Source organism: Bubalus bubalis, chromosome 19 (assembly GCF_019923935.1).
Source record: "Bubalus bubalis isolate 160015118507 breed Murrah chromosome 19, NDDB_SH_1, whole genome shotgun sequence".
NCBI classification, from domain to species: domain Eukaryota; kingdom Metazoa; phylum Chordata; class Mammalia; order Artiodactyla; family Bovidae; genus Bubalus; species Bubalus bubalis.
In genome coordinates this window covers 49,022,281-49,094,369 of record NC_059175.1, presented here as the reverse complement: position 1 = coordinate 49,094,369, position 72,089 = coordinate 49,022,281, and positions in this window count along the sequence as shown.

The window sequence follows — 72,089 nt, the reverse complement described above, 5'->3', positions numbered from 1 at the left end:
GATTATGTTATGCTCAGTTGCTGCAGCCATGTCTGACTCTGTAAGGCCCCCTGGACCATAGCCCACCAGGTTTCACTGTGAGATTCTCCAGGCAACAATACCAGAGTGGGTTGCCAGGGGATCCTCCAGGGGGTCTTCCCAACCCAGGGATCAAACCCGAATCTCAGTATCTCCTGCATTGGCTGACAGGTTCTCCAGCACCGAGCCACTTGGGAAGCCCAGAGAATGATTACTTACTTTTACTGTCCCTTACTGCTACTTGACTTTTTTTTTTTTTTAATTACTGTATTTTGTGAAAAGTAAGAAGTATACCTGGGAAAACTGGTGAAAATACTTCAAAGATAGAATAATTTTGAGTGTTTTTTTGTGTTTGTTTTTTTTAGCTGTTTCTTATTTGTCTTTTCCTGATTTCCCCTCACAGCTGATGAATCAGACTTTTAGAGTTGGGACTTGAGAGTCTAGATCATTTACAAGCATCTAGATCAGTTACAAGCATCAGGTAACTGATACATAGCAAAGTTTGAAGATCTTGCAAAGTCTGAAGCTGGAGAGGAATCTTTCAGTGGCTGGAGAATGAGAATGATGAGTTCTCAATAAATACAGGGCAACATAATGAAGTAAACAAGCAACATTATTAAATAAAATAAGAAAGTACATAGAAGATTTATGGAGATGATCCTTTAGAATTTAGATAATACAAGCTTTTAGTAGGACATGCCCTCTTACCAAATGACTTTATTTCTCTTTTTCCTGTGCCACAATGAGCTTAATGCAACAATTAGTTGTCTTATTTCATTTTCATGGATCCCCTTTCCAAAGTAGTTCTAAGATTTAAGTTGCCTGGAGCAAAAATCTGAGGAGTATAGTTGCAGCTGGTGTTCCTGATGACTGTAATTTAGGTAAATAGTCAGTGCTTCCGGAAATATAATATAATTGAGTTTTTCTGTTGTCTTTGATAAGTTTTTTGTTGAACTAATTTGCAGATGCTATGCCTTTTCTAAAATTTTTAAATTAAAAGTTTTTGAAGATTTTATATACTACTTTTGAATGTTAGAAAAATTTTGGAAAGACTATTCTTTTGAGCACGATGGTATTCTATGTGCAGTGATCTAAAAGCATTTGCAGAAAGGATGTAATTTGGAAATAAAGTTCTTGATCCTGTCATTTTTAAAAGATGTTTTAATAAAAATTTTATTTATTTTTATTTATTTTTTTAATTTTTTTACTTTATAATATTGTACTGGTTTTGCCATGCATCAACATGCATCCTCCACGGGTGTACACGTGTTCCACATCCTGAACCCCCCTCCCAACTCCCTCCACATACCATCCCTCTGGCATTTTTTGTTGTGCAGGATATACTCATCTTTATTGAGTGCATGCTATTCCCTAATGCTCATACCAATTTTCATTGGAGTATAATTAGTTTAAATATTGTTTTAGTTTCTGCTGTACAGCAAAGTGAGTCAACCATATGTACACATAACGCTTCCCTCTGAGCCTCCCTCCTACCCCCACTTTCCACACCTCAAGATGATCACAGAGCACCAAACTGAGCTCCCTGACTTTTACAGCAGCTTCCTACTAGCTATGTAGTTTACATATGGTAGTGTATGTATGTCAGGGCTACCCTCTCACTTCATGCCACCCTCTCTTTCCCCTGCTGTGTCCACATGCTCACTATTCCTGCTCTGAAAATGGGTCTGTCTGTACCATTTTGCTAGATTCCATACATATGTGTTAAGATAACGATATTTATTTTTCTCTTTCTGACTGACTTCACTCTGTATGACAGACTCTACGTCCATCACATCAGTACAAATGATCCAATTTTGTTCCAGTGTTCGTTGTAAGACTATTTACAGTAGCCAGGACATGGAAGCACCTTAAAATGTCCATAAATGGATGACTGGATAGAGAAGTTGTGGTATACATATACAGTGGAACATTACTCTGCCATAAAAGGGAACACAATTGGGTCATTTGTAGCAATGCTCACACCATTTTAAACAAACATACCAAAAGACTTTTTTCTGGAAATTTCTGTCACATGAGAAGGCTGTCTAAAGTAGTTGTATCAATTAATTCAGGTTCTACTGAACTATTTTGTGGTCTAGTCCCTTACTAAATAATGATCCTATTCTTGCTTTTGATAGTTTGTATGGAAGTTGTTCTTCAACATGTATTATCTTGACTATTGATGCAATATTGAGACAAGTGACACACACATAGAAAATATAATCTTGGAATCTATTAACTGAATCTATCCCCTCAAAGTTGAAAAATACTATTATATGTGGGAAATCAAATTACATTTTGACTATATTTTAATTTTTTTTATTGAAGTGTAACTGATTTACAATGTTGGGTTAATTTCTACTGTACATGAAAGTGCTTCAGTTACACACATATAAATCTGAATTCTTTCTTTTTTTTTAAATTATTTCTTTCAATATTATTTTCCATTATGATTTATCATAAAATATTGAATATAGTTCACTGTGGTATAAACAGGACCTTGTTTATCCATTCTCTATATAATAGTTTACATCTGAATCCCAGCCTCCCACTCCATTCCTCTCCCTCCCTTCTTCCCCTTGGCAACCACTAGTATGTTCTCCATGTCCATAAGCCTGTTTCTGTTTCATAGATAAGTTCATTTGTGTCAAGATTTACATTCCACATATAAGTGATATATGGGATTTACTTCACTTCGTATGATCATCTCCAGGTTGATCCATGTTGTTGTAAGTGGCATTATTTCATTCTTTTTTTGATGACAGAGTACTGTTCCATTGTACTACATCTTATTTACCTGTTCCTCTGTCGATGGACATTTTAGGTTGTTTCTATGTCATAGGCTTTGTGAATGGGGCTGCTATGAACACAGGGGTACATATATCTTTTTGAGATAGAGTTTTGTCTAATACTTAAATGTGATTTGTAAACTTATATGGACTTATTCTGGCAAAAGTGTGATTTAATATATTACCTCATGTATTATGATTAAGCACTACATATTCAGTTCAGTTAAGTCTCTCAGTCATGTCCGACTCTTTGCAACCCCATGAACTGCAGCACTCCAGGCCTCCCAGTCCATCACCAACTCCTGGTGTTCACCCAAACTCATGTGCATGGAGTCAGTGATACCATCCAGCCATCTCATCCTCTGTTGTCTCCTTCTCCTCCTGCCCCCAATCCCTCCCAGAATCAGGGTCTTTTCCAATGAGTCAACTCTTTAGATCATGTGGCCAAAGTATTAGAGTTTCAGCTTCAACACAAGTCCTCCTAATGAACACCCAGGACTGGTCTCCTTTAGGATGGACAGGTTGGATCTCCTTGCAATCCAAGGGACTCTCAAGAGTCTTCTCCAACACCACAGTTCAAAAGCATCAATTCGGCAGTGCTCAGCTTTCTTCAAAGCCCAACCTTCACATCCATACACGACCACAGGAAAAACCATAGCCTTGACTAGATGGACCTTTGTTGGCAAAGTAATATCTCTGCTTTTTAATATGCTATCTAGGTTGGTCATAACTTTCTTTCCAAGGAGTAAGCATCTTTTAATTTCGTGGCTGCAATCACCATCTGCAGTGATTTTGGAGCCCAAAACAATAGTCTGACACTGTTTACACTGTTTCTCCATCTATTTCCCATGAAGTGATGGGACCAGATGCCATGATCTTCGTTTTCTGAATGTTGAGCTTTAAGCCAACTTTTTCACTCTCCACTTTCACTATCATCAAGAGGCTTTTGAGTTCCTCCTCAATTTCTGCCATAAGGGTGGTGTCATCTGCATATCTGAGGTTATTGATATCTCTCCTGTCAATCTTGATTCCAGCTTGTGCTTCTTCCAGCCCAGCATTTCTCATGATGTACTTTGCATATAAGTTAAATAAGCAGGGTGACAATATACAGCCTTGACAGACTCCTTTTCCTATTTCGAACCAGTCCGTTGTTCCATGTCCAGTTCTGACTGTTGCTTCCTGACCTGCATACATGTTTCTCAAGAGGCAGGTCAGGTGGTCTGGTATTCCCATCTCTTTCAGAATTTTCCACAGTTTATGGTGATCCACAAAGTCAAAGGCTTTGGCATAGTCAATAAAGCAGAAATAGATGTTTTTCTGGAACTCTCTTGCTTTTTTGCTGATTCAGCAGATGTTGGCAATTTGATGTCTGGTTCCTCTGCCTTTTCTAAAACCAGCTTGAACATCTGGAAGTTCACAGTTCACGTATTGCTGCAGCCTAGCTTGCAGAATTCTGAGCAGTACTTTACTAGCATGTGAGATGAGTACAATTGTGCAGTAGTTTGAACATTCTTTGGCATTGCCTTTCTTTGGGATTGGAATGAAAACTGATCTTTTCCAGTCCTGTGGCCACTGCTGAGTTTTCCAGATTTGCTGGCATATTGAGTGCAGCACTTTCACAGCATCATCTTTCAGGATTTGAAATAGCTCAACTGGAATTCCATCACCTTCACAAGCTTTTTTCATAGTGATGCTTTCTAAGGCCCACTTGACTTCACATTCCAGAATGTCTGGCTCTAGGTGAGTGACACTGGAGCACTACACATTACACAGTATTTAATTGCTTTATTTTAATAGGACCTTATGGGAAGAATGAAGAATCTTGTAATTAATGTCTCATTTCTCACAACCTGACATTTTAACATATAGATTGTTTTCCTACATATATTGCATAATTTGTTTTCTATCTGTAATTTTTCACTAAAACTCCTATTTTATAATTTATCTATCTATAATATGATATTACCACATTAAGTTCATGTTTTATCTTAGTTTTGAGCATCAATATGCATAAGAATTAAAAATGAAGAATTTGGAAAATATAATGGTAATGAGAAATGAATTAAGCCTCTTGGTCTATTCATGTGTGTGTGTGTTTCTGGGCATATGGGAGGACTTTTTGTACTGCTCTCCCACAGTGTCTTTTAAATAAACATTGCACTGCTCTTATATTTTTTATTTGTTTAGGATTCTGGATAAGGCTCTGTTTAAAGAAATAGTTTCAAGACTAAAAAAATGGAAAACTTTTGCTCTAAGATATTAATACAAATGGAACGTCACAAGTTCATTCAAGTGTTTTTTATTCAACATGGTAAAAAATCATTTCTGAACACTGGCCTGCATTTCTTTTTTATTATATGCCTTATCTTTGCTTTTCAATTATTCATAGTCTCCTAAGGACCACTTTCAGTATAAAATAGTATCTATGGGAGGTAAAAACAGCAAGAAATGTACTTCTGAATTGATTACAGGGGAAAGATCTATTTAGAAATTTAAATGTATGTGGTCAACATTGAAGAAGATATATGCACCTGCTCAACAACTCTTTTAACCTACAGTTTTCTGGTTATAGCCTCTTTTGCCCTTCTTATTTTTTTTTCTGGGAAGTGTGTGTTTATGTGTGTTTTTTTTTTCCATTTTCTTTTGTTTTATGTTCAATTTATTTTTATGTTGTACAATTTGATGTGAATTGAAGGGCTTTATTCCTGAGTATATTTAGGGATTTTGTGTTATATTTACCAACACTCTGAATTGATTTAGGATATGTGTAGTCCATATTTATTTTTTGACCATCCATTAAAAAATGTTTTACTACTGCCCCTTCTTTCTAACCCATAAAAATGTTTTTAGTATTTGCAGCCCTTTACTCAACTATTCTTAAAATATAATTCTGCCCTTATTTATATTTTAATGGTCTACTTTTTCAAAGTTTTAAGTTGTATTTTTATTTGTAGATAATGTCAAACATACTAAGAAATATAGAAAATAGTGTAACAAAAACTTATTTACACTCATAGTTTCGACATATACCAGATTGACTTTATTTATACATACACTGAATTGAAGTAAACATGCTCCCACTGCAATATTCAAATGTTATAGATGATTATCTTTTAATAAAATTTTATTACTTTATCAAAATTTGAATTAAAAAGAAAAGTTATGAAAAACCCCACAGAGAACATCATCTACACACAGCCTCTGTACTATAAGTGTGCTTTCATTATCTAAAGCCTATAATCAAATATCTAGCTGATACAAAAATACTAAATATTTTGCTTGTCTGTTTATTTTGTCTCTCCTAAAGCCTTATAAGAAATGTCACTGATTTATTTGTACATCTATGAAGCAATTCTGAACTAAAAATAACTTTATAATTTATGTAGTTCAAACACCTTATTTTAGTAGAAGAATCTGAATCTCAGTAAACTTCATTATTCAACTCTAATTGGGGCCTTTATTCTTGATGTAAGTGAGGTGACTGCACATAGTCCATTTCTGACAATGGACTTTGTTACAAAATAATCAATAGAATAAAGAACCACACAAATATAAGGAAACAAAGGACTGATCATCTGTTTAGTGTGAGCTTAGTATGTTCACATCACTGGGAATTTAAAAATAAGATAAGTGTAGTAAAAACCCATACACCTAAAGTGTAAAAGCATAAAAGGTAGGGCGAAGGGATGTCCTAATAGGATGTTTCCCTGCCTTCCACTTTTCCTGCATCTTGTTGGAAAAAACCAGTGTACTTCCAAGTACTAGGAAAGCTACAATTTACTCCTGCCTTACTGGCCATGACTGATGTCCATGCGTTTTCCCTTTGCCTGTAACCCCGTATCTCCATGGTCAGTATTCTTATAACTTACCTCAGAACCTTACCTCTTCTCCCAAAGAATAGAGCTGAATCACCTGTCAGTGAAAAAGCTATTGCTGCCCACAGAATTGTTATTTAGCTTTTGGCCCTGTAGGACCATTACAATATATTAAATCCATTCCAGGAAATACTTGAATGATCTAGATTTCAGGCCAAAGAGCTCTCTGGATATTGGCCATACGTCAATGCTTTCTTTGCCTACAGGGAGACAGTATTGATATACTGTCACTAGTGGTTCTGAGGTTTAGAACGAGGGTGACCACACCCTCTCCAGGGAGAACAGAGCGATGTGAGAACAAGGAAAGAAAAGAGGTGCATGTGATTTTAATGGATCCTTATGATACTTCTCTTTCTCTGAAATAGATATGGCTTTTACCGTTTAATATTTTGACAGCAAAACAAAAGTCTTCCTCTCAGTGTTTAATAGGATAAGAAAATGTATAATTGGATATTGGCTTTATTGATCATTATCACTTCTGGAAAAAGATATAAAATGAGGTCAACCTATTTTCCTCCTAGAAAAATTCTTCCTATTTTCCAAAAGAATGTGATTGTAAGGATAAATAATTTTTCATATTCTCTACCTGCCTCACAACTGCCGATATAAGGGAATAAATGAAGAAAGGCAGAAGTGAGAAGAGGGAGAAGGGATAAAGGGATGAAAAGGAAGGAAGACAAATAGGATGAAAAAAAATCTAAAACTCACATTAGCACAGCACAGAAATAAGTTTAAAACATGAAAGATTATTTTAGATGAAGATTGAAGGGACACTAGAAATGGTTTGCTACCAATCTCTCTTTTTGCTGTCCTAAAATGTACCTCATTGCCTTTTATGTAATAAACATTAAACCTAGTCCAAACAACAGAGTCAACTCCCTTTATGAAACACACTGAAATCAATAGCAAATAATATGAGAGAGAGAAATACATGGCGAGGCAGTTCAGTGACAAAAACAAAACAAAACAAATAGATGTTGACTTGGAAAAATGTCAATTATAGAAACAAAGCAGGCAGTACAAGTCTGCTAGTATTGACACAACTTTATTTGTTAGTAACTCACAAGCTAATCTGCAAACACCATACCTTTTCTGGAACTGGACAAATTGGGCATTTGAAGTAGAAAACAGAGGCAAATAACTCTGATTACACAATTAAAGTAGCAAATGCATTTACTCTTCTCAGAAAGAAGGGCTGTTTCATAATGTAGTGAGTCAGAGAAGTTCCAGAAACCTCTGTTTTTAGTGTTTACTTGCCAGTTATCTCTTAAATGGTGGATCAGATGGTAAAGCGTCTGTCTACAACCCAGGTTCAATCCCTGGGTCAGGAAGATCTTCTGGAGAAGGAAATGGCAACCCACTCCAGTAGCTTGCCTGGAAAATCCCATGGACGGAGGAGTCTGGTAGGCTACAATCCATGGGGTAGCGAAGAGTCAGACACGACTGAGCGACTTCACTTTCCTTTTTCACTTATCTCTTAAATAGGGTCTTCTTTCCCCAGAATCTCAATAAATCAGTTCTAATAACACATACAGAGCAGGTGTTCATTGCTTTTGCTTTTGTTACATCTTATTATTTGATAACTTTCTCAGAAAGTGTGGCAATACATCAGTGAATCAATATAATGTGTTATTTCCGATAACATACATGATAACACATACAGACACACACACATACACACTTCCTTGACCTCACTATTTTGGCTCTATACCACTTCCTTCTTCTAATTTCCTTTAAGTCAAAATGCCACCAGCGATGTCATTACTCAGTGTACTTACTTTCATTCTCTGTTGAACACAGAATTAGCGCTTAACTGCCACACATAGACTGAACCTTTATTACAAAAAAATTTTAATCAATTGTTATCAATGACTTTATCTCATGAAATATTAATGTTGATTCTCAATATTCAACTCCTCTGACCTGAGTTGGACCAACTTGCCCAATCTTTCTTACCATGCTTATTTTCCTGGATCTGAAATAACACATTTTTTTGTTTTCCTAATACCTTTTAGGTGTTTCAAATACCTCTGTTAATCTCGCTTCTTTTCCCAACTTCTTGATTTGGGAGTATTCCAGAAATCAGTTCTTAAAATTCTCTTTTCTTTATATATTCATCTCTTAGTGTGTCTTCTTCAGTCTTATGGTTTTAAATATGGTTGTATTACTTTTCAACAAATTATGACAGAAATAGTTCTGAAGGCCAGAGATCTGATATCAGGATGTTGGCATGGATGCATTCATCTCTTTTAGCTTCAGGCAGTTGTCACCATTCTGTAACTTATGGCTACATGACTGCATGCCTGCCTCTGGAGTCGTTTGATCTCTTTCTTTGCAAGTCTATTTTCTGCATGTCTCTTACAAGGGCACTCATCATTTTCGTCCATTTTGATAATCCAAGATAATCTCTTTAAGATTGTTAACTTAAATCCATCTGTAAAGACCCTTTCTTTCCCAAATAAGTTATTATTCATAATTCTAGTGTGTATATTTTGCAGCTTCATATTTTGACTTATTTCAGTGATTTGTAGACTAATAACTCCAACATATAAATCTCCAGCTGTTACATCTTCCGTGACATTTAGAATTAGTTTTCAGATATTTGGCTGATATCTTCATTTGTGAAGTTCACAGGTATCTCAAGGAAAAAACAAGCAAACAAGCAAACTGAAACCTACTATATAGCTTTATCAACCCAGAATCAACCAGAGAAGCAAATCAGAAGATAATTGAGACATACTGCAAGGAATTGGCTTATATAAGCTAGCTAGGACGATTTCCAAATTGTAGGGCACTACTCTGTTTTCTCTTTGGGTCATATAAATTGTAGGACAGACTGTAGGGGCTGGCCAAAATTCTAGAGCTCAAGCTGAAGCTGCTGTCCAGAGGTAGAATTTCTCCATCAGGAAAGACTTAGCTCTGCTTTAAGGGCTTTAAACTAATTGAATCGGGCTCACACAGATTATCCATGTTATGGTCATTTCTTTAAAGCCAACTGCTTATGGTCTTTAATCACATATTCAAACTACTCTCAAACACCACCTAGATTCCAGTTTTATTGAATGACTAGTGATTTTGGTTAAATTGATTCATTAAAAAAAAAAAATTGTATTGCCCTTCAGTTTGTTCTTAAATCTACTCAATCTCAAGTTTTAGAACTCTGTTTTTCTGTTTCTAAAAAAGCTGTATCATGCTGGACACTTGCCTTTCTCTCTCATCCCACATCTGTCATTCGATTCAGTTCAGTTCAGTTCAGTCATTCAGTCATGTCCGACTCTTTGCGACCCCATGAATAGCAGCACTCCAGGCCTCCCTGTCCATCACCAGCTCCCGGAGTTCACCCAGACTCACGTCCATCAAGTTACTGATGCCATCCAGCCATCTCATCCTCTGTCATCTCCTTCTTATCCTGCCCCAAATCCTTCCCAGCATCAGAGTCTTTTCCAATGAGTCAACTCTTCGCATGAGGTGGCCAAAGTACTGCAGTTTCAGCTTTAGCATCATTCCTTCCAAAGAAATCCCAGGGCTGATCTCCTTCAGAATGGACTGGTTGGATCTCCTTGCAGTCCAAGGGACTCTCAAGAGTCTTCGCCAACACCACAGTTCAAAAGCATCAATTCTTTTGCACTCAGTCTTCTTCACAGTCCAACTCTCACATCCATACATGACCACTGGAAAAACCATAGCCTTGACTAGATGGACCTTTGTTGGCAAAGTAATGTCTCTGCTTTTGAATATACTATCTAGGTTGGTCATAACTTTCCTTCCAAGGAGTAAGCTTCTTTTAATTTCATGGCTACAGTCACCATCTGCAGTGATTTTAGAGCCCAGAAAAATAAAGTCTGGCACTCTTTCCATTGTTTCCCCATCTATTTCCCATGAAGTGATGGGACCAGATGCCATGATCTTTGTTATCTGAATGTTGAGCTTTAAGCCAACTTTTCACTCTCCACTTTCACCTTCATCAAGAGGCTTTTTGTTCCTCTTCACCTTCTGCCATAAGGGTGGTGTCATCTGCATATCTGAAGTTATTGATATTTCTCCCGGTAATCTTGATTCCAGCTTGTGTTTCTTCCAGTCCAGCATTTCTCATGATGTACTCTGCATAGAAGTTAAATAAGCAGGGTGACAATATACAGCCTTGACAGACTCCTTTTCCTATTTCGAACCAGTCTGTTGTTCCATGTCTAGTTTTGTCTGTTGCTTCCTGACCTGCATACATGTTTCTCAAGAGGCAGGTCAGGTGTTCTGGTATTCCCATCTCTTTCAGAATTTTCCACAGTTTATGGTGATCCACAAAGTCAAAGGCTTTGGCATAGTCAATAAAGCAGAAATAGATGTTTTTCTGGAACTCTATTGCTTTTTCAATGATCCAGCGGATGTTGGCAATTTGATCTCTGGTTCCTCTGCCTTTTCTAAAACCAGCTTGAACATCAGGAAGTTCACGGTTCACATATTGCTGAAGCCTGGCTTGGAGAATTTTGAGCATTACATCTCTCATTAGCATATGCAAAACATATTGCAAAATGTTCAACCTGTAAGCATTTCCATCAATACCTCTCTAATTCAGCACACCATAATTACTCTCTTGCATTATCTCTGTGCCTTTGAAATGGTCTACAAGCTCCCACAGATTCTACTATACTCAGCAGCAAGTGTGATTTTTTTCCATTGATTTTTATAATTGGATTAAGAGCCTCTAAGAATGTCCCATTTCACTTAAAACTAGACCTCTGATTGATTGCTGCCACTCTGATCCTTCCCAAATCAAATAGATCTGAACAATATTCTGTTACAAATTTTTCATTCCTTCATGTTAATCACTATCTGATGCTCTTATATATATTTTTTTTTTCTGACACTTTACTTATAGAGTTGCTCACTTTATATCTCTCAAGTCTAAAATGTAACACTGAGTCATACATGCTTTGGTTAAAAAAAAAAATATATATATATATAAAGATAAATTAGTTGATTTTTAAGAGAAACCAAACCATGATAGATTAATTTAAAATATCCTTTGATTTTACAAGACATTTCAATATCCACACTGACTTTAGGCATTACTGACTTTTTAATACTGTTGTCTGCATTATGTATTGCACCTTAAATATTTTTAAGCAAGAAACTGAAAGTCATCAATAGTTAATTTATATAACATTACAATATGTGTGTGCATGTGAGAGAGTAGAAAATTACAGTACTACAACTTATCCTTTAAAAATACGTGAAAAGTAGAACCTAAGATGCATTCTTCTATTTGTCAAATAGCCATTGATGGTTTATAAAAACTGTGTTCATAGACAATCCTGTACACCCCTATCCATGGGTTGAGACAGATGAAATGAACAATGTAAATGCTGTGATAAACATTGGATATTGTGTTGCAGTTAAAACCAAAAAAATACAGGAGACATAAACTGTGCAGTTTGGGTTTATTACTGTATGCAAAATAACCAGAGATGACCTCTCAAATCAGTGACTTGTGATCAGGAACCTCATAGAATGGAGAGATTGAGCCATTGTATATCTGGGGTCAGGAACACTCAGGAGATCAGTGTGACTGAAAGGAATGTTTAAGAACAGTGGCAGGAAATGGGGTGAGTGAGGTAGAGGAAGAGACCTTACTCATATTGGGGCTGGATAATTATTAACTGCATTTGATTTTGAAATATGATCAAAAGCCACTGGACAGTTCTGCAAATGGAATGCAATGATTTCTCTTGTATGTTTAAAGGATAAGTAGGTGCTGAGAGAGAGATGTGAGGATAGTGAGAACGGGAACAGGGAGACCTGTTAAACTGTTGGCTTAGAATAAGATAAATGATGTGGGTTTCATAGTAACACACTTGTATGTGATGGATAATACTATATTGCTTCATATTATCACACTTGCAGTTTATAAACATTTGATTGTTTCTATAATGCACAGTTTTAAAATATATGTATACTGAGCTTTGGACCAATTATGTTTAATTACAATAAGGTGGACTGAAACATTTATTAAACACCAATATTGATGTTTTTAATAAAGCTTCTATGTATATATTTTGTAGGTTAATAACTCAAAATAATAGTTATGATATAGAATTGTGAACAGTTTGAAATACTACATTCTACAAAGAGCAGATTTATTATAACAGACTACTTGGTAGAGAGTGAAATCACACTGCCACTAGATTTGATTTATAAATTATTTTCAATATACTTTAAATGAGTACATTCAAATGAATAGAGTGGCTTGTGGAGTAAATTGATAAATAAGGGAATTTCTCCACTATCACCAAGTTTACTCATTTTGCTTCAGTACTTTAGAAATCTCTAAGTTGTGCTCTCTTTTGTAATCATAACTTAATTGATTCTGCTTTGGCTTTCAAAAATACTAATATTGAATGAAAGAAGTATTACTCACATCCTTCCAGTAGAATAAGTATTCCTTGAAAATATATAAATATATTTACAAGTTGTTTTCCAATATTTGAGTTAACAGGGCACCATTAAAAATAATTGCATAAGTGCAGCAATGTTATCTCTGTGCCTGAGAGAATTAAGCTACCTCTTAAACCTTTAACCTTTCAAATGGGAAATGACTCCTAACCAGAAGAACAAACTCTGACTGAAATAAAGTACCTTATAAAAGAGCTTTTAAATTCATGGATCTATACTCCATTTTTTTGTTTCTTGCACGTTATCCTTTAGGATAAATATAAAATATTAAGAGTGTATTAATGACAATAGTAATGATAGGAACTATAGCATAAATTATTATGATATGTATTAACAGTGTATGTACTAGATGTGATGGTAAGAAATACACTTACCTGTGTGTGTACCCAAGTTAAAAGCATTTTAATACTCACAGTAAGAATTGAATGAGTCCCTATATTATTGTTAAGAGAAAAATGGTTAGTCCAGTGATTTGACCATAACTTTAATAAATGGCAGCTCTGGAGCTGGCTCAACTTTCTCTGACTGAAAAATGCTTTTTCTGAGCACTGCCTAAAATGTATTGCATGAAAATTGCAGATATTTCTGAATACTTTCTTTCTTTTCCTAAGGTCAACACCTAATTGGTGACCTAACAATATAAACTATCTACTTTTTAAGAAGAAATGATTAAACTTTTGTAAACTACACTGAAGGAGTTTGTGCCTAATGGCTTATCTAGGAGGGATATTGGGGTAAAGATACTTCAGTTCAGTTCAGTCGCTCAGTCGTGTCCGACTCTTTGTGACCCCATGAATTGCAGCACGCCTGCCGATTCTGTAGTATGTGCATGCCACATAGACCAAAAGCAATAAGAACTGACTCGTATCAGTCCATACTCATGAACGTCAAGTCTTGCTATGGGTTCCAGCTTTTCCTTCCTCTCCTGCACTTTCCTTACTGACTGTCCTATCTGTGGATTTGAAATTTTGGCAACACATGCTAAGACAGACAAAGGTTTAATTGTAAATGCTAACTCTATAGTTCAGAAAGAAAGCATGGGGAAAATATTCAGTAATTTGAGATAAACAAAGAAATCTTAGATATTAAAACTTTTAGGCAAACTATTAAATATATATATATAAATTGGCTTTAATGTAGTTAGTAAAACATCCTGCTCTTTAAAAACCACCAGTTTTTTTAACCACCAAAATAAAAGGCAACTGAGTACTGGAAGAAAATAATTGCGATACATTTATTTTATAAAAACTCCACCTCAAAAATATATATAAAGAAGGTTGCAATTCATAAAAGAAGACAGCCCAATTAAATTTAAAAAAGCAAAACAATTCAATAAATAATTTACAAAGAAAGCCAGTAGTTATAGAAAAGAGATACTAAAAGCAGTCGTTTAAAAGTGCATTTTAAAATTGCAAGGGGATACTGCTACACTTTCACTAGAATGACTAAAATTTAAAAAGAGTGACAATACCAAATGTTGGCAAAATACTGATAAAGAGTTCCTAGAAATAAAAATAGCATAGGCATTTAAGAAAGCAATATGGTACTTTCTTGTGAATCAAACATAAACATATCTTATGACCTAGCAAATATTTCTAGATATTTATTTAAGTAAAGAGAAAAAAGTTTTCAGGTCTGTAGGCAATTTATACAAACCAAGCCCCATTGTCCAATGGTCAAGAAAATTAGTTAAATTAGTTCTAGTAAAATATTGGCACCCCATGGCACTTAAAGTTAACAGTTTCTTTCATATTTCAGCAGATTAAGGCTAGTTGTAATAAGGCAACACAGTTAAATTTTCATATTCTTTGGACAAACGCTCTTATGATGGGAAATTTTCCTTTAAAAGGTAACTGCAATCTTATACTGAAAATCCATTTCGCCAAGGTTTTAATTTGAAATTAATTTTGTCAAACATAATACTAATTATAATTCTTATAACATTTTGTTTTTTCTTATTAATTTTAAAACAGATGATGAAACAAATTAAATTCAGAAAAAAATACCACCACTTAAATGACTCCTAGGGCAATTTATAATTTATCATCTAAAATATTTACGTTTTCATTTACTGTTTATTATTGTCTGAGGAGGCCTTACAAATAGCTTTGAAAAGAAGAGAAGTAAAAAGCAAAGGAGAAAAGGAAAGATATAAACATCAGAATGCAGAGTTTCAAGGAATAACAAGGGGAAATAAGAAGGCCTTCCTCAGTGATCAATGCAGAGAAATAGAAGAAAACAATAGAATGGGAAAGACTAGAGATCTCTTCAAGAAAATTAGAGATACCAAGGGAACATTTCATGCAAAGATAGGCTCAATAAAGGACAGAAATGGTATGGACCTAACAGAATCAGAAGATATTAAGAAGAGGTGGCAAGAATGCACAGAAGAACTGTACAAAAAAAAATTCACAACCCAGATAATAACGATGGTGTAATCACTCACCTAGAGCCAGACATCTTGGAATGTGAAGTCAAGTGGGCTTAGAAGCATCACTAAGAACAAAGCTAGTGGAGGTGATGGAATTCCAGTTGAGCTATTTCAAATCCTGAAAGATGATGCTATGAAAGTGCTGCCCTCAATATGCCAGCAAATCTGGAAAACTCAGCAGTGGCCACAGGATTGGAAAAGGTCAGTTTCCATTCCAATCCCAAAGAAAGGCAATGCCAAAGAATGCTCAAACTACCGCACAATTGCACTCATCTCACATGATAGTAAAGTAATACTCAAAATTCTCCAAGCTAGGCTTCAGCAATACGTGAACCATGAACTTCCAGGTGTTCAAGCTAGTTTTAGAAAAGGCAGAGGAACCAAAGATCAAATTGCCAACATCCGCTGGATAATCAAAAAAGCAAGAGAGTTCCAGAAAAACATCTACTTCTGCTTTATTGAGCATGCCAAAGCCTTTGACTTTGTGGATCACCATAAACTGTGGAAAATTCTGAAAGAGATGGGAATACCAGACCACCTGACCTGCCTCTTTGGAAACATGTATGCAGATCAGGAAGCAACAGACAAAACTAGACATGGAACAACAGACTGGTTCCAAATAGGAAAAGGAGTCTGTCAAGGCTGTATATTGTCACCCTGCTTATTTATTTAACTTATATGCAGAGTACATCATAAGAAACGCTGGGCTAGAAGAAGCACAAGCTGGAATCAAGATTGCCTGGAGAAATATCAATAGCCTCAGATATGTAGATGATACCACCCTTATGGCAGAAAGTGAAGAGGAACTCAAAAGCCTCTTGATGAAAGTGAAAGTGGAGAGTGAAAAAGTTGGCTTAAAGCTCAACATTCAGAAAACAAAGATCATGGCATCCGGTCCCATCACTTCATGGGAAATAGATGGGGAAACAGTGGAAAGTGTCAGACTTTATTTTTTGGGCTCCAAAATCACTGCAGAAGGTGACTGCAGCCATGAAATTAAAAGATGCTTACTCCTTGGAAGGAAAGTTATGACCAACCTAGATAGCATATTGAAAAGCAGGGACATTACTTTGCCAACAAAGGTCCGTCTAGTCAAGGCTATGGTTTTTCCAGTGGTCATGTATGGATGTGAGAGTTGGACTGTGAAGAAAGCTGAGCACTGAAGAATTGATGCTTTTGAACTGTGGTGCTAGAGAAGACTCTTGAGAGTCCCTTGGGCTGCAAGGAGATCCAACCAGTACATTCTAAAGGAGATCAGTCCTGGGTGTTCGTTGGAGGGATTGATGCTAAAGGTGAAACTCCAATATTTTGGCCACCTCATGTGAAGAGTTGACTCATTGGAAAAGACTGTGATGCTGGGAGCCATTGGGAGCAGGAGGAGAAGGGGACTACAGGGGATGAGATGGCTGGATGGCATCACCAACTCGATGGACATGAGTTTGGGTAAACTCCAGGAGTTGGTTATGGACAAGGAGGCCTGGCTTGCTGCAATTCATGGGGTTGCAAAGAGTCAGACATGACTGTGCGACTGAACTGAACTGAGTTGAACTGAATGCTTTTAAATGTATACACTTTAACATTAAATTTAAATATTGATGTTAGGAGTATATATCTCAACCCAGATAGGTATATGTTGATAGTTTTTCTAAATATGCTATAAAGTGACAATGTATAGGCAAAAGGAAATAAATATACCTTGTTTTCCCTTTGATGTCTATTTGATGTACCAGATTAGCTTATTTATGTGTATATATTAAGCCTGACTGAGAAACACAAAATTGAGCAATATATCCAACTTTTACTTATACCGTTAAAAATAGGCCATGATACAGTACCCATATTTGAATATAGGTTGAAATCCTTGAAAGTAAATCATTTGGAACTTATTGCTATTGCTATTGCTAAGTCACTTCAGTTGTGTCCGACTCTGTGTGACCCCATAGACGGCAGCCCACCAGGCTTCCCCATCTCTGGGATTCTCCAGGCAAGAACACTGGAGTGGGTTGCCATTTCCTTCTCCAATGCAAGAAAGTGAAAAGTGAAAGTGAAGTCGCTCAGTCATGTCCGACCCTCAGCGACCCCATGGACTACAGCCTTCCAGGCTCCTCCATCCATGGGATTTTTCAGGCAAGAGTACTGGAGTGGGGTGTCATTGCCTTCTCCATGGGACTTATAGAATTCCCCCAAATTTTATTTTGCTACTTAGATATTCTGAACAGATTAAAAAGAAGAACCCAACTTTAACAAAATGCTCATTGAATAGTTAAACATAAAGTAAAATTCAAAACTTTTTAAAAATTTGGAAATATCATACAGTCTTAAAATTATACATAAAAATTACAATTTTTAATTATCAGGTATAATCAGAATGTATAATGTGTGACTTGGAAGAAATTATAATTGATTTAATGATTTATTTGTAAGAGTCTGTATTTGGAAATTATTTTACAGTTAACTTATTTTAATTTCAAAGCAAGAAGCTATATTTGGAGTTGGCTACACTTTTGTGTTTTTTATCCCAAGTTACCTATATAGATGAAAGAGAAATATTCAGGTTTTGACACAGTACAGTTGTGCTTCTCTCCATGTTTCTCCATTCTCCACAGTGGTAGGGTTCTGAGTGCATGTATCTTTCCCTCCCATCTATGAAGAAATGCACATGGTAGCCCGCTGGTCACCAGAGTGAGGTTATTAACAGGCCAGTCTTAGTAGTCAGGACAGGGATGCCACTCCTCTTGAGTAACTGGAGAATAAAAGTAATGGACCCAACTCATCAGGAATGAGAGTCAAGAACTTATGTGGGGGAAAAATTAATAAGTAGTGAAACTTCAAGGAGAAGTACACACTCAGTTCAGTTCAGTTCAGTTCAGTCGCTCACTTGTGTCTGACACTTTCCGACCCATGGACTGCAGGACATCAGGCCTCCTTGTCCATCACCAACTCCCAGAGTTTACTCAAACTCATGTCCATTGAGTCAGTGATGCCATCCAACCATCTCATCCTCTGTTGCCCCCCTCTCCTCCTGCCTTCAGTCTTTCCCAGTATCAGGGTCTTTTCCAATGAGTCAACTCTTCGCATGAGGTGGCCAAAGTATTGGAGTTTCAGCTTCAGCATCAGTCCTTCCAATGGATGGTCAGGACTGATTTCTTTTAGGATGGACTGGCTGGATCTCCTTGCAGTCCAAGGGACTCTCAAGTCATGTCCAACACCACAGTTCAAAAGCATTAATTCTTCAGTACTTAGCTTTCTTTACAGTCCAACTCTCACATCGATAGATGACTACTGGAAAAATCATAGCTTTGACTAGATGGACCTCTGTTGATAAAGTAATGTCTCTGCCTTTTAATATGCTGTCTAAGTTGGTCATAACTTTTCTTCCAAGGAGTAAGCACTTTTTAATTTCATGGCTTCAGTCACCATGTGCAGTGATTTTGAAGCCCCCCAAAATGAAGTCTGTCACTGTTTCCACTGTTTCTCCATCTATTTGCCATGAAGTGATGGGACCAGATGCCATGATCTTAGCTTTCTGAACGTTGAGCTTTAAGCCAACTTTTTCACTCTCTTCAAGAAGCTCTTTAGTTTTTCTTAGCTTTCTGCAATAAGGGTGATCTCATCTGCGTATCTGAGCTTATTGATATTTCTCCTGACAATCTTGATTCCAGCTTGTGCTTCATCTAGCCCAGCATTTCTCATGACGTACTCTGTATATAAGTTAAATAAGCAAGATGACAATATACAGACTTGACATACTCCTTTTCTGATTTGGAACTGGTCTGTTCCATAGTTCTCACTCAGTCTATGTACATTTTATGTACTTCATATGTGTTTTTCTCAAGGCACTTGTGATGGTACATTACTCCCTCTATTTAAATATCTAACTATGTCTAATGATCAGTGAGCAGGTAAAGGTGTCTGGCCTATAGTTATGTTCAATACATCCTTGGTTAATTAAATAAAAATGTAGGTAATCGAATGAACTCAGGTTTGTTTCTTCAAACTAAATACAAATTTTATCTATTAAAAAGTTAATGTTATGTAGGAATTCAAAAATTATGGAAATGTTTTCTCTTTAAAATTAACTTTATAAAAAGTAATTTTAACTAGTGTTAACATATTTAAGGTTTATAAAAGTATCTGAAATCAGGCTTAGTTTTTTGTCTAAATTATTTTTTTCAATTACTGTGGCGTTGCAAAAACTAAAAATATGCAACCAGAGGATTTATATTCATGTTTAAATATTCTATTTAATTATTTTTTAAATTTAATTTTAGATCTTGAACGGAGAAGGCAGTGGCAACCCACTCTAGTACTCTTGCCTGGAAAATCCCATGGGCGGAGGAGCCTGGTAGGCTGCTGTCCATGGGGTCGCTGAGGGTCGGACATGACTGAGCAACTTCACTTTCACTCTTTACTTTCATGCATTGGAGAAGGAAATGGCAACCCACTCCAGTGTTCTTGCCTGGAGAATCCCAGGGATGGAGGAGCCTGGTGGGTTGCCGTCTATGGGGTCGCACAGAATAGGACACGACTGAAGTGACTTAGCAGCAGCAGCAGCAGATCTTGAAACACTTTATGACTGAATGCAACATATCATACAGACACAATAATTTATGTTGCAATATATATAAAATGAACAAATAATTACCTGAAAGGATGCTTTTATATATGTTTAAAAATGTCATTACAGTTGGACATTAAATTATTTAACTTGTAGACCAGGGAATCAAGGGCTATTAGGACAAAATGTTTCTTTTAAAGACATATATTTACCCTCTGATTATACTTACATAATCACTTCCTGTTTTATATATACTGCAAATTTCTGAAAAAGCCTCATTATTCAGGTACCTGGATGCTCTACTATAGTTATCTTTTCAATCAAAAAAGTTTTAGACTATGGCAGCTATACTTGATCACACAATGACTATTCCATTAACCCACATAATTCACTATGTTCTCAAGTATTGCTACAACATTCAAATCTCTAAATAAATAGATTATGCTCCCTTAAAACAAAATACTGTAACTGAGAATATGTCAAAAGTGCTTTGTATATCTGTAAATGTGTAAGATATCTTCAGATAACTCTTTTGCAAAAAGTTTTTTTTAACAGATCATCATCATTTATATAAACTATCAGATTTATGTATGAAGAATAAAACTGAACTTTCTGACCAGATAGTTTATGAAACCTCAAAATTGTAATTTTTTAATTTATGAACTTAAGGGAAAAAAAAATACAGCACCTAATATAAACTCTTAAGAGTAAATAGAGTTAAATACCCAGAACTTAAACTTTACTTTAGATTCCTTCAATAAATGAATGAGTCAAGCCAAACACTAACAGAAATATAGAATGGGAGATTTGTGGATGAAGACCTCTAACCTGTAGAGAATTAAGGATAAGTGTTGCAGTGGATTTCTTGACAGAAATCATACAAATTGAAAGAGAATAGAATATAGTGAGGTGGATGAACCTAGAACTTGTTATACAGAGTGAAGTAAATCAGAAAGGGAAAAACAAATATCATATATTAACACACATATATGAAATCTAGAAGAATAGTACCAATGAACCTATTTGCAGGGAATAAATGGAGACACAGATGTAGAGAATGGACTTGTGAACACAGTAGGGGATGGAGAGAGTAGGACACATTGAGAACAAGCATTGACTTATATACACTGTCATGTATAAAATTGATTTAAAAATAAGTTGCTGTCTAGCACAGGGAGTCCAGCCTGGCACTCTGTGATGACCTAGAAGAGTGGGCATTGTCATATGGCAGAAACCAATGCAGCATTATAAAGAAATTATCCTCCAATTAAAAAATTTAAAAAAATTATGAGTAGAATAAAATATTTAAAGTACTGAAAGCAATGACAAAAGAAAACCTAGAAATTTTTAGCTAGCAAAATTATCCTACGTGTGTGTGTGTGTGTGTGTATGTGTATTAGTAGCTCAGTCCTGGCCAACTCTTTGCGACCCCATGGACTGCAGCCCACCAGGCTTCTCTGTCCATGAGATTTTCCAGACAAGGATAGTGGAGTGGGTTGCCATTTCCTTCTCCAGAGGATCTTCCTGACCCAGGGATCGAACTCAGGTATCCTGCTCTGCAGGCAGATTCTTTACCAAATGAGCTATAAGGGAAAGCAACAATAGTAAAGGAGAAATAAAAACTATCCATATCTTGAGTTTAAATTCCATGAGACAAAAAATCAAGTCCAATGAAACCACTGTGTGTAGAACTGTACACACAATGCATAATTTTCTCAAAAAATGGCTTCTGGAAGTTAGAAAGGTAGGCAAGGTAGGAAGGAAGGAAAGAAGAAGGAAAAAGATGGAGGAAGGGAATGAATACAAACCAGCTCTCTTGGACTATGACCACCCCACCTACACCCGCTTTATTTTAGCCACTGGGAATCATCAACTGGAAATCAGAGAATGGAATTAAATTTGAAATAATTATTCCATAATTTTTCTCCCTCCAGGTCCATAGGTTGGTGAGAGTTCCTTTATCAAAGTCTTCAAATAATTTGCATTTGTTCATTTTTATAGCTATAGCATTAAAGTATTAAAAGCTCCAGTATCACTTCTTATCTATCTCTTCAGGCCTTGAGGTGGGAATTTCTTCCTGCTAGAAAATCTATTAAGGAAATATCTAGAAAAAAAGTATCAGGAAGGAAAAAAAAAATTGACATGATATGAAAGAAAATTGGTACACAAATACATTTAGAAACTTGTAAATCTTTGGAATAAAGTCTAGTGTCTATAACAAAATAATAATAATGCAAAATTGACTGAAAACATTAAAGTATTTGAATTAAGATGATCATAGTTAAAATATTCCAACATATTGACAGCAACAGAGGATGAGATGGTTGGATGGCATCACTCACCTATCAAACTCAGTGTATATGAGTTTATTACTGTGTTTATTACTAGGCCTCTATGTACAAGCTATAAACTATAAACAGTAGCTGTAAATAATATGGGATAATAAAAATATGAAAATAAATATGGGATGAAAAATAGATAAGAAATAAACAAACATGGGATAAGTAAAATACGGGAAGGAAGCCAGTTACAAAGAGAAAGTGCATAATTCCACTTATCTGAAGTAGCTAAAGTAGTCAAATTCATATAATCAAAGAATGGAATTATGGTTGCCAAGAGCCAGAATAGGGAAAAAAGATGAAATTATTAATCAACAGGCATAAAGTTTCAGTTAAGCAAGATGAATAAGTTCTAGAGGTCTGTTATATGATATTATACCTATGACCAACAATACTGTATTGCACAGTGTTTTATAAACATGAAGTAATCTATTAGAAAGGTATATTTCATGTTAAGTGTTCTTTCCACAATAAATAAAATTTTTAAGGCTGTTGTTGTTCAGTTGCCCAGTCATGTCCAACTGTTTGAGACCCCATGGACTGCAGCATAACAGGCCTCCCTTTCCCTCATCATCTCCCAAAGTTTTCCCAGGTTCATGTCCTTTGCATAGATGATGTCATCCAGCCATCTCATCCTCTGACACCCTCTTCCTCTTCTGTCCTCAATTTTTCCCAACATCAGGGACTTTTTCAATGAGTCAGTTATTGGCATCTGGTGACCAAAATACTGGAGCTTTAACTTCAGGATCAGTCCTTCCAATGAGTATTCAGGGTTAACTTACCTTAAGATTGACTGGTTTGATCTCCTTTCTGTCCAAGGGACTCTCAAGTCTTCTCCAGCACCATAGTTCAAAGGCATCAAGTCTTTGGTGCTCTGAATTCTTTACCGTCCAGCTATCACAACCCTATATGACCACTGGGAGGACCATAGCCTTGACTACATGGACCTTTATCAGCAGAGTAATGTCTCTGCTTTTCAACATACTGTCTAAGTTTGTTACAGCTTTCCTACTGAGAACCAATCATCTTCTGATTTCATCCACAGTGATTTTAGAGCCCAAGAAAGGAAATCTGTCACTACTTCCACCTTTTCTCTTTCTATTTGCCATGAAGTAATGGGGGTGAATGCCATGACCTTCGTTTTTTTAATATTTAGTTTTAAGATGACTCTTTCACTCTCCTCCTTCACCCTCATCAAGAGGCTCTTTGTTCATCTTTGTTTTCTGCCATTAGAGTGGTATCATCCACAAATCTGAGGTTGTTGATGTTTCTCCTGCCTATCTTGATTCCAGATTGTAACTCATCCAAACTGGCATTTCTCCTGACGTGCTCAGCATTTGGGTTAAACATGGTGACAGCAGACAGCCCTGTAATGCTCCTTTCTCAATTCTGAACCAAGCAGTTGTTCCATACAGGGTTCTAGCTGTTGCTTCTTGACCCACATACAGGTTTCTCAGGAGACAGGTAAGATGGTCTGATATTCCCATCTCTTTAAGAGCTTTCCACAGTTTTTTATGATCCACACTGTCAAAGGTTTTAATGTAGTGAATGAAACAGAGGTAAATGTTTTTCTGGAATTCCCTTGCTTTCTCTATGATCTGGGCTTCCCTGGTTGTTCAGCTGGTAAATAAACTGCCTTCAAAGAACCCAGGGAGACCTGGGTTTGGTCCCTGAGTTGGGAAGATCCCCTGGAGAAGGGAATGGCTACCCACTCCAGTAATTCTGGCCTGGAGAATTCCATGGACTGTATGGTCCATGGGGTCACAAAGAGTCGAACACAACTGAGCTACTTTCACTTCACTTCAGTCTATGATCCAGCGAACATTGACAATTTGAATTCTGGTTCCTCTGCCTTTTCTAAACCCAGCTTGGGTGTCTGGAAATTCTTGATTCACATAATGCTGAAGTCTAGCATGAAATATTTTAAGCATGACCTTACTAGCATAAGAGATGAGAGCAATTGTCTAATGGTTAGCACATTCTTTAGTACTACCCTATTTGGGAATTGGGATGAGGATTGACTTTTTCCAGTCTTGTGGCCACTGCTGGGTCTTCCAGATTTGCTGACATATTCAGCGCAACACTTTGATAGCATCATCCTTTACTGTTTTGAATAGCTCTAGAAGGCAATGGCACCCGACTCCAGTACTCTTGCCTGGAAAATCCCATGGACGGAGGAGCCTGGTAGGCTGCAGTCCATGGGGTCGCTGAGTCGGACACGACTGAGAGACTTCACTTTCACTTTTCACTTTCATGCATTGGAGAAGGAAATGGCAACCCACTCCAGTGTTCTTGCCTGGAGAATTCCAGGGACGGGGGAGCCTGGTGGGCTGCCATCTATGGGGGTCGCACAGAGTCGGACACTACTGAAGCGACTTAGCAGCAGCAGCAACAACTGGAATTCCATCACATTCACTAGCTTCATTAACAGCAATGCTTCCTAAGGCCCACTTGAGTTCACATTCCAAAATGTCTGGCTCTGGGTGACTGACCACATCATCGTAGTTATATGGTTCATTATGGTCTTTATTTTTGTACAGTTATTTGTATATTCTTTCAAACACTTTTTTATCTCTTCAGTGTTTACTAGATCTCTACTATTTCTGTCCTTTATTGTGCCCATCTTTGGGTGAAATGTTTCCTTGATATTTCCAATTCATATTATCTAAACAGATATTAAACAAAGTAGAAATAATTTGATAAATTCACTATATATTAAAGAAAATAGAACTTAAAATCAACTCAGTCTGAAAATACCATTTTTAAATAGGGTCCCTTATGGAAAAATCACAGAGAGGGCAAGGGATGTTACTTTTTTTTCTGATAATATTAGATAAAGTCTGAAGTTAAAAATGATTTAAAAATATATTAAATATTCTTTCTTTAAAAAAGGGAAATGAGCAAGAAATTTTCTTTTAGACAGAAGATATCAAAGATGTAAAGAGATGGTCAGGATTTCATGGATTCCGTCAAATGGGAGGATATACCTGAGAGGAAATGGATCATCTTTCTTAGTCCTCAATAACCTGCCTCCCTGAGTCCTCTTGATTTTTCTGGGAAACTAGATTGACACAGGTAACTCCATATTCAGTGGACTAAAAAGGTGACGGTCTTCATTTTTGTCAGCAAAGGGGCAGTGTAACCCTACATTGGTGGAGGCCAGCTCCAAGCAGACGTGATTCTTAGGAAGTCTCACTACTGAATCTTACATAAAATAATCATTACACAGATTTTGATCAATGCTGATATTTAACTTGACTTCCACAGGTATCCAGGTTAACTCAGTGTTAAAAAGTAGCCTTCCAATGCAGATGTTGGTTCGATCTCTGGGTCAGGAAGATCACCTGAATAGGACAATGGCCAACCACTCCAGTATTCTTGCTTGGGAAATCCCATGGACAGAGGAACCTAGCAGGCTCAGTCCATGGGTTCTCAGAGTCGTACACAACTGATGTGACTAAACAACAACAAGACTCATCTTAGAGTTAATTCAGATTCTCTTATGTTTCAGGTACCATAGCTGGAAACTTTTAAACAATTCAGAAGGAGTGCATATCCTTTACTTAGTGAAATGAAAACTTAAATACACAAGCTATTCTTGGGCAGGCTCTCTATGTACCCATTTGCTGATAAAATCAGAGACATGATTACAAATTCAAGCAGTACTTATTTCAACACTAATCCTCTGAAGTATTTAAGGTACCCAGGAATTGCTTATGTAGGTCATGCAGATAATTCAAAATCTACATGGCAGAAACTTTAAATTGTTCCCATTTATATTTTTCCCTTGTTTATTATACCTGCCTCTTTCCAAAAAGGATTTGAGGCATCAATGTATTGTTTAGATACTAGTATTATAAGTTATGAATGTATTTAAGTTCTGGGAACTTTATAAGAATAGCAAACCAAGAAATGAATGGTAAGGATTTTCCTCTATACATGCACCCATAAATAATTATTTGTAATCCACTTTGAATTAAGGGAGTGAAATGAACACTTTTAAAAAGCATAAACATAGTTTTAGTTTTATGATCTTTTAAATACTGATTATGACTTTTAAAATATCTCCTGTATATATACTAATAAAATTGAGTCAAAATACTGTTATCTGCAGTAATTGATATTTTCAATAGCACTCCATTTTACAGTGCATTTCAGTGTATTAGATTTTTAAAAATATAAATTTTTCTCAAGGACTCTAAAAAGGTAAATAAATATTTTAGGATGACGTATATCTTGTAAAATAACTTTCTTCTTAAAGTTGTATGTTTCTTTACCTAACATAGCATTTATAAGATATATGTATATATATAAACTCTTTCAAATGCTTTAATTTTTTATAAATATTAAACTAATTGCTATTCTATTTCATTAATGTTTGTTATTATGTTTATTGATATGATGTAACTGTAATTTTTATTGTATTATATTTATCTAAGTGTCTTTTTCCTTTTTTCTTTAACTTATTTTTTTATTAAAGGATAATTGCTTTATAGAATTTTGTTGTTTTCTGTCAAACCTCAACATGAATCAGCCACAGGTATACATATATCCCCTCCCTTTTGAATCTCCCTCCCACATTCCTCCCCATTACACTCCTCTAGGTTGATAGAGAGCCCCTGTTTGAGTTTCCTGAGCCATGCAGCAAATTCCCGTTGGCTGTTTATTTTACATATGGTAATGTAAGTTTCCATGTTACTCTTTCCATACATCTCACCCTCTCCTTCCCTCTCCCTATGTGCATAAGTCTATTCTCTATGTCTGTTTCCATTGCTACCCTGTAAATAAATTCTTCAGTACCATTTTTCTTGATTCCATATACATGTGTTAGAATATGATATTTATCTTTCTCTTTATGACTTACTTGATTCTGTATAATAGGTTATAGGTTCATCCATCTCACTAGAACTGACTCAAAGGCATCCCTTTTTATGGCTGAGTAATATTCCCGGCATGCTGCAATTCATGGGGTCGCAAAGAGTCGGACACGACTGAGCGACTGATCTGATCTGAATATTCCATTGTGTATATGTACCACAACTTCTTTATCCATTCATTTGTTGATGGACATCTAGGCTGCTTCCACGTTCTAGCTATTGTAAATAAGGCTGCAATGAACCAGGGGATACATATGTCTTTTTCAATTTTGGTTTCCTCAGGGTATATGCCTAGGAGTGAGATTGCTGGGTCATATGGTGGTTTTATTCCTAGCTTTTTAAGGAATCTCCATACAATCTCCCATAGTAGCTGTATCAATTTACATTTCCACAAACAGTGTAAGGGTGTTCACTTTTCTCGATATCCTCTCCAGCATGTATTATTTGTAGATTTTTTGATAATGGCCATTCTGACTGGTGTGAGGTGATATCTCATTGTAGTTTTGATTTGCATTTCTCTAATAATGAGTGATGCTGAGTATCTTTTCGTGTGTTTGTTAGCCATCTGTATGTCTTCTTTGGAGAAATGTCTGTTTAGATCTTTTTCCCACTTTTTGATTGGGTTGTTTGTTTTTCTGGTATTGAGTTGTATGAGCTGCTTGTATATTCTGGAAATTAATCCTGTGTCAGTTGTTGCATTTGCTATTATTTTCTCCCATTCTGAAGGCTGTCTTTTCACCTTGTCTATAGTTTCCTTTGCTGTGCAAAACCTTTTAAGTTTAATCAGGTCCCACTTGTTTACTTTTGTTTTTATTTCTATTATTCTAGGAGGTGGGTCATAGAGGATCTTGCTTTGATTTTTGTCATCGAGTGTTCTGCCTATGGTTTCCTCTAAGAGTTTTATAGTTTCTGGTTTACATTTAGGTCTTTAATCCATTTTGAATTTATCTTTGTGTATGGTGATAGGAAGTGTTCTAATTTTATTCTTTTACATGCAGCTGTCCAGTTTTGCCAGCACCATTTATTGAAGAGGCTCTCTTTGCCCCATTGTATATTCTTGCATCCTTTGTCAAGTATAAGGTTCCCATAGGTGCATGGGTTTATTTCTGGGTTTTCTATCTTGTTCTATTGGTCTGTGTTTCTGTTTTTGTGCGAGCACCATACTTTCTTGATGACTGTAGTTTTGTAGTATAATCTGAAGTCAGGAAGGTTGATTTCCCTAGCTCCATTCTTCTTTCTCAAGACTACTATGGTTATTTTGAGTCTTCTGTGTTTCCATATGAATTGTGAACTTTTTTGTTTTAGTTTTGTGAAAAATGTTATTTGTAATTTGATAGGGATTGCATTGAATCTGTAGATTATATTTGGTAGTATAGTCATTTTCACAATATTGATTCTTCCTACCCAGGAACATGATATGTCTCTCTATCTGTTTATTTCATCTTTAATTTCTTTCATTAGTGTCCTATAATTTTCTGTGTATAGCTCTGTTGTCTCCTTAGGTAAGTTTATTCCTCGGTATGTAATTGTTTTTATTGCCATGGTAAATAGGATTGACTTCTTAATTTCTCATTCCGATTTTTCATTGTTAGTATAGAGAAACTCAGGTGATTTATGTGTATTGATTTTGTGTCCTTAAACTTTCCAAATTCACTGATCAGCTCTAGTAATTTTCTGATAGTATCTTTATGGTTTTATATGTACAGTATCATGTTATCTGTGAACAGAGAGAGTTTTACTTCTTTTCTTATCTGCATTCCTTTTATTTATTTTTCTTCTCTGATTGCTGTAGCTAAGACTCCAGAACTATCTTAAAGAATAGTGAAGAAAGTGAGCACTCTTGTTTTGTTCCTGATCTTAGGGGAAATGCTTTCAGTTTTTCACCATTGAGAATAATGTTTGCTGTAGGCTTATCATATATGTCCTTTACAGTGTTGAGGTAGGTTCCTTATATATCCATTTGTTGAAGAGTTTTAATTATAAATCGGTGCTGAATTTTGTCAAAGGCTTTTTCTACATCTATTGAGACTATCATATGGTTTATATCTTTCAATGTGCTAATATGGTGTACCAAATTGATTGATTTGTGTATTTTGAAGAATCTTTGCATCCTTGGAATAAAACCAACTTGATCATGGTGTATTAGTTTTTTGATGTCTTGCTGAATTCTGTTTGCTAAAATTTTGTTGAGGACTTTTGCATCTATGTTCATCAGTGATATTGTCCTGTAGTTTGTGTGTGTGTGTGTGTGTGTTGTCTTTGTCTGGTTTTGGAATCAGGGTGAAGGTGGTCTCATAGAATGAGTTTGGAAGTGTTCCTTCCTCTTCAGTTTTTTGAAAGAGTATTATAAGGATGGGCATTGGCTCTTCTCTGAATGTTTGATAGAGTTCTCATGTGAAGCCATCTGGTTCTGGGCTTTTGTTTTTGGGAGATTTTTAATCACAGCTTCAATTTCAATGCTTGCAATTGGGTTGTTCATAATTTCTATTTCTTCCTGGTTCAGTATTGGAAAATTGAACTTTTCTAAGAATCTTTCCATTTCTTCCAGGTCATCCATTTTATTGTCATATAGTTGTTCATAATAATATAATCCTTTGTATTTCTGTATTGTCTGTTATAGCCTTTCCTTTTTCATTACTAATTTTGTCCATTTGATTCTTCTCTCATTTTTTCTTGATGAGTTAGGCTAAAAGTTTTTCAATTTGTTTATCTTCTCAAAGAACCAGCTTTAGTTTTATTAATATTTACTATTGTTTCTTTCATTTCTTTTTCATTTATTTCTGCTCAGATCTTTATGATTTATATCCTTCTACTAATTTTGGAGTTTTCTTCTTCTTTTTCCAGTTGTTTTAGGTATAAAGTTAGGTTGTTTATTCGATGTTTTTCTTGTTTCTTGAGTTAAGATTGTATTGCTATTAACTTCCCTCATAGAACTGCTTTTGTTGCATCCCATAGGTTTTGAGTTGTGTTTTCATTGTCATTTGTTTCTAAAATTTTTTTATTTCCCTTTTGATTTCTTCAGTAACCTGTTGGTTATTAAGAAACATATTGTTTAATCTCCATGTGTTTGCATTTTGTACCGTTTCCTTCTTGTAATTGATATCTACTCTCATAATGTTGTGGTCAGAGAAGATGTTTGATATGATTTCAACTTTCTTAAATTTACTGACATTTGATTTGTGACCCAAGATGTGGTCTATACTGGAAAATGTTCTATGTGCACTTGAGAAGAAGGTGTATTCTTCTCATTTGCATGGAATGTCCTGAAGATATAAATGAGATCCATCTCATCTAATGAATCACATAAGACTTATGTTTCCTTATTAAATTTCTGTTTTGATGATCTGTCCATTGGTGAAAGTGGGGTGTTAAAGTCTCCTAATATTGTGCTACTGTCAATTTCTCCTTTTATGTCTGTTAGTGTTTGTCTTATGTATTGAGGTGCTCTTATGTTGGGTGCATAGATATTCACAAGTGTTATGTCTTCCTCTTGGAATGATCCCTTAATCATTATTAATGCCCTTCCTTCTGTCTTGTAATCCTCTATTTTAAGGTCTATTTTGTCTGATATGAGGATTGCTACTCCAGCTTTCTTTTACTTCCCATTTGAATGGAATAAATTTTTCCATCCTCTCACTTTCAGTCTATATGTGTCTTGATGTCTGATGTGGGTTTCTTGTAGACAGCATATATATGGGTCTTTTTTTTTTTTTTTTTTTTATTCATTCAGCCAGGCTGTGTCTTTTGGTTGGAGCATTTAATCTACTTACACTTAAAGTAATTATTGATAATACTTTCCTATTGCTATTTTCTTAATTGTTTGGGGTTGATTTTGTAGATCTCTTTCCTTCTCTTGTATTTCTTGACTATATAAGTCCCTGTAACATTTGTCATAAAGCTAGTTTTGTGGTACTGAATTCTCCTAACTTTTGCTTGTCAGAAAAGCTTTTTATTTCTCCATCAATTTTTTTAATTTTATTTTATTTTAAACTTTACATAACTGTATTAGTTTTGATGGACTCTCCATCAATTTTGAATGAGATCCTTGCTAGATACATTAATCTTGGTTGTAGATTTTTCCCTTTTAGTACTTTAAGTATATTCTGCCATTCCTTTCTGGCCTGAAGAGTTTCTGCTGAAAGATCAGCTGCTAAACATATGGGGTTTCCCTTGTATGTTACTTGTTGCTTTCACCTTGCTGCTTTTAATATTCTTTATGTTTAGCCTTTGTTAGCTTGATTAGTATGTGTCTTGACATGTTTATCCTTGGGTTATCCTACATGGGACTCTTTGCACCTCTTGGACTTGATTGACTGTTTCCTTTTACATGTTGGGGAAATTTTCAACTATAATCTGTTCAAAATTTTTCTCATACCCTTTACTTCTCTCTTTTTTTTTTTCTGTGACCCCTATAATTCAAATGTTGGTGCATTTGATATTGTCCCAGAAATTTCTGAGACTATCCTCAATTTTTTTCATTCTTTTTACTTTATTCTGCTCTTCAGAAGTTATTTCCACCACATTATCTTCCAACTGACTGATTCATTCTTCTGCTTCAGATATTCTGCTATTAATTCCTTCCAGAGAATTTTTGATTTAAGTAATTGTGTTGTTTGTCTCTGTATGTTTATTCTTTAATTCTTCTAGGTCTTTGTTAATTGATTCTTGCATTTTCTCCATTTTGTTTTCAAGGTTTTTGATTATTTTTACTACCTTTATTCTGAATTCTTTTCCATGTAGTTTGCCTGTTTCCTCTTCATTTATTTGACTTCTTTGTTTCTAATTTGTTTCTTCATTTGTGTAGTATTTTTTCTGCCTTTTCATTATATATATATATATATATATATATATATATATATATAAACTTATTGTGTTTCAGGTCTCCTTTTCCCAGGCTTTAAGGTTGAATTATTTCTTCCTTTTGGTTTTTGCCCTCCTAAGGTTGGTCTTATTTAATTTATATGCAGAATACATCACGAGAAACACTGGACTGGAAGAAGCACAAGCTGGAATCAAGATTGCCAGGAGAAATATCAATAATCTCAGATATGCAGATGACACCACCCTTATGGCAGAAAGTGAAGAAGAACTAACAAGCCTCTTGATGAAAGTGAAAGAGGAGAGTGAAAAAGTTGGTTTAAAGCTCAACATTTAGAAAACTAAGATAATGGCATCTGGTCCCATCACTTCATGGCAAATAGATGGGGAAACAGTGGACACAGTGGCTGACTTTATTTTGGGGGGGGCTCCAAAATCACTGCAGATAGTGATTGTAGCCATGAAATTAAGACCTTTATTCCTTGGAAGGAAAGTTAGGACCAACCTAAATAGCATATTAAAAAGCAGAGACATCACTTTGTCAATAGAGGTCTGTCTTGTCAAAGCTATGGTTTTTCCAGCAGACATGTATGGATGTGAGAGTTAGACTGTAAAGAAAGCTGAGTGCTGAAGAACTGATGCTTTTGAACTGTGGTGTTGAGGAAGATGCTTGAGAGTCCCTTGGACTGCAAGGAGATCCAATCAGTCCAAGGTGGAGGAGGTCAGTCCTGGGTGTTCATTGGAAGTACTGATGTTGAAGCTGAAACTCCAATATTTTGGCCACCTGATGTGAAAATATGAATCATTTGAAAAGACCCTGATGTTGGGAAAGATTGAAGGCAGGAGGATAAGGGTACGACAGAGGATGGGATGGTTGGATGGCATCACTGGCTCGATGGACATGAATTTGGGTAAGCTCCAGGAGTTGGTGATGTGCTGTGGTTCATGGGGTCACAAAGAGTCGGGCACGACTGAGTGACTAAACTGAACTGAACTGTACTGAAAGCTGGTCTAGTGGTTTGGGTAAGCTTCATATAGAGTGAGATTTGTGCTGGGTTTTTTGGTTTGTTTGTTTATTTTTCGTCCAATGGGCAAGGCTGAGTGAGGTGGTAATCCTGTCTGCTGATGATTGGGTTTGTATTTTTGTTTTGTTTGTTTTTTAAATGAGGTGTCCTGCACAGGGTGCTATTGATGGTTGGGTGATTCTGGGTCTTGTATTCAAGTGGTTTCTTTAGTGTGTGTTCTCACTATTTGATGCTCCCTAGGGTTATTTCTCTGGCACTCTAGGATTTTGGAGGCAGTGCTCCCACTCCAAAGGTTCAGAGCTTGATCTCTGGTTAGGAATGAAGATTCCACAAGTGGTTTGATACGGCATTCAGTGAGATGAAAACAAACATCCAAAAATGAGATACCAAAGATGAACCTCAGACAAATGGCAGTTACAAAATCAGGCAAATAATAAGTAAAATAATGGAACTATATTCCATTCCACCCGGTACTCAGGGGAGTTGGTGGCTAGGGCAGCAGTAAATATAGTGCTCTAGAAGGGTATGGCAACCAGTATTGGATAATACGCTCCAGTATTCTTGCCTGGAGAACCCCCACCCCCCGCAACAGAGAAGCCTGGCTGGCCACGGTCTACAGTGCTGCAAAGAGTTGGACATGACCAAGGCAACCCTGCCCACACAGACATAAGATTTTTTTTTGCCTGTGGCAGCTCTGCCCCCATGAGAGAAGCGTGAAGGTGGCACAGCTGCTTGGCTTGTGGGGACCCTGGTGGTGCAAAGTGTGCAGGGACATGGACCGCCTATACCCCAGGAGTTATGGCCTTATGAGAGTCTTTTTTCGAGCCTCTTGTAACTGGTGACCAGAAGGCCTCTTTGGTCAGTCTTTCTCCATAGCTCCTCCTGTTCAGCCACTTAAGAGGACTCCCTTTCCTGGAGTCCTTCTCTGTTGTTTGGTGTGTCAGGTATATAGAGGGGACCCCTGGCTGGGGTTCTACTCTAGTTCAGTGTCTCAAGCGTTTGATGAGCCAGCCTCTTTATTGTTCGGCTGTGGATGCTGCTGTCTGGGGGGAGAGAGGCTATGGTGATGGCTCCACTCTTTACACATGACTCGACAGTGTCACCTTGCTTCCATGGCTGCCCAGCTTTCCTCCCAGGTATTTCCCACCACAATCTTCCTCACATCCCCTCAATTTGTCTCTCCACAGTCATCGGCAGCCCTTGCCCTGGGATTGCACCACAATCCCTAAACTCCAGCTCCCAGCTGTTGTACCTTCCAGGGGACCCATGTCCCTCTCCAAGGTGTGTATGGCTTCGGCAAGGACTGTCTGATTCTCATTCCATTTAGGCTGCCACAGATCAGCTGTTTCACTCTCAGCCTTAAATGTGTCTCCTCTAACTCAGACAGCTGCCCCTTTGTGGGGATCGGACCCCTGCTTCAATTCCCCCACCCACTGAGGGCAAGTCCAGTCCTACTAACACTCCTGTTTTACCACCTAATTCCTTCATCCTACTGAGTTTTATCAGTGGGATTGTGTGTATTCTTTTCTATGTGTATTCTTTTCTGGGGGTCAGATACTCCTATCTTCTCTCAGCTGGTGTTCTGCATGTACTTCTGTGTCTGAAGGTGTATTCCTGCTGTATCCGTGGAGAGAGATGTACGCCATGTCAACTTACTCCTCCAGCAATTTGTTCTCCCATAGTGTCTTAAGAGCTAGTCATTGACTTTACAATTTCAGAAACTCAGTATTATATGTTGATTCAGAATTATCAATATCTACAGAAGAGGAAATATACCAGTGAAATGAATTTATGACTGGCTGATGTCAGAGTGGCAATTTGTCCACTTACATCATGTTACAAATATCTGACACTAGAATAGAGATGGTAAATTTATAATTCCAAATAGTAGAAAAAGGAAGAAGAGATTTTAATATACATAGAGAAGAAAAAATAAATGTGTTGTATCTTAAGGCAAATTTCCATCCATTTATTCACATCTGGTGAATTTCCCTTCTCTATTGCAGGGAGAAAATCTGTTGCCTAAAGGACATACTTGTAGGTTTAAGATTTCAAAGAAACCTTATGTGAAACAAAATAACTAACATATAATTTTAACTTACCTTTTCTATATCAAAATATACATTAAAAATCCCATTTTTTTCCCTCTCTGTTGGGCTAAAAAGCACATTACTATTTTCAGGATTATATGTCATTTTGCCTCTCTTATAGTTTGATGTGTAATTCTATTTTAGAAAACCATCCACTGAAAACACATACACTTTAGCTAAAGATGTGTTAATTTTGGAAACAAAATTTAGAGCTCTGTTGTGTCTGGGACTTAAAGTCAATAATAATTTAACTTCATTCATATCCAATTGGTCTATTAACTTTTCAATGAGACATCCAAATTGTGGTTTTTTTTTTTTTTTTTCTTTTTTTTGTCTTAAGGCAAGGAGATTGCCTCCATTTCTATGTGGTTTATTCCTATCAACATATCTAGATTTTTGTAAGTTGCTAATATGGTGAACTGGGGCTTCCAGGTGGCTCAGTAGTAAAGAATTCGCCTGCCAATGCAGGAAACTCAGGTTTGATCTCTGTGTTGGGAAGATCCCTTGGAGAAGAAAATGGCAACCACATGAGTATTCTTGCCTGGGAAATTCCAAGGACAGAGGAGCCTGGCAGGCTATAGTCCATGGGATCACAAAAGAGTTGGACACAGCTTAGTGAATAAATAACAACAACATTATGCTGAATTATACCTGTAAAGTGATATGCAAAGTTAAATGCAGTTTCTGTGGATGTATCCATAGCTTTGGTGATGGATATGTTTATTAAGTTGAACTGGATGATTATTTCACAATGGAATGTAGATCAAATTATCATATTTGTTACTAGTACACCTTCAGTTCAGTTCGGTTCAGTTCAGTCACTCAGTCGTGTCCAACTCTTTGCGACCCCGTGAATAGCAGCACGCCAGGCCTCCCTGTCCATCACCAACTCCCGGAGTTCACTCAAACTCACATCCATCGAGTCAGTGATGCCATCCAGCCATCTCATCCTCTGTCGTCCCGTTCTCCTCCTGCCCCCAATCCCTCCCAGCATCAGAATCTTTTCCAATGAGTCAACTCTTGGCATGAGGTGGCCAAAGTACTGGAGTTTCAGCTTTAACATCATTCCTTCCAAAGAAATCCCAGGACTGATCTCCTTAAGAATGGACTGGTTGGATCTCCTTGCAATCCAAAGGACTCTCAAGAGTCTTCTCCAACACCGCAGTTTAAAAGCATCAACGCTTCGGTACTCAGCTTTCTTCACATGCTGCTAAGTCGCTTCAGTTGTGTCCGACTCTGTGCAACCCCCATAGATGGCAGCCCACCGGGCTCCCCTGACCCTGGGATTCTCCAGGCAAGAACACTGGAGTGGGTTGCCATTTCCTTCTCCAATGCATGAAAGTGAAAAGTGAAAGTGAAGTCGTTCATTCATGTCTGACTCTTATCGAACCCATGGAATGCAGCCACCAGGCTCCTCCATCCATGGGATTTTCCAGCCAAAGTACTAGAGTAAGGTGCCATTGCCTTCTCTGAGTACACCTTATATAGATCTTAAATATTTATCATTTTACCTCAATAACAATGAAGAGAGAACGTATAGGGTATCTTCAGAATAGTCATAGAAGACTTTCTCATGGAATCTCTTACTTTGGTAACAGTTCAGTTCAGTTCACTCACTCATTCATGTCCAACTGCTTGCAACCCCATGGACTGCAGTATACCAGGCTTCCCTGTCCATTACCAACTCCTAGAGCTTGCTCAAATTCATGTCCACTGAATTGGTGATACCATCCAACCATCACATCTTCTGTCATCCCCTCTTCTCCTGCCTTCATTCTTTCCTAGAATCATAGTCTTTTCCAATGAATCAATTCTTCGCATCAGGTGGTCAAAGTATTGGAGTTTCAGCTTCAGCATCAGTCCTTCCAATGAATATTCGGGACTTGTTTCCTTTAAGATTGACTGCTTTGATCTCCTTGCAATCCAAGGGACTCACAAGAGTCTTCTCCAACATCACAGTTAAAAACCCTCAATTCTTCAGCACTCACCTTTATTTATAGTCCAACTCTCATATCCATACATGACTACTGGAAAAAACATAGCTTTGACTAAATGGATCTTTGTTGGCAATGTCTCTGCTTTTTAATATGCTATGTAGGTCGGTTATAGCTTTTCTTCCAAGGAGAAAGCATCTTTTAATTTCATGGCTGCATTCACCATCTTCATTGATTTTGGAGCTCCCCAAAAATAGTCTGTCATTTTTTCCCCATCTATTTGCCATGAAGTGATTGAATCAGATACCATGATCTTCATTTTGAGAATGTTGAATTTTAAGCCAACTTTTTCACTCTCTTCTTTCACTTTCATCAAGAGGCTCTTTAGTTCTTCACTTTCTGCCATAAGGGTGGTGTCATCAGTGTATCTGAGGTTATTGATATTTCTTCTGTCAGTCTTAATTCCAGCCGGCATTTTGCTTGATGGTAACAGTTCAGATGTGAATAAAGTACTTAATTAATTTATACTACTACTTGATGACTATCAATGTCTTTTAGGTAAATGGTGTAGAACGGAACAAGTAGAAGTTTCAAAAAAATTCAGATATTGATACTTCATTCTATTCAGCCATCTCTTGTAAAAAAAAATGAATATTTTATTAAGCTATAGGTTTAAATTTATTTAATATGACTGTGTGGATCACAATAAACTGTGGAAAATTCTGAAAGAGATGGGAATACCAGACCACCTGACCTGCCTCTTGAGAAACTATATGCAGGTCAGGAAGCAACAGTTAGAACTGGATATGGAACAACAGACTGGTTCCAGATAGGAAAAGGAGTACGTCAAGGCTCTATATTGTCACCCTGCTTATTTAACTTATATGCAGAGTACATCATGAGAAATGCTGGGCTGGAAGAAGCATAAGCTGGAATCAAGATTGCCGGGAGAAATATCAATAACTTCAGATATGCAGATGACACCATCCTTATGGCAGAAAGTGAATAACTAAAGAGCCTGTTGATGAAAGTGAAAGAGGAGAGTGAAAAAGTTGGCTTAAAGCTCAAAGTTCAGAAAGCTAAGACCATGGCATCTGGTCCCACCACTTCATGGGAAATAGATGGGGAAACAGTGGAAACAGTGTCAGACTTTATTTTTGTGGGCTCCAAAATCACTGCAGATGGTGATTACAGCCATGAAATTAAAAGACGCTTACTCCTTGGAAGGAAAGTTATGACCAACCTAGATAGCTTATTCAAAAGCAGAGAAATTACTTTGCCAACAAAGGTTTGTCTAGTCAAGGCTATGGTTTTTCCAGTGGTCATGTATGGATGTGAGAGTTGGATTTTGAAGAAAGCTGAGCATGTAAGAATTGATGCCTTTGAACTGTAGTGTTGGAGAAGACTCTTGCGAGTCCCTTGGACTGCAAGGAGATCCAACCAGTCCATTTTAAAGGAGATCGGTCCTGGGTGTTCTTTGGAAGGACTGAGGCTAAAGCTGAAACTCCAATACTTTGGCCACCTCATGCGAAGAGTTGACTCATTGGAAAAGACTCTGATGCTGGGAGGATTGGGGGCAAGAGGAGAAGGGACGACAGAGGATGAGATGACTGGATGGCATCACTGACTCGATGGACGTGAGTTTGAGTGAACTCTGGGAGTTGGTGATGGACAGGGAGGCCTGGTGTGCTGCAACTCATGGGGTCACAAGGAATCAGACATGACTCAGTGACTGAACAGAACTGAATATTTTCACTATATTAGGAAACTATTTTTCTCATCAATAGTTACCTTAAACTGTGTGATTATCTAAAGAGAGCTCAGACCAGTTAGAGAGGTAAATCAGTGATACCATGAATTGCATAAGATATTAAGGAAATTTTATTAAGTATTATTTTGAAACACATTCAAATAATCATGGTTCATCTTATAACATTCTTTGAAATAGAAAAATAAAGCTTTATTGTATTTCTATTTTAAATTCTGGCTTAATCAGTCTCAAGGGGGAAAATAAATCAAACTGTCTTCAGCTGATAAAATTTAAGGGTAAACTATATTTTAAAAAAAATAGGGTCCTTTGAGTAAGAAAGAACATTTTAAAGATATTTTAAAATAATGATTCAACCTCTATCACACTTACACTAAATTATAACCCTCTCTATTCTCAATGTTTCCTATATTGAGGTAGCCAATTCCTTTCCTGAGGCAAATTACTTCCTGTGTAGAATCCTCAGACTATTTAAAGGGATTAACTAATTTACCAAAGATTCAAAAGGAAAATTAGTATTAGAATTATTACATATTAATTCTAAATAATTCATTTCAATAAAGAGTAATTATGAAAAGTTAATTTTTAATACTTTAATTTCACATACTAGATTTATTTGAAAGATGTAATAATTTAACTTTGGACTGAATAAAGATAAAGCAATTAATCATATTAATAAAAACTTCAAAGTACTAAGATAATGGCATCTGGTCCCATCACTTCATGGTAAATAGATGGGGAAACAGTGGAAACAATGTCAAATTTTTTTGGGGGGGGCTCCAAAATCACTGCAGATTGTGATTGCAGCCATGAAATTAAAAGATGCTTACTCCCTAGAAGGAAAGTTATGACCAACCTAGATAGCATATTGAAAACAGAGACATTACTTTGCCAACAAAGGTCTGTCTAGTCAAGGCTATGGTTTTTCCAGTGATCATGTATGGATGTGAGAGTTGGACTGTGAAGAAAGCTGAGCACCAAAAAACTGATGCTTTTGAAGTGTGGTGTTGGAGAAGACTCTTGAGAGTCCCTTGGACTGCAAGGAAATCCAACCAGTCCATCCTGAAGGAGGTCAGCCCTAGGGTTTCTTTGGAAGGAATGATGCTAAAGCTGAAACTCCCGTACTTTGGCCACCTGATATGAAGTATTGACTCATTGGAAAATACCCTGATGCTGGGAAGGATTGGGGGCAGGAGGAGAAGGGGATGACAGAGGATGAGATGGCTGGATGGCATCACTGACTCTATGGACATGAGTCTGAGTGAACTCCGGGAGTTGGTGATGGACAGGGAGGCCTGGCTTTCTACAATTCATGGGGTCACAAAGAGTCGGACATGACTGAGCGATTGAACTGAACTGAACACATGGTCTAGTCATTTTATTTGAAAAAGGATTTTTAAAGTAATCTTGGCACTTCTCAGACTATTATCTGTACTACTAAGAAAAGCATGTCTTATCTGCTTTCATGGATGATTAACCTTTAATTTAAATATAACATTGTTTTCAGCAAGGTTATTGTTTACAATTTCACTTACTGAGCAGTGAATCTTTAATTTTTAAGTTAGAGCAACTTTCTTTTGATTCAATGTCTCACCTTATATTAAAACTTTAGTCTGTTTAGTAGTCTATCTTCTGTATTATTTGCATATAATTATTTCTTGACTTTCATAGGGGAACAAATTGCATATATTTCTACTCATGAAACTCTACATATGTTCTGTGATGTGGATATAGGCTGCTGTCATCTAGGATAACAATTCTGTAATAATCATTATCACTTGATAAGAAACGGATAAATAATTCTGGAAAAACTGAGCAAGAAGTCACTTGTAGTGTTTATCATCAGTCATAAACTTTCAAATTTCTCTAACTCTCTCTCTCTCCTTTCTCTCTTTCTGTTTCTTTACCCATTTCCCTCTCCCTCAGCAAGACTGATGCATTTGCCAATACAAACTCTAAATTAAACAGAATTACACACTTCTAAAGCACAGATATGGTCTTGACAAAATAAAGTAAATAAATTAAAGACAGAAAATAGATTATTCAAAACCTTGTGATAAACCAGTGTTCCTAAGGAGTTCAGATTTGGACAACTAGTGTCTTGAATTTATGCTGAAGTCAGAGATCAATTCTTTGGTTCATGTTGTATTTTTATTTAGAACAGAGAGGCCTGGTTAAAGCACTATATTTACTTGGAATATGTAATAATTTAGCTTCAAAAATATGAAACTTAAAAATACGAAAGTGTACATTTAGCCTGTTTATAAGAGGGAAAATCAGTGTCTTTTCACAGCTCCTAAAATTGGATCTTTCCATCCACTATTTTGGGTTTAAATACACTCAGACCAGTGAGGCAAAAAATTAAATAAATATCATCTTATGAGAGTGTTACCTTTGTTTACCTGGCAGAAACAAATGAAAATCCTTTCAGAAAAGAAACAAATTTGAGTCAAAATTTTTAAAGCCCACATATAAAGATTTCCCATAATTCAGAAATAAAATGACTGTAATTATTATGTAATAAATGAGAGTCAACATCTACCAAGAATGGGATTCAAGTTTGTGCATCTTTACATAACGAAGCTATTACACATGTTTTATAGAAAAGCTTTTATTTAAAATAAGGATATCTTGGATACTATTAAAATACTCAAGAAAGCATCAAAAAGATCAAATAAGAACTCCTATAAATGATATATATAGTTAATTTTTAAAGTAAATGCTAAATTTTAAATGTTTTAAATTAAACTAAGGAATTTAATGATCTAGAACATAAATTTAAGGAAATTACCCACAATGCACCATGGAGAGAAAGTGAAGCGAAAGCTGCTCACTCATGTCCCACTCTTTGAGACCCCAAGGACTATACAGTCCACCAAATACTCCAGGCCAGAATACCTGAGTGGGTTGCTGTTCCCTTCTGCAAGGCATCTTCCCTACCCTCCTGCATTGCAGGCAGATTTTTTACCAGTGGAATCACCAGGGAAGACCAAGAAAACCCAAGTGTAAACCCAAAAACCCAAGCCCTTCTCAAGTGGATCTTGCCAACCTAGAAATTGAACTGGGGTCGCTTGCATTGCAGGTGGATTCTTTACCACCTGAGTTACCAGGCAAGCCCATGGAGAGAAAAAAGAAATGCAAAATATAAGATAGGTGATTAGACTTGGAGGACCAAATGAGAAGTTACAAAGTATGTCTAATATGAGTTCTAAAAGACGGAATAAGGATAGATGTAATAATCTAATGAAATAAGTCTAAATTATCTCAGAGGTGGTAAAATCACAAGACCTTTGAGTTCCAAATACAGTAAACAAAAATAAAAACTAAAATGAATTCATAACTGAAGAATAATATTGAAATTGTAGAATCTCAAAACAAAGAGGACACAGAGCAAATTATTTAGACTATTACCCAGACTTTGTAGCAGACTTTTCATTAGCAACAACTGAAGTCAGAAAAACAATGGAATACTATCTTGAGAATATTGGGGCAAAAAAATTTCAAAACGAGATTTTACCAAATTAAATATTTTAACCATTTTTATAGAGAAAAGAAAAAAAAAGTAGACTTTTTTTTTTTTTAATTTAAAAGGAAGCAAACCAAGACCAGGACAATTTTCTAGGAAGGTGGGGAGCAGATAGGAGTAAGAGTTTTTGAAATAAGTTCTACAGGATCTAGTTCAAGTAGAAATAAATTGAACGCAGAAGAAAAAGTGAGATTCAAGGAAGGTTATTTATCAGGAATAGGCAAACATGTTGGTGGTGGTTCTTTATAAAAAAAGTTAGAATATAATCCGTACTCCTCTTTTCTAATCAAGCATTCATTTGCAAGAGCATATAATAACAAATCGGGGCTTCCCTAGTGTGTCAGAAGGTAAAGCGTCTGTCTGCAATGCAGGAGACCTGGGTTCGATCCCTGGGTTGGGAAGATCCCCTGAAGAAGGAAATGGCAGCCCGCTCCAGTATTCTTGCTTGAAAAATTCCATGGACCGCGGAGCCTTGTAGGCTACCCTCCATGGGTCCCAAAGAGTCAGATACGACTGAGCGACTTCACTTTCACTTTCATAATAAATCTAGCTTGGGTGTCTGAGCCTGCACATACAGCATAAAATTATTTTGGGGTCAGAGTTAATGCTTGACAACTCAGATTTTCATTCAGAACCTAACCTTAGGTATATTCATGTTGGCATGTTGTTATCTTTGTGAAATACCTCAGTTGTCCTGCTGCAAGCACCAGAAATATCCCTTTCCATAGAAAAGGAAATATATATGAAAACCACAGAAAGTTTCAGTTGTTAAGGGTAATGTTTTTACTGAGATTTAAGAACTTGCTTTTATATTCATCAAATCTTCTGCCTTCCAGCTTTGGGCATGTGCCCCTTTTTTACCTTCTGGTAATCCCAGAACTTCTGAGGATAAAACCGTAGAGGGCCAACTGAACATTCTAGAATTAGATATTGGCCAATCTACTGTTAAACTCCTTTTCTCTCTCTCTATTACAAACATGTACAGGTACACACTCATTCACATTTACTCACACACCTTTGTAATACTGATAATATCCTTCATTCCATTCCCTTGACAACCAGCATCAGACAAGGCTGTAGCTAGACATTGTCTACATCATAGTCACAGCTTCCTGTTAGACCTCTGTGACATCCACCATCCTGATAGCTGGGTATGTACATAGTCTGTTCCCATATTACCTTTGAATATACAGGCCACATACACATACAGCTTATCCCTATTTTGTGTTGGGAGTCTTCCCTGGGAGGCCTGGCATGCTGCACAGAGGCCTGACATGTTGCAGTCCACGGGGGCGTGAAAAGTTGGACATGACTTGATGACTGAACAACAACAACAGGCTTCCCTGGTGGCTCAGTAGGTAAAGAATCCACCTCCAATGCAAGAGACCTGGATTCAATCTCTGGATCAGGAAGATTCCTGGGAGAAGAAAATGGCAACCCACTCCAGGATTCTTGCCTGGGAAATCCCATAGACAGAGGACCCTCTCAGGCTATATAGTCCATGGGGTTGCAAAGAGTTGGACATGGATTAGCAACTAAACCACCACCACCAGGAATCTCCTCACACCTAGATTAATGTCAGCCTGCAGCTCTCTGTCATCCCTGAACTATCTAAGCCTTTTGTCAATGTTGCCCTAAATCTGTCAATATCATAGAGACACTGATTGAATTTCAGAAGAAAGAAAGGGGAAACATTTTGAAAAACATGTCAAGAGGAGTCTGGAGGAAAGGAGTGGTTGAGCTCATACATAGTACTCCCTACTCATTTTATTCCTAATCTTATAAATGGGACTTATTTATGTCCTTATTTTCTATAAAAAGAAGCTCTCCAGTTAGATGGGGAAAGAAGAATATATTAAACACTATGAACATGGAGATCAATGTGTTCTGTTTTAGGTTTGCTATGTTGATTATATATATATATATACACACACACACACACACATAACTCAACATTCTAAAATTAGACTGGCCATATTGTTATTAAAATAGATGTCTCTGCCTATCACAAATGCACACACACACACACACACAAACACACACACACTTCCTTCTTTGTAGCAGAAAGTAAAAAGAATAGCCCAAACTCCAAATGAATTGCAAAGCTATACACTTTCCTCCCATCCTAGAAAAAAAATCAGGGATAAAACAGGGGAAAATAATGAACCAAAGGGCAATTTAGGCTAATATCTGTAGTACACAGAAATGTTCATTTTCATTCAGTGTGCCTAACTCTGAAGATGAGTCTCCTTGTCTTGGAACCAGTGTATCATCGTAATAACTGAGGTTGTCATGTGGACTGTATAGCAAACCTTAGCAGGGCACTGGCCCTATTTAGGCTCGTCTTACATCTAAGCTACCAGATGAGTGTTTCTAATCAAAGTGGTCTAGCCTGTTTATTAGGAATAAAAATATTATAGTTCAAGAACAAAACTCAACATAGTTAATTTGTAGATTGTATCATTGTCTACAATGCCATCTGGTTGTCTTGGGATGATAGTAGATTACATATCAAAAATTCAATATTTAGAATTAAAGATAAATACTTTTCATCACTGGACTTCTAAGCAGAATTAAAAAAAAAAAAGGTTCTTAAAGCCAGTGCTATTTTGAATGTTGGAAGACCCAGCAGGGTGATGACTGGAAAACAAACAGAAATTTTTTCTCATTTATTTTAGGTAGCTATGTCAAATTTTGCCTTCCTAGAAAAAACCCAAGTTTAACTGTACCAGAATAGGCAATCCAGTTGACATTTTTATACCCATTTACACAGCAATATGTACCTAAGAAATTATTTTTGAAAATGCAAAAAATAATTTGCATATGTAAATTTCATATATTAAATTAAACTGCAGTCTCAAATTAGAAAGGAAAGGGTGGTGTTTTACATAAGTGGTTCTGGAGTAACTATAGAGTCATATGGAAAATTTTAAAATTGTATTTGTTCCTCATAGTATACATCAAGATATGCAGTTCAAGTGGATCAAATATTTTAATTTGAAAATAAAACCAGGCAAATGATGGAAGAACACATGAGTAAATCCCACCCAAAAAGTAGGGGATATATACTAATACACTTCTAGGTGATTAAAAAGAAAATATGGACACATTTAATGATATAAAATTTTAAAAAGTATGTTAAAATATATGATAGCTGAATAAAAAGGCCAACCACTCACTGGGAAAATGTTTGCAAAACATTTTCTAAATATGTGAGATTCTTAAAGCAATAAAAAAAAAGATAAAAAAATACTAGAGCTATGAACAAACATTTCATAAAATATAACTCATTATACATATATTTATATTCAGATGCCAAATAAAATAAATTCATGCTAAAACAACATTAAAATACCCTGAGAACTACAAGTGTATTTATTTTGGGAGAAAATGATCTAAAGAGATATTTAGAAAGTTTCAAGCAACATTAATCACAATAAGACCTCTCTTTCATAAAAAAAAAATTGAAAATTAAGTCTCTAAAAATTACTACCAGAACAATGCAAATTTTGTTCCATTTATGAATAAAGTTAAAAAGAAACTTACTACATATCCATAGTAGGAAGATTTCAGCATGTAAAGCACTTCAACACTTAAGAATGCAGTGTTAAAAGCTATATACTAGCATAAATAGTTTTAATATATATGTATGTCAAAATTCTAACATGCCATTATATATTACTTTCTAATTAAAAAAAAAATCTTATAAACTGACCAGGCTTCCCTGGTGGCACCTACGGTAAAGAATCCACCTGCATCCAGCAGACCTGGGTTCAATCCTTGGGTTGGGAAGATCCCCTGGAGGAGGGCACAGCAACCTACTCACGTATTCTTGTCAGGAGAATCACCACTGAGCACTGAAGAACTGATGCTTTTGAACTATGGTGTTGGAGAAGACCCCTGAGAGCCCCTTGGACAGCAAGGAGATCAAACCAGTCAATTCTAAAGGAAATCAATCCTGAATATTCAATGTAAGGACTGAAGCTGAATCTGAAACTCCATACTTTGGCCACCTGATGGAAAGAACTGACTCACTGGAAAAGACCCTGATTCTGGGAAAGATTGAAGGCAGGAGAAGGAGATGACAGAGGATGAGATGGTTGGATGGCATCACTGAATCCATTGACATGAGTTTGAGCAAGCTCTGGAGTTGGTGATGGACAGGAAAGCCTGGCGTGCTCCAGTCCCTGAAGTCTCAAAGGGTCAGACACAACTGAGCGACTGAACTGAACTAAATTGAAGAAACTGACCAGTTTTTTTGGTGTGTGTTTTTTTTTTTTAATACATTTACTATGAGTGCAGCATTCATGCTTAAATGTTCCTCAGAAGAAAAAAATACAATGTTCCCTTCTATACTTCAATTTTTATTTTACCATGGAACAGAAAGGAATTTAAATATGAGTTGACCCAAATTATTTTATTTTTTTAAATTTTATTTTATTTTTAAACTTTACATAACTGTATTAGTTTTGCCTAATATCAAAATGAATCCGCCACAGGTATACATGTGTTCCCCATCCTGAACCCTCCTCCCTCCTCCTTCCCCATTCCATCCCTCTGGGTCGTCCCAGTGCACCAGCCCCAAGCATCCAGTATGGTGCATCAAATTTAAATATGAGTTGACCCAAATTATTTTAAATTAACTGATACCCAGAAAATACCTTCTTTAAACTTCCACAAAGAAACATTTGCTAAATCCAGAGTAAGGCATCCTAGCCAGGTGGATTTCTTCCGTTTTCCTCCTCATGACCTAACTTGCTTCCTTTCATTATCTACTTACTTGTTTATGTTTGCTTAAACTCATTTTGATATATTGTGCTAATCATGTATATCTCCTGACCTTTTGTGTTAAAGTTCTTTTGAAAAAATTCTTGTCTCATGATATTGCCATTTGAGTTTGCTGTAATTGCCCCTTTTGTATAAATGATATTTTATATTGGGAGAACATTACTACACTAATTCCGTCCTCCTACCAAGAAATTGATACTTTATCATTTATATTTTTATGAAAGGTACAAAAAGTGAAGTCAGCAAATTTCAAAAATTATTACAATACTTATTATGGTATGAGGCAAAGATTCATTGAGTAGGCCTCCTTTGTATATTTTGTTGATATTTTTGGAACACTGAAGTGGAGCACATAGGATAACAACATCCAAAAGGAAACAATCACACATCTTAAGTTCAACTCCAAATGATTTATTCTCATCTATGTCTTTAAGATTTTTCTTCTTTCTTCTTTAGTGACAAACATAAACTTTAACATCTTTCATTTATTAGTCTGTGTTTAAAAATATCATATTAAACAAATTCTCAAATAAAAATCAGGGGCCTAGTAAAAGATTTGCCTACTTTGCTTCTTTGAAACTCAGGCTATATAATAAAAATCTCCTGCCGCAATTCATATATCAAAAGTCAATGAGAGCCTCATCTTAGAATTAATGACAAAACAGCACGATATTAGTTCTGACATCAACTGCTGCCTTTGAGCAATGAATTTCCACTTAGCCAGCCATTATTTCTATTTAATCAAAATAATTGCCTCTGAAAATCCCAAACACTGGAACTGGCTGGAAAGAAAAGAGAACAGAATTTTAAAAAAATTTTATTATAGCCAATCTTGAAGATATTTTAAGTCAGGAGAATAATATAGTCAGTGCACATGTAGCAATTTACTATTTTTCTGCAATTATCCATGTGACCAATTTTGTTTGTTTGTTTTTTTTTATAATCCACATATTTCTCCTGATGGATTATTTTGAAGCAAATTCCAGAGTCATATAAATTCACTAATAAATATGTTAATATATATCTGTAAAAAACAAGGACTCATGAAATATGTACCTAAAACACTATTAATAAACCTAAAACAAGAAGTATAACTTCCTAATGTTATCAAAATCTACTCTCTTTGTATCTATCACTATTGAATAAACTGTGTATAGTGTTACTAACATCTTGTATTACTTCTGATTGTATTCCTGTAGAATTGTTAAACAATTGCCCTTATCATCATATTATTTCTAAATTGGCAATTAAATTTAGAGAATTGATTTAATTCTCCCATCTCTTTTTTTCTCTCTGTCGTGTTCACTTTCAGCAAAAACACTTGGTAGGTTTTTGTTTTTTTTTTCCCTCAGGAGACACATATAATTTATTTGTCTTTTATTTGTGATGTCGGAAGCTATTGATGATCATGCTTTAGTTCTTTGATCTTTTTACTAATTGCACACTTATGACATTTTAATTCTAAGTTTTTTACATTTATGAGCTGAAATAATCCCATAGAAATAGGCTTACTGATCTAAAATATTTATACATTTCAATCACTTATGTTATTACTCTTATTGATTCTCAAAGTGTCCTATTATTGACCTGTTAGGACTTCAAACTGACTACTGACTCCTTTACAAACTCTCAGAGCCTTTGATAATTTACAAAAGCTCAGTCTTTGATAATTTACTTGCTTTCTTCTATAACAAGATATTTATAGAGATCTAAGCAATCTGGAATACTTTAATATTGAAATTTTCATTATTAATAATTAAACCAGGAGAGCAAGTATAAATTACAAATATCCTGAACTATCCAAGATGGCTGCATGGTGCTGGAGCGACTGTGAGAAGATATCTCATGTCCAAGGGCGAAAGAGAAGCCCCCACAAGATGGTAGGAGGAGCAAAATCACATTTAGAATCAAACCCTTTACTTGCCAGAGATGCTCAGAGGGCTCAAACAGACCTTGTGTGCGTCAGAACCCAGAGACCCCACAGACTGAGACAGAACTATGTTTAGCTGTCTCCTGAGGAGGTATAGGTCAGCAGTGGACTGCTATTGGGACAGGGTCTCTGGGTGCTGTAGACCTGGGTATGGCATAAGTCCTTTTGGAGGAGGTCGCCATTTACTCACCATAGAGCTGCCAGAACTTATACACGACTGGGGAAACAGTTCTCTTGGTGGGAAGGGGGCACAAACAGAACCTTGTACTCAAGAGGACCCAGGAGAAAGGAGCAGTGACCTCACAAGACACGGACCCAGATTTGCCCGTGAGTGTCCAGGAGTCTCTGGCGAGGTGTGGGTCAGTGGTGGCCTGTTGCAGGGTTGGGGGCACTGAATATGGCAGCACATGCATGGGACCTTTTGAAGGAGGTCCACATTATCTTCATCACCTCCACCACAGTTTTGCCTCGGGTCATATAACCAGGAGGGAACACAGTCCAACCCTTCAACAGAAAATTGGATTAAAGATTAAATGAGCATGGCCTGGCCCACCAGAACAAGACCCAGTTTCTCCCTCAGTCAGTAGGTCAGTTCAGTTGCTCAGTCGTGTCCAACTCTTTGCTACCCCATGAATCGCAGCATGCCAGGGCTCCCTGTCCTTCACCAACTCCCGGAGTTCACTCAGACTCATGTCCATCGAGTCAGTGATGCCATCCAGCCATCTCATCCTCTGTCATCCCCTTCTCCTCCTGCCCCCAATCCCTCCCAGCATCAGAGTCTTTTCCAATGAGTCAACTTTTCACATGAGGTGGCCAAAGTAATGGGGTTTCAGCTTCAGCATTATTCCTTCCAAAGAAATCCCAGGACTGATCTCCTTCAGAATGGACTGGTTGTATCTCCTTGCAGTCCAAGGGACTCTCAAGAGTCATCTCCAACACCACAGTTCAAAAGCATCAATTCTTCGGCTCTCAGCCTTGCTCACAGTTCAACTCTCACATCCATACATGACCACAGGAAAAACCATAGCATTGACTAGAAGGACTTTGTTGGCAAAGTAATGTCTCTGCTTTTGAATATGCTATCTAGGTTGGTCATAACTTTCCTTCCAAGGAGTCAGAGTCTTTTAATTTCATGGCTACAGTCACAAATCTGCAGTGATTTCGGAGCCCACAAAAATAAAGTCTGACACTATTTCCACTGTTTCCTCATCTATTTCCCATGAAGTGATGGGACCAGATGCCATGATCTTAGTTTTCTGAATGTTGAGTTTTAAGCCAACTTTTTCACTCTCCACTTTCACTTTCATCAAGAGGCTTTTTAGGTCCTCTTCACTTTTTGCCATAAGGGTGGTGTCATCTGCATATCTGAGGTTATTGATATTTCTCCTGGCAATCTTGATTCCAGCTTGTGCTTCTTCCAGCCCAGCGTTTCTCATGATGTACTCTCCATAGAAGTTAAATAAGCAGGGTGACAACATACAGCCTTGATGTACTCCTTTTCCTATTTGGAACCAGTCTGTTGTTCCATGTCTATTTCTAACTGTTGCTTCCTGACCTGCATATAGGTTTCTCAAGAGGCAGGTCAGGTGGTCTGGTATTCCCATCTCTTTCAGAATTTTCCACAGTTGATTGTGATCCACACAGTCAAAGGCTTTGGCATAGTCAATAAAGCAGAAATAGATGTTTTTCTGGAATTCTCTTGCTTTTTTGATGATCCAACAGATGTTGGCAATTTGATCTCTGGTTCCTCTGCCTTTTCTAAAACCAGCTTGAACATCAGAAATTTCACGGTTCACATATTGCTGAAGCCTGGCTTGGAGAATTTTGAGCATTACTTTACTAGCATGTGAGATGAGTGCAATTGTGTGGTAGTTTGAACATTCTTTGGCATTGCCTTTCTCTGGGACTGGAATGAAAACTGACCTTTTCCAGTCCTGTGGCCACTGATGAGTTTTCCAAATTTGCTGGCATGTTGAGTGCAGCACTTTCACAGCATCATCTTTCAGGATTTGGAATAGCTCAACTGGAATTCCATCACCTCCACTAGCTTTGTTCATAGTGATGCTTTCTAAGGCCCACTTGACTTCACATTCCAGGATGTCTGGCTCTAGGTCAGTAATCACGCCATCATGATTACCTGGGTTCTGAAGATCTTTTTTGTACAGTTCTTCCGTGTATACTTGCCACCTCTTCTTAATATCTTCTGCTTCTGTTAGGTCCATACCATTTCTGTCCTTTATCGAGCCCATCTTTGCATGAAATGTTCCCTTGGTGTCTCTGATTTTCTTGAAGAGATCTCTAGTCTTTCCCATTCTGTTGTTTTCCTCTATTTCTTTGCATTGATCGCTAAGGAAGGCTTTCTTATCTCTTCTTGCTATTCTTTGGAACTCTGCATTCGGATGTTTATATCTTTCCTTTTCTCCTTTGCTTTTTGCTTCTCTTCTTTTCACAGCTATTTGTAAGGCCTCCCCAGACAGCTATTTTGTTTTTTTTGCCTTTCTTTTCCATGGGGATGGTCTTGATCCCTGTCTCCTGTACAATGTCACGAACCTCATTCCATAGTTCATCAGGCACTCTATCTATCAGATCTAGGCCCTTAAATCTATTTCTCACTTCCACTGTATAATCACGAGGGATTTGATTTAGGTCATACCTGAATGGTCTAGTGGTTTTCCCTACTTTCTTCAATTTAAGTCTGAATTTGGCAATAAGGAGTTCATGATCTGAGCCACAGTCAGCTCCTGGTCTTGTTTTTGCTGACTGTATAGAGCTTCTCCATCTTTGGCTGCAAAGAATATAATCAATCTGATTTCGGTGTTGACCATCTGGTGATGTCCATGTATAGAGTCTTCTCTTGTGTTGTTGGAAGAGGGTGTTTGCTATGACCAGTGCATTTTCTTGGCAAAACTCTATTAGTCTTTGCCCTGCTTCATTCCATATTCCAAGGCCAAATTTGCCTGTTGCTCCAGGTGTGTCTTGACTTCCTCCTTTTGCATTCCTGTCCCCTATAATGAAAAGGACATCTTTTTTGGATGTTAGTTCTAAAAGGTCTTGTAGATCTTCATAGAACCATTCAACTTCAGCTTCTTCCGAGTTACTGGTTGGGGCATAGACTTGGATCACTGTTATATTAAATGATTTGCCTTGGAAACTAACAGAGATCATTCTGTCGTTTTTGAGATTGCATCCAGGTACTGCATTTTGGACTCTTTTCTTGACCATGATGGCTACTCCATTTCTTCTGAGGGATTCCTGCCTGCAGTAGTAGATGTAATGGTCATCTGAGTTAAATTCACCCATTCCAGTCCATTTTAGTTTGCTGATTCCTAGAATGTCAACATTCACTTTTGCCATCTCTTGTTTGACCACTTCCAATTTGCCTTGAGTCATGGACCTGACATTCCAGGTTCCTATGCAATATTGCTCTTTACAGCATTGGACCTTGCTTCTATCACCAGTCACATCCACAGCTGGGTATTGTTTTTGCTTTGGACTCCCTCAGTCAGTCTATCCCATTAGGAAGCTTCCATAATCCTCTTATTCTTCTCCATCAGAAGGCAGACAGACTGAAACCAAAATCACAGAAGACCAATCAATCTGATTACATGGACCATAGCCTTGTCTAACTCAATGAACTATGAGCCATGCCATGTAGGGCCACCCAAGACGGACAGGTCATGGTGGAGAGTTCTGATAAAATGTGGACCACTGGAGAAAGGAATGGCCAACCAATTCAGTATTCTTTCCTTGATAACCCCATGAACAGTATGAAAAGGCAAAATGATAGGAAACTGAAAGATTATCTCCCCAGGTTGGTAGGTGTCCAATATGCTACTGGAAATCAGTGGAGAACTAACTTTGGAAAGAATGAAGAGATGGAGCCAAAGCAATAACAACACCCAGTTGTGGATGTGACTAACGATGCAAATAAAGTTCTGATGCTGTAAAGATCAATATTGTATTGGAACCTGGAATGTTAGGTCCACAAATCAAGGCAAATTGGAAGCAATCAAACAGGAGATGGCAAGAGTGAAGATCGATATTTTAGGAATCAGCGAACTAAAATGGACTAGAATGGGTGAATTTAACTCAGATGACCTTTATATCTACAACTGTGGGCAAGAATCCCTTAGAAGAAATGGAGTAGCCATCATAGTCAACAAAAGAGTTCGAAATGCAGTACTTGGATGCAATCTCAAAAATGACAGAATGATCTCTCTTTGTTTCCAAGACAAATCATTCAAAATCGCAGTAATCTAAGTCTATGCCTTGACCAATAATGCTGAAGTTGAAACTGAACAGTTCTATGAAGACTTACAAGTCTTTCTAGAACTAACACCCAAAAAAGATGTCCTTTCCATTATATTGCCAAAATCAGACATCAATTGAAGAAAGTAGGGAAAACTCACTAGACGACTCTCAGGTATGAACTAAATCAAATCCCTTACAATTATGCAGTAGAAGTGACAAATAGATTCAAGGGATTAGAACTGATAGAGTGTCTGAAGAACTACGGACCGAGGTTTGTGACATTGTCCAGGAGGCAGTGATGAAGACCATATCCAAGAAAAAAAATAAAAATGCAAAAGACCATACACAAGAAAAAAAAATATAAAAAGGCAAAACTGTTGTCTGAGAAGGCCTTACAAACAGCTATGAAAAGAAGAAAAGCAATAGACAACAGAGAAAAGGAAAGACATAACCATTAGAATGCAGAGTTCCAAAGAATAGCCTGGAGAGATAAAAAAGGCTTCCTCAGTGATCACTGCAAAGAAATAGAGGAAGCCAATAGAATGGGAAAGACTAGAGATCTTATCAAGAAAATTAGAGATACCAAGGGAAATTTTCATGCAAAGATAGGCACAATAAAGGGCAAAAATAGTATGGACCTAACAGAAGCAGAAGATATTAAGAAGATGTGGCAAGAATACACAGAACTACTCAAAAAAGAACTTCACAACACAGATAATCACCTAGATAATCTGGGTGATCACTCAGCGTGAGCCAGATATCTTGGAATGTGAAATAAAGTGGGCCTTAGGAAGCATCACTACAAATAACTAGTGGCGGTGATGGAACTCCAGTTGAGCTATTTCAAATCCTAAAAGATGATTCTGTGAAAGTGCTGCACTCAGTTCAGTTCAGTTCAGTTGCTCACTCGTGTCCAACTCTTTGCGACCCCATGAATCACAGCACGCCAGGCCTCCCTGTCCATCACCCACTCCTGGAGTTTACCCAAACTCATGTCCATTGAGTTGGTGATGCCATCCAGCCATCTCATCCTCTGTTGTCCCCTTCTCCTCCTGCCCCGAATCCCTCCCAGCATCAGGGTCTTTTCAAATGAGTCAACACTTCGCATGAGGTGGCCAAAGTATTGGAGTTTCAGCTTTAGCATCAGTCTTTCCAATGAACACCCAGGACTGAACTCCTTTAGGATGGACTGCTTGGATTTCCTTGCAGTCCAAGGGACTCTCAAGAGTCTTCTCCAACACCACAGTTCAAAAGCATCGATTTTTCGGCTCTCAGCTTTCTTCACAGTCCAACTCTCACATCCATACATAACCACTGGAAAAACCATAGCCTTGACTAGACAGACCTTTGTTGGCAATGTAATGTCTCTGCTTTTGAATATGCTGTCTAGGTTAGTCATAACTTTCCTTTCAAGGAGTAAGCGTCTTTTAATTTCATGGCTGCAATCACCATCTGCAGTGATTTTGGAGCCCCCAAAAATAAAGTCTAACACTGTTTCCATTGTTTCCCCATCTATTTCCCATGAAGTGATGAGACCAGATGCCATGATCTTCGTTTTCTGAATGTTGAGCTTTAAGCCAACTTTTTCACTCTCCTCTTGCACTTTCATCAAGAGACTTTTGAGTTCCTCTTCACTTTCTGCCATAAGGGTGGTATGATCTGCATATCTGAGGTTATTGATATTTCTCCTGGCAATCTTGATTCCAGCTTGTGCTTCTTCCAGCCCAGCGTTTCTCATGATGTATTCTGCATAGAAGTTAAATAAGCAGGGTGACAATATGCAGCCTTGACGTACTCCTTTTCTTATTTGGAACCAGTCTGTTGTTCCATAATATGCCAGCAAATTTGGAAAATGCAGCAGTGACCACAGGACTGGAAAAGTCAGTTTTCACTTCAGTCCCCAAAAAAGGCAATGTCAAAGAATACTCAACCACACAATTGCACTTATCTCACACGCTAGCAAAGTAATGCTCAAAATTATCCAAGCCAGGCTTCAACAGTATGTGAACCGTGAATTTCCAGATGTTCACCCTGGTTTTAGAAAAGGCAGAGGAACCAGAGATCAAATTGCTAACATCTGTTGGATCATCGAAAAAGCAAGAGCATTGCAGAAAAACATCTGCTGCCGCTGCTAAGTTGCTTCAGTTGTGTCCAACTCTGTGCGACCCCATAGACGGCAACCCACCAGGCTCCGCTGTCCCTGGGATTCTCCAGGCAAGAACACTGGAGTGGGTTGCCATTTCCTTCTCCAATGCATGAAAGTAAACAGTGAACGTGAAGTTGCTCAGTCGTGTTCGACTCTTAGTGACCCCATGGACTGCAGTCTACGTCTGCTTTATTGAATACGCCAAAGCCTTTGACTATGTGGATCACAACAAACTGTGGAAAATTCTGACAGAGATGGGACAGACCACCTGACCTGCCTCCTCAGAAATCTGTATGCAGGCTAAGAAGCAACAGTTAGAACTGGACATGAAGCACCAGACTGGTTCCAAATTGGGAAAGGAGTACGTTAAGGCTATATATTGTCACCCTGCTTATTTAACTTATATGCAGAGTACATCATGAGAATTTGTGGACTGGATGAAGCACAAGCTGGAATCAAGATTGCAGGAAGAAATATATAACCTCAGAATGCAGATGACACCTCCCTTATGGCAGAAAGTGAAGAAGAACTAAAAAGCCTCTTGATGAAAGTCAAAGAGGAGAGTGGAAAAAGTTGGCTTAAAACTCGACATTCAGAAAACTAAGATCATGGTATCCAGTCCAATCACTTCATGGCAAATAGATGGGGAAACATTGGAAACAGTAACAGACTTTATGTTTTTGGGCTCCAAAATCACTTGCTCCTTGAAAGAAAAGTTATGACCAACCCAGACAGCATATTAAAAAGCAGAGACATTACTTGCTGATAAAGGTCCATCTAGTCAAAGTTATGGTGTTCTAATAGTCATGTATGAACATGAGATTTAGACTATAAAGAAAGCTAAGCACTGAAGAATTGATGCTTTTGAACTTTGGTGTTGGAGAAGACTCGTGAGTGTGCCTTGGACTGCAAGATCAAACCAGTCCATCCTAAAGGAAATCAGTCCTGAGTATTCATTGGAAGGACTGATGCTGAAGCTTAAGCTTCAATAATTTGACCACCTGATTCAAGGAACTGACTCCTTGGAAAAGACTCTGATGCTGGGAAAAATTAAAGGCAGGAGGAGAAGGTGATGGAAGAGGATCAAATTTTTGGATGGCATCCCACCGACTCAATGGACATTAGTTTGAGAAAATTCCAGGAGTTGGTTATGGACAGGCAGGCCTGGCTTGCTGCAGTCCATGGTGTCACAAAGAGCTGGACACGACTGAGCGACTGAACTGAACTGAGCTGAACTGATTTTACATTATTGGTGGGAATGCAACCAGTACAGCCACAATTGAGAATAGTGTTGAGATTCCTTGAAAAACTGGAAATAGAACTGCCATACAACCCAGAATTTCCACTGCTGTGCATGCACACCAAGGAAAGCAGAATTCAAAGAGACAAGTGTACCCCAATCTTCATCTCTGCACTGTTTACAGTAGTTAGGACATGGAAGCAACCTAGATGTCCATTGACAGACAAATGGATAAGAAAGTCTTGGTACATATACACAATGGAATATTACTCAGCTTTTAAAAAGAATACATTTGAGTCAGTTCTAATGAGGTGGATGAAACTGGAGCCTATTATACAGAGTGAAGTAAGTCAGAAAGAAAAACACCAATACAGTATATTAATGCATATATATGGAATTTAGAAAGATGGTAACAACCCTATATGTTAAAAAAAGAGACACAGATATAAAGAACAGACTTTTGGACTCTGTGGGAGAAATCAACGGTGGGATGATTTCAGAAAATAGCTTTGAAACATGTATATTACCATATGTGAAATAGATGACCAGTCCAAGTTTGATGCATTAAACAGGGCACACACAAATGGTGCATAGGGACAACCCAGAGGGATAGGATAGGGAGGGAGGTGGGAGGGGGGTTTGTGACAGCAGGACACATGTACACCCATGGCTGATTCATGCCAATGTATGGCAAAAACCAATGCAATATCGTAAAGTAATTAGCCTCCAATTATAATAAATAATATTTTTTTAAAAAAAGAGTACTCATTATTAACTAAACTTTTGAACTATGGATACATCAGTATAATTTAAAATTGAGGTTAATCTAATCTATGCCATTTTAATTGGCAGAATGTCCACTGGGAAACCAGTTAAAGAAAAAAGTAAGATTCAAAGTAATATGTTAAACAGTTCCTATTTTTTGAAACCAACACTGATGAAAGTAAAATGGCTTCGGTATACTCATCCCAGCTTAAGCACTACTCACTGCAAGATATAAAAGAAACCCCACCCCAGAATTTGTACTTCTGCCAAGACTGTCTTACACTTTCCCCACACCCCAAAACTCCATTCATTCACTACTACCATTGCCCAGAAATTGTCTCCAAAATAAGACCAATTACCAGATTTTTGTAAAACACTATTAGGAAAAATACCATTATTTCCTACAGATGTGTTTTTCTTAATCACTGAAGTATTCTTCTCACACGACATCTGCATCAAGTGGCTTTGCATATCTTATTTTGACACTAATTCTCATCCTTCCCTGACATTCCACCCTCAAGACCATCTACTGTAATCTCTGAAATTCAAGTTCTGTAATTAGACAAACTCTTATCTCCTCATATCCTTCTTTTAAAATGTTCTTCACTTTCCTTTTACGTGTGTGTGTCTGTATGTCCTTTGATAAATTCCATATCACACCAAACCTCTCTTGAGAACTTCTATTTCAGTTATAGAATTTCCATCTTATTCTTTTTTTCTTAATAATTTTCTTTTTTGCGGAGATTCTCAATCCTTCCACTTATCACATTAATCTTCTTTGTTAAATGTTTTAAAACTTTTTCTTTTATAGTTATAAGGCATCATCATCTTTGAATTTTTCTCTTTGCTGATGGAATGCATCTTTCTGTGTTTTCATGTATCTAGCACTTTTTATCATATATGGTATATTGTTGACACTACATTGTTTAGTGTATAGATTTAGCATTGACTTTAGCTTTAGTGATCAGTTAATTTACTGACAGTTCAACTTGATCTATTGGTTGCTTGTATCTGTCTCTGGTAGGCCTGTTCTAGAGGCCTGACTCTAAACCTATGGACAGCTTTCCAGGTGGCACAGTGGTACAGAATCCACCTGCCAATGCAGGCAATGCTGGAGACACAGATTCAGTCCTTGGGTAAAGAAGATCTTCTGGAGAAGGAACTAGCAACCAGCTCCAATATTCTTGCCTGGAAAATTCCATAGACAGAGGAGGTTGGTGAGCTACAGTCCACAGGATCACGAACAGTCAGACACTACTGAGCACACAGTCTGGGTGTTAACTTATGTATACAGTGACCTTGCAAATAAAGCAGAGCCCTTCTTGGGTCTGAACTGAATTCCTAGAGTGGTCAGCGAGGCATCTTCATTCTGGCTGGTTGGTTGTTTCCAGCGTTGTGCTGTCTCTGGACCTCTGTGGAGTACATCTTGTATGTCTAACTTACTCCAGGAATCAGACTAGAACTACTATTGTCCAAGTCCTGAAAACAGTTGCTTCATATATTATCTATGATTTTAAATTTATTCTGAATAGGAGGGTAGTTTGATACCAAATAATCCATCATTGCTAGTCTATTATTACTTGATGAAACTTTTAAAACAAAGTAAAATAATAATTGCTACAATAAATAAGATCATTTTCACTTAAAAATGAAAATTAATATCTCATACACATTTTTTAAAAGGTAAATGTTGTTTTTCATTTTTAAACCATGTGTTTTATCCAAAAGACATTTATTTTAGTATTATGATATTTCTACTAAGTTCAAGTTTCAATCCAAAACTTGTCATCTGTTCTCTATTCTTAGGACTAGTATCATTGTTTTTGCAGAATGAAAAACTTGATGAAGTGTCAAGTACAGCTCAGTTTCAGGATAACTGAAAATACCAAATATAGTACAATTAATATGCACTTCAATCTTATATTCTTATTAGCAAATTTTTTCTATTCTACACAGTGACAGGCATGCATCAGGTGTCTATTTAAATAATCAAATTTCTGACACCATAACGTAATATTAAATTTTAGTTCCTCACAAAAAGTTACAGTTAACAATTTGCTAATTCCTTCTAATTCTTTTTAAAACTTTAATTTTTAAAATTTTAATATAATTATCAATTTTCCCTAGAGCATGAGTTATTTAAAATAAATTGTGAAAAATGCAAATTCCTAAATTAATTGTATTTAAGTTATTGTATAAAAACACTTAAAAACTGAGATTATAATATATTGTCTAAAGAATTAAAATGTATTATCTGATCTTTGAGGACTATCACTACTATTGGGTCTTAGAAATCCTTAAGAAAAGGCATGTATGAGATATGTGTAGAAGTGAGAAAAAACTTTAAAGATTATAGCTTTCTTATTTAGTAGATCATGATAGGTGAGATTAAATTTAGCCATATTTTAAAATTCTTTGTTGTTTTGTTCAGTCGCTAAGTTGCTGCAACCTTATGCACTGCAGCACACCAGCCTCCACTGTCTCCTGGAGTTTGCTCAAATGCATGTCCATCGAGTTGGTGATGCTATCTAACCATTTCATCCTCTGCCAGACCTTCTCCTTTTGCCTTCCATATTTCCCAGCATCAGGGTCTTTTCCAATGAGTCAGCTCTTTGCATCAGGTGGTTAAAGAAGTATTGGAGCTTCAGCTTCAGCATCAGTCCTTCCAATGAATAGTCAGGGTTAATTTCCTTTTTGGATTGACTGGTTTGATCTCCTTGCAGTCCAAGGGGCTCTCAAGAGTCTTCTCCAGTGCCACAATTCAAAAGCATCAATTCTTTGGTGCTCAGTCTTCTTTACAGTCCAACTTTAACATCTGTGCATGACTTCAGGAAAAATCATAGCTTTGACTACATGAACCACTGGTTTTTAATACACTGTTTAAGTTTGTGATAGCTTTTATTCCAAGGAGCAAACATCTTTTAATTTCAGTGCTTCAGTCCTCATCCTAAAATTATGATAATACTATTTTAATCTCACTCTGTGTAGCAATAAACAGTAGTAACCACACATATGTTATATTTTTTATTTATATACCATATGTCTCTGAAAGAAACATAAAAATGTTTGGTCATGCACACTCACTAAACTTTACTGTTACGTAGAGATTTTTTGCATGACCATAAATTAACTTAAAATATATTCTAAGATTCTCTCTCACTATGTAGATTGTAGAAAAAAATATTTTAAACATTTAAATGCTTGAACAAGTTGTCCAAGAGTAACTGACTGGAGAACTATTGAAGTCTTCATTTTATATTTGCTTATTGTATGTCCTGTAAAATAAAAAATCATTAGTTACTTCATATTTCACAAATTTTCTTAAATCCTGACAAATAGAACACTTAGTGAATAAGTTTAGCTAATGAATTCAAATACCTTTGCCTGAATGGTGGATACTTTGATTGTATCATGTCAATTAGATGGATATTGACTTGGGTTTAAGTCTATGATTGAATGGCAATGTTAATTATACTTACTATTGCAGATAATATTTAAGAGTAAATGTGCCCTGAGTTATTAACTTTAGGAATTATTTTCTCAGTATTCTGATTATTAACTATTTTTGAATTAGCAGATTTGATTATAACAGCTGGTTTTCTTTTAATTTTAAGCTTGAATTAATTACAGAATATTTGAAGTTTTAAATAATAACATTATGAGACATTATAATTTATTAGGTGTAAGAAATAAACTATAACATGAAAGTCAGTAGTTTTATTAAAAGAATAAATCTGGTAAAAGGGAAGTAGAACATATTAGGAGGAAAAAATAGAAAGTTTTCTTTGGGGTTGAAATGAACAGAATCCATGACAAAAATCAGAAAACTTTGAAATATGAAGTTGATATTTGATCCAGGATGGGGAAAATAGAAAAGAAGAAATTCGGGTCAAAATTAGTTGGGGCTGTAGATTTCTACTGCCTTCCCAAGTGCTACAGTTGATAATATGCCTGCCAAGGCAGGAGACTCGAGTTTAATCCCTGGTTCAGGAAGACCCCTCGAGTAGGAAATGGCAACCCACTCCAGTATTCTTGCCTGGCAAATTCCATGGAGAGAGGAGCCTGACAGGCTACAGTACATGGGTCATAAAGAATAATATACAACTAATCACACATGCATGCATAGATTTCTACTATTTTATTGACAACAAAGTATAGAGACAATTGCATGAGGATATGGATGTCATTGGGCTTCCCTGGTGGTTCAGATGGTAAAGAATCCACCTGCAATGTGGGAGACCTGGTTCCATTCCTGGGTTGGGAAGATCCCCTGGAGGAGGGCATGGCAATCCGCTCCAGTATTCTTGCCTGGAGAATCCCATGGAGAGAGAAGCTTGGCAGGCTACAGTCCATGGAGTTGCAAAGAGTCGGACATGACTGAGTGACAGCACATGGATTTTATTATTCGTACAGACTTTTGTCCCCTCTCTGGCTATTTTAATTGTTAAAATAACTAATTTTGAATGCAATTACATTTATAAAATAATTTCTAATTTCTATACTTCTAGTCCCAATTAGGATGACATACATACATTCTCTTCTTCTAGCTTTTAAATAAAATGAAATACTTTGGGAATAATTTTATAATCGTAAAAGTACTCTGAAAGGTGGAAAGAACTTTTAAGGTTAAGGACCTTAAGTCTTGAAGAAACACTTTTCTGAGTTCCCTGAGTTTTAGTTTTACCCAGAACTCCCAGCAGGCAGAGAAAACATGAACACAGAAAAATATCTGCCCTCTAACCAAAAGACTAGGAAAGGGTGGGCTCAGTAGAGACCTAGTAGGGAGATTTATCAACTGATTTATACCCAGTGGCAGTGACCAGTGGGGCAGGCAGATAGTTCCATCCAACACCCAACAGCTCTGGCAACCACAGAACTGATTTGACCACATCCAAGCTCCAAGCTGGGCTTCCCGGTGACACTTGTGTTAAAGAACCTGCCTGCCGAAGAGGGAGATGTAAGAGACATGGGTGGGTTCGATACCTGGGTTGGGAAGATCCCCTGGTGGAGGTCATGGCAACCCACTCCAGTGCTCTTGCCTGGAGAATCCCATAGAGGAGGAGCCTGGTGGCCTATGGTCCATAGGGTCTGAAAGGGTCAGGCATAACTGAAGTGACTTACTTTGCAAGCTCCCAGTCAGGTATTTTGTGGTTTCTCCAAAAGCAGAAAGTGAATTAGTCTCAGGATTTACTGATTTTCACCAAGTGACAGAGGCTACCCAGACAGATATTTCCTTCCCCCCAGGAGCATTAGCAAAGATGAACTGGAAGCTTATGACACCATGTATGTGGTGAACAGTTCAGAGGAAACATTCTCCACCCAACTCCCTCACCACCTACATAGCAACATGGGCAGCACTGGCAGGGTAGAGGGAGCTTTTCTGGGGGCAGAGGAAGAAAGACCAGACCAAAGGTGCAAGGGCTGACTGAGTTAAGATGTCAGTGGCCTACAGTTTACAAATTTAGGCCAGAACCTACATACTAAACTTCAATAGGGCAAAGACCTGATGAAATAGATTTAAATAGGATCCTAATACAGTACCCAAAACAATAAAAATCAAAAATCGTTCATTATACCTAGAACCAGAGAATATCACAACTAAAAAGACAAGTGATGCTAAGTCTGAGATGAATACAGATGTTGAACCACTTTCAATATATATCATAAAGATATTTTAACAAGTGACCAGCTTAATTTTTTTGAAGCAGCTCTCTTATATGATGTTCTTTGCTGTTTCAAAAATTATGTAGAAACTGGGAGTTTTTGAGACCATAACGCACATCTGCTCTTTCTAACCTTCTCACTGAAATACAAGTTCACAGTTAGATCTCGCCTGGAATTTGGGTAGTGGATAGAAAATCTTATCTAGTGACTTTTATTCCGAATTCCAAACCTGACAATTTGATTTTGATTCCAGGTGTTTCTCAAACCTATCTGTAAGCCTGAGTTATCAAGTGAGCTTTTAGTAAATAAATGCCTAAATTTATCCTCAAATGAATTAAAACAAAATCTGGCAGTTTGTTTTCATATCTATTATTTTTCAAAGTCACCCAGATGATTCTAATGTTCAGTTATGATTTAAAAAACAATAAATTAAGACAGAAAGTATAAAGTGAAAGTGTTAGTCACCCTGTCATGGCTGACCTTTCTGACCCCATGGACTGTAGCCTGCCAGGTTCCTCTGTCCATGGAATTCTTCAGGCAAAAATACTGGAGTGGACAACCATTTCCTTCTTTAGGGGATTATTCCAACCCAACCCAGAAATCGAACCTGGGTCTCTTGCATTGCAGACAGATTCATTATTGTCTGAGCCACCAAGGAAGCCCTTAGAAAGTGTATCTTGTTCCACTGAATTTCTGAAACACAGTAAATCTAGAGAATTAAATACAAGTTTTACAGCTTGAATATTTAAATTATGAATCCTACTTTAAAAGTAAAACTATTTTAGTGTAGGGTTTTTCTTCTATTTGATAAAGAAATAATTTGCAAATTTTCTTCTTCACCAAACTAGTATCTTCAACTACTGACAATACTTTCAAAAAGGAAGGTTTCTTAGACATCTCACCACCATAATATATTTTGGTGCAATAATTTTTAAAACTACATGAAATGGATTTGAAAATATAATGTAATCCCTCTTTCCTAAGTTTTTTTTTTTAATAGAAAAACAAAAATGAAAAGCAGGAGATGTCTGTCCATCTATCTGTCTCTCCATTTACCTCTCAAGGATGGAGAGGACAGCTTGCAGCTGACAGACAGCCAAAGGCACTCCAGATTTACCTTCAATGTTCTCTTTTAATTAACTAAAAAATTGTGTTACAAAATTCAAAAACTATTCAAAAAACTAGAAAGCTTATCTCTTTCTGGGAAGTAAGATACTTTACTATTATACTATTCTCCACATATGATTTTTGAAATGTATAATAAAATTCATAATGAAGAATATGTACTAGTCATTTAGAGAAGGATAGGTGGGTCGTAGTGGAAATGGATTCTTGCCTTTCATTCAATTCTGTACTTTCTCATTTCATACATTTTTTATTATTCTTGACCTTTTTCAAAAAAAAAGAGAACCAGTTGTTTCATTTTTAAAGAATCTTTCATTTAAAAAAAGTATTTCACCGAATATAAGATTCTGATACATGAACCATATGCATCTTTTCTTATAGCAACCTTCTTGGGAGAGAACATGCTTTGCTTCATTTTACCTGGAATCTTCGATTTAGATGATCCTATGCAGTTAGATAGAAGAGTTACATTTTAAATTGGAAATGTATTAATGTAAATGCACTATACTCTAAAATTAGGTATAATATTTTGCAATCTACTGTCTTGTATGTTCAAGCTGCATAATGGCATATGCAGCAAATCCTGCTAAGTGTTGCTCCCTTCAGCATTATGCTTTTATTTATTTTTCACTTACAACACAGTCTACAACTGTCAGCAAACTGTTCAATGTAGGCACAGTGCACAGTGAGGCCTTGTTCATCTTTTTGACATTATTGGAAAGTTTTATCTCTATAATATTTCTGTAGATTTATTCTGTTCCTAGGAATGCAAATATATGAAATGTATCTTCTATTTTTAGGTTTATAAGTCTTTATTCAGGAATAGATTTTGAAATTTAATCAACTTTTTGTCATCTACTGAGAGTAATTTATGGAGTTGAAATAATGAATAGCCTTAGCTAACCAAGTGCTTAGCTGGGTATGATTTTTCAGGCACTTTGTGTAGATTTTTCCACCTTTATTCATAAGTGAGATGAAAAATTTCAGTAATGTCTCCTGCTCTTATATACTTTTTTCTTTTTTTAAATTGTATTAATTTTTTAACTGTTTGAAGAATATCTCTCACTGTACTTCAAAACAATGTATAGGATAATAGATGAAGTCAGTGATTTTTAAAAGAGACATAGATCTCAATATATCTTAATGCTTGAGGGAGGTTCAAAAGGGAGGGGTTATATGTATACCTATAGCTGACTCATGTTGAACAACAAAATTCTGTAAAGCAATTATCCTTCAATAAAAAAGTAAATTAAAAAAATATATATCTTAACTTCTGTGTGTGTGTGTGTGTGTGTGTGTCCTCAGTTGTGTCTGACTCTGCGACCCATGGACTATAGCCCAACAGGCTCCTCTGTCCATGAAATTCTCTGGGCAAGAATACTGGAGAGGGTTGCCATTTCCTATTCCAGGGGATCTTCCCAACCCAGGAATTGAAACCACATCTCCTGTGTCTCTTTTATTGGCAGGTGGATTCTTTATGCTGAGCCACTAGGGAAGAAACGTTTTAATTCTTGTAATGATATTATGGACAATTCAAAATTTTAGTTATTTCTTGAACTGATTTTATCAAATTATATTTAAATATCAAGCTTACATGGTATTTCAAATGCAATTCTGTGTTCATATGTAAACCTACCCAGTGCATGCAGTTATTATTTTCATTTCTTTTTTTTTATTTTTTTATTTTGTTTTATTTTTAAACTTTACAAAATTGTATTAGTTATGCCAAATATCATAATGAATCCGCCTATTTGTGTGTTCTTTATCTGAATCTCCATTATACTTGTTAAAGCTTCATTTCATTGTTGGTATTTTCAAAGAAATAATTCTTGGTTTTAGTAATAAAGTCTGATATTTTCCTATTTCATTTTTATTGCTTCCCATATATTTAATAATTTCATCTGTAGGATAGCTGATTACCCCAATATAATTATTTATTATTCTTTATAATGTATAAATAAATAAAATTTCCACAAATATAAACAATAGTTTGCATAAATTATTATATCCATTTTATCAAATTTTAAAATATAAAGACTCTAGCAATATTTATATCAACCTGTAAGGATAAAGATGAATTTTATTGAACTATTTTAATAATTAAATGCATAAACATTTTGCATATTTTATATATAATAAGCATTATGTGTACCTAATTTAGTATATATAATATAGACATATCCATTTATCTATCTCTCATTCTCTGTGTGGGCTTCCCAGATGGCACTAGGGTTAAAGAACTCACCTGCCAAGGCAGAAGAGATAAAAGAGGCAGCTTTGATCCCTGGGTTAGGAAGATCTCCTGGAGGAGGGCATGACATGGCAACCCACTCCAGTATTCTTGCCTGGCGAATCCCATGAACAGAGGAGCCTGTTGGGCTACACTCCATGTGTGCTAAGGTTCAGTAATGTCTGACTCTTTGCAACCCTATGGACTATAGCCCTCCAGACTCCTCTGTCCATGAGATTCTCTAGGCAGGAATACTGGTGTGGGTTGCCACTTTCTCCTCTAGGAGTTCTTCCCAACCCAGGGATCAAACTTGCATCTCTTAGGTCTCCCTGCATTGGCAGGTGGGTTCTTTGCCACGAGGGCCACCTAGAAAGTCCCATTCTCTCTTTATGCATGTCTTAAATATATCATACTAGTGCCACCTGCTGCTGCTGCTGCTGCTAAGTCGCTTCAGTCATGTCCGACTCTGTGGGACCCCATAGACAGCAGCCCACCAGGCTCCCCGTCCCTGGGATTCTCCAGGCAAGAACACTGGAGTAGGTTGCCATTTCCTTCTCCAATGCATGAAAGTGAAAACCGAGGTAGTTCCATCCTGTGTGTGTGTGCATGTCTTAAATATATCATACAGCAAGCAAAAACTCATCAAGTACTTATATGTACAAATCAGGCTAAATCAATGCAAAAAGTCTTTTAGTAAATAAAGAGTAAATTGGATCTGGTTTAGATCAAAATGAAACTAGCTAGTTTTTCAAGGGTAGCCGCTAAAGATTTTTAATGATAATAGGAATTTCATCCAAAGAATTGTTAACTAAAATATTTCTCTGGGCATTGCCACAAAAATATGTGCTTTTATGTCATTTAAAAACCTAGAGGGGAAAAACAGAGCTTATTTAGAGATAAAGAGATTAGAAGATATAGAATAATAATGAAGTGGAGGATTTGGGTAAAAGATGATAAACTAAAAGATGAAGTGCTTCACATAACAGGCAAAAAAAAAATATATATATATATCAAAATGCATAAAGGCCATTTAGCAAATAAATAAGTGGGGAATCAAAGTTTGAAATAAAGAATTGCTAATGTCAGCTAGTTTAGAAGAGAATTCATGTTGAGATGTTCTAAAAAATAATGTCATTCAAAATTCACATTTGAAAGAGAAGAAAGTTTAATACATTATATAATTTAAAACTAGAAAGATATATAGGAATGCATCAGATGAATCTGTTTGAAACTCAATTTCTCATCTAATCATGAAGTGGAAAATGTTCTTTTGTTTGAGATGTTCTTCATTTGGTATATGGAGATATTATAAGAAGCTAGAGGCAAAAAATATTTAAGGGATTATGGTAATGGCATTTGAAATAGCGTGAAGAAATGATAGGATTATCATGAATAAAAATGTCTTGAACTGTACTTGGAATTCTATTTCTTATTTTATGTGAGTGCTTTATAATAGCAACATATATATTTAAACAGAATATTTAGGGAACTCTACTTGATTGGAATCGTTATAGAGAATTGGTTGACAGATTCTGTTTTTGAATACTGATTCCTTCCATTTTCTGTTATATTTATGCATATATTTTTGCTCCAATATATTCTTTAGCCATAAACTAAGCAATTTTTACTGTGTATTATAGCAATCTTAAATGCTTGGGATTAAAAATCAAATGTGTTAAGTAAAGATATAAAGAAACCAGATCAATTAGGTTGTAATCCATGTTTGTGATTGAATTAAAGCAAATAGATTAAGACCTTAAAATGAAAAGACTCATTTTAATTTTTCTTATATGTATGCATAAGATATAATTCTGAAACAAATGTGTTATTTACAATACATTTTCTGAAACCCTTAAGAAATTAACTTTTTAGAAAGCTAGTGTAATTTACTCTTGGTTTGTAGAAAGATATGATTTTCAGATTAAACTTGTATATTATGTCATTATTAATAATAATTTTAGTGGCTGTTGAGCAATCAAAAGATTCTCCTACATTTTGGAAAGATAATCAGTCTATGCTAGTTAGTATATATGTCACTGAGCCAAGGTAAGAAAGAATAATTTCATTATGTCTAATAAGTGTGTCAGTTCTGAACATCTGAGTCAAGAACTATGTTAAACATAAAGCATGATTTGAAAATATGTGAATTTGTAAAATTTGTAGAAAATCATTATTTTAGGGTTAATAAAGCTTTAAAATTTTCATTTGAAGATAAATACCTACTAAAGAGAGCTGAAAGTGATTGTGATGTAGGCTGGTTGGCTAAACCACTGAAAAATTATGCTACACATCTATTTAAAAAGATACATTGAAAATAAAAGTAACTTAAATGCCATATATAAAGATATGTACTGGGAAAATGCAGATATATGTTCTCTGGGATAAATACTTCTAGGTTATCAGGGTGCCTCTGGCTATCTAAAGTGGATGAATCTTTCTCACAACCAATTATTATGTTTCTCAGATCAAATAAAATTAAGAACATAAACAAAGCTGCTTAAATGAAGATTATTTCTGCCTGAGATACTAAACTCTGTGTTCTAAATCCTAGACTGAAAATGATTATGTGAAATGATGTTACTAAAATTTATATCAAACAGGAAGGTCTATGTGTATATATGTGTGTACATATAAGCAGTTTCAGGCTTCCCAGGTGGCACTAGTGGTAAAGAACCCACCTACTAATGCAGGAGACATAGGAGATGCGGGTTCCATCCTTGGGTTGAGAAGATCCCCTGGAGGAGGGCATGACAACCCACTCCAGTATTCTTGCCTGGAGAATCCCCATGAGCAGAGGAACCTGATGAGCTACAGTACATAGGGTTGCATAAAGTCAGACACAACTGAAGTGACTTAGCATGCAGCAAGCATAAACAGTGACCTTTAAATACATACTCCCTTAATAATATCTTGGAGAAGGCAATGGCACCCCACTCCAGTACTCTTGCCTGGAAAATGCCATGGATGGAGGAGCCTGGTAGGCTGCAGTCCATGGGGTCACTAAGAGTCAGACACGACTGAGCAACTTCACTTTCACTCTTCACTTTCATGCCTTGGAGAAGGAAATGGCAACCCACTCCAGTGTTCTTACCTGGAGAATCCCAGGGATGGGCGAGCCTGGTGGGCTGTCCTTTATGGGGTTGCACAGAGTCGGACACGACTGAAGCGACTTAGCAGCAGCAGCAATACTATCTTGCTTTCAATTGCAGCAACACTGGGCCCCTGTATTTCACAAACAAGGTCTTTGAAAACTATTACTTATGTACTTCTTGTTGTTGTTGGTTTTCTCCTCTCCAGGAGACCTGTGTCAGTGCTCTGTTGGCCATGCTTATGAAACTACCAGGCATTCTCTTATCTCCTTCTTATTAACGTGATACTCAAGTACTGGGCAGAGACACTTTGATTTCAAGAAAGATACTCTTACCTTCTTTTGTAGTATCAAGCATTGCCCATGAAAAACTGAAGTTATTTTGGAAGCTTACAGAAAAGTCCCCCTCTTATAAAAAGAGATAGGCATGAGAGAAGGGTTCACATTTGCCACTGTGCTTCTGTCCTCTTGTCATGAATTCAACAATGGCTCTAAGACTATAGCAGTCATCTTCTGAACAAACGCAAGAGAGGAACAGATGGATAATATTCCAAGACACTTAAGACAAGAGAGAAATGGACAGATGTTGAGCTGTTAGTCATATCATTAACCTGCCAGTCCTCAGACCACCTATTTCCAGATTATAGTTGGTCTACCTCCATATCTTTCTCTAAAAAGCATTTCTAACCAGTATAAAGTATTATTTAAAGGTGATTGCTTTAGTGTTTGGTTATAATAAATTGGATTTAGATAAACAAATCATCCAGAAATAATCATGAATAAAAATAGCAAGAATATATCTAAAAAGGTTTGTTTACCAACACAGGGCAGAACTGTTGCTGAATATCAGAGATAAATTGCATATGAGCTAGGAGGAAGCTGAGCTTCCCTCATAGCTCAGTGGGTAGAGAATCTACCTGCAGTACAAGAGACTTGGGTTTGATCCCTGTGTTGGGAAGTTCCCCTGGAGAAGGAAATGGAAACTTACTCTAGTATTCTTGCCTAGAGAATCCCATAGGCAGAGGAGCCTGGCAGGCTACAGTCCATGGGGTCCCAAAAAACTGGACATAACTTAGCAACTAAACCACCACCAGGTGGAAGCTTGGTTAAATGTAAGCAACATATATTTAAAATTTTGAGTGTGTGAAGGAATTCCTTAGGTTCTTTTTGCTTTTCTCCAAACTAATCTTCAGCCATATCATTAATCCTTCAAGTGATTTACCTTTCTACTTTGTCATTCCTGTTTTTAATTACTAAATATGCTTGTTTCCTATTTTTTTATTTAATATTGTAGATATTGTATTCCCAGTTTCAAGCTGTTACAGTTTCAAAATATGTTACAGAAGCAAATTAGACTTTATCTTTCTGTGTATATCTTACCTTTGTTTTAAACATTATTTATTAAATATTGATACCCATATTTGTTAATTTGTGTATTCATTTTGAGGATTTTGTTCTAATTTGATGCCTGTACCATGTGGTAATTTTTCTTGAATTTTTGAATACTTTGGGATTCCCTGGTGGCTCAGACAGTAAAGCGTCTGCCCACAATGCGGGAGACACAGGTTCAATCCCTGGGTCAGGAAGATCCTCTGGAGAAGGAAATGGCAACCCACTCCAGTACTCTTGCTTGGAAAATTCCATGGATGGAGGAGCCTGGTGTGCTACAGACCATGGGGTCGCAAAGAGTCGGATACGACTGAATGACTTCACTTTCACTTTGAAGACTTTATAGAATACTTGTTTATATTTCGAAAACATGTCCAAGGTGACTCAATATCCATTGCTTGATTTGGTTTCTTCACTCTTGTGAAGTCACTGTTCCTCCAGAGTGAACAGAGGTGATTACAGGAGTCCTGTTCACCATTAGTGTTTGGGGATTCACAGTCAAGCCTTCTGATCTCTGTGTTTGTAGAAAAGTTAGAAAATCTAACCTTTCAGCTTCAGTTAATCTCTGTCTCAGTATCACAGAATATTATATGAGGCACTATTCTTTTTTTTTAATTAAAAAATGCCCAGAGTAGGTTCTTCCAACATAAATGTTCCCATAAATTTTATTGATAAAGCTTTTTCTTTCTTCTTATTGGACATTATTTTAGAGGAAAATGTTATAACCATTCAACTACCAGCTAGGGATGGGTCATTATTCTATATTCCTACATCTAATCATTTCAACAATTTTCCTACTAATTAACTCTGAACTACAGCTCTTTCTATTTCTGATCTTGGAAATTTTTTTTCTATTTCTAAAAAGAAGTACACTTGTCAGATTTTCACTCATTTATCTACACTCAATTCTGATTCCCTCAGCTCCATTATGTTTCCCTATCAATAAAATGGCAGTCATTTTATAACTCCCAGAAATAT